General features: G+C 38.1%; 1 protein-coding gene and 1 long non-coding RNA gene across 2 annotated transcripts; one reads left to right on the forward strand and one right to left on the reverse strand.

Annotated features, from left to right (window-relative positions):
* Positions 1–11209: 11209 nt before the first annotated feature.
* On the reverse strand, positions 11210–41814 carry LOC149798659 (uncharacterized). Its single transcript, XM_089956959.1, has 6 exons — positions 41530–41814; positions 38356–39187; positions 37394–37504; positions 36842–36955; positions 35505–35607; positions 11210–13328 (listed from the first exon to the last, which is right to left on the reverse strand). The coding sequence occupies exons 2-6, from the start codon at positions 38399–38401 to the stop codon at positions 12680–12682; spliced, it is 1023 nt and encodes a 340-aa protein (XP_089813085.1). The 5' UTR covers positions 38402–39187; positions 41530–41814; the 3' UTR covers positions 11210–12679.
* LOC149798660 (uncharacterized) lies at positions 35972–52331 on the forward strand. The gene is made up of 3 exons (XR_016420835.1): positions 35972–36189; positions 38857–38985; positions 49558–52331. It is a non-coding gene; the product is annotated as an uncharacterized LOC149798660 (long non-coding RNA).
* Positions 52332–72089: the final 19758 nt, after the last annotated feature.

A 72089-nucleotide genomic window follows, 5' to 3' on the forward strand; every position in this document is an offset into this window, starting at 1 on the left:
CATCATTCTTTAGAGGTCTTATCAGAAGCATTGCAGATGGTGGGTACCACTGATACTAAGGACTTTCAAATTTATCATGCATTGTACAACTTCATTGTAGTACTGGTTCCTGCCATGGTTTTAATCTGATGGCTGTGGGTTTTTTCTTTTCAAGGTTAAGCTTAATAGGTAGATTTTTTCCGTGATCCTCTGTTGCTTGTACCATTAACAATATCTAACTAAACAGAAGTATAATATTGCTCAGAATGTGTACGCAAATCACTCATTTGGTCCAGATATTATGAATGTTTATACCAACTGTCTGCAAATGCTACCGTATTCATCCCCAGTCTAAAAACCAGACTCACTATCCCAGCATGTATTTGGATGACGCTAGGCGTAATTACAAAAATGTTTTCATATCCGTTACTAGTCTAAATGAGGTTAAATGCCTTTTGCCCATCGGCTACAGTTCTTATCAGATTCTTCCTCAGCAGACTCTGTGAATCTGATCTTATTGTAGCAACCAAAGTGGGGTTTTTTTTTGACCGAGCGATGTCAAACCATGGCACGAATCCCGCCAGAAATCATAAGTTTCCGCTGAATTCCAAAGACCTCTATTGTTGTAAAATGGAAAGTCCAACGTGTCCAATACATAAATAGTTTTACTCTAATTAATACATAACCACAAATCTCACAACTTTCCAATTTTATGTCAACCGCACAGATGCATGTTCATTTTCATTTCGCCAGTATTTCGCGCCGCGAAACAACAAAACTCATCCACCTAAAACAAGGTATTATTTTTACAACGCTACCTTAGGCCAGTCAAATCGTGATTTGAAGCCACATTTCGCCCGTAACTCTACACCACTTTTGCCACCGTAGCAAAAAAAAAATAAAAGTAAAAAAAAATGAGCGGCTGCCGACGACGGAACAGTCCTTTTTCGTTTATTCTATGGTATAATTAACTAGTCTCTAATCGTAAATACCGTACTTGGTGTCACACGATCAATTTACACAACTAGAATGTAATAGGGACTACTGAGCTTCTGGGACACTCATGCGGCTCTGACCTGACTTCACAAAAAGTTAGCCATGGCACCATGGAAACTCACTAGCACTTTACTCCGTGACGTTTGCCCCTAGTAATTGGCAAATTATTTCGGTGTGAGGACTGTATCACCAGGACTGACTTCCCGTAATCAAACAAGTCATCACACAAAAATCTAAGAAATCCTTTAAAAAATTGGACCATAAACAAATGCGCATCCTCCAAATTTATTTGAACTTTCCTATTTCAACGTAGATTGACATCACAACGTTTCATGGTTTTGGAAGTGTGTATTCCATCATATTCGTGTGTACAACAAAAATAAACGTGTAACAACTTCACTATGCGAAGACGGTTGGCTATTGACACCTTCGTAGTCATTCTAAATTGGTTTTAAAAAGATGTGTTCTGCCTACACTGAGATAAGAAAATCAGTGTGTAACTTTGGGCAAATCCGGCTTCGTTTCTCATATGATTCTTGGTAAATATGCCATAACCCAGGCCTTGACGTGAGGCGAAAATCCATACAATTTTAGCTGTCATTGTCATTGTTGAATTTACTGTGCAGCAAGATTAAACAAATGCAGTTTTTGTGATAACAATTTTGTGTGTGGCTCGCTTGGAATTTCTAGGACAAACTACACCTGAAATGCCGTTCTCTTGGTTTAGAAAAACATATATTTCTTTACCTATATAAGCACACAATTCTTTCAGTTTATTTGTTCAGTTTGGTATCGTTGAAAACAGTCAACGAATTCAGGATTTGCATTCTGGTAGATGGATCGACGCCAAAATAGCTGATTCAAAATGGGGAATCTGTTTATTTTACCAGGTTTGGAACGTAGAAAAGAAAAACAGATAAGAACAGGCCAATCAAACTCAGTGTTAGTAAATGGGTTAGAAGTGCAAAGTCGCACAGAGCTTATATCAAGTCCCTCGGACGTTATTTTGCTATGGTTTTGCATTTGACATTTTAATAGGAGCATTTGAAATGTGCAGACTATCGTATTATTCCTTTTTATTTATTTCGACTTCTCAATAATTATAACACCGATCGATAGACATTATGACGTTGTTTAAGAACTGAGTGCAGCCAGCCGGACACATACATTTATATGCGTGTAGCCTAACAGGTAAAGGGCAGTAACCTAAAATGTCAAGTCGAACAGTTCTGATATCAAGGCTGACTTCGATAAAGATCACTCGTGTAATTCTCTATCCTACATTGTTCAAGAGGTTTAATCAATTTAAGTATGGTGGCGAAGAAGTAGCAGGACTGTTGAACTACTGAGTCGTACGTGCCACCCATCGCCATAACCAGCCCCCACTCCAACTATCAAAACCCAACAGGATGTCACTTTTCGTACGGAGAACATTAACCTTGTTGAAATCTTCTTTTTAGAGATACGCGAACGATTAGTTACACTTAGTAACATAATGCGAGGCAAATATACTTGAGATTGGGTCATTTGGGAAGTACGGAGAAGTGTAGCAATAGATTGGTATGCAGACACAGGGGGTAGTGGAACGCTTGCTTACACGGGATTTCGTATTTGTGTTAAGACATGATACGCACGTTGCAGAATCTGTGATATGGAGATTTTACAAGCACGCCTACGAAAAAAATCAAACGTTCGACTGCTTGAATTATTTCTGAGGCTAGCTGCTACTAATGCTTAAAAATGTCAAAAGTTTATCAACGATGGTGTATCCATTCAAAAGGGCATATTCACAACACGCATGTTTTTGTGAGACAAATTTGAATCATTGACGGAGATACAACCAATTACATCAGGAGCAATATATCACTGCACCAGATCCGGGAGCAACTTGAACGGCAGCAGTAGTAAATCTGGACTAGTGCGCATAGCATGCTCTGCAGCTGAAATTTTGTTATTTAGGCTCTGTTGCAATTGAGGAATATGAATCCCTTTTTGACTCTGAACGAGTAGCGTGGTGATATGCTTGCAACCAATAAATTTAGGCCATGATTAATATTATCGTCTTCGTGACGCAAGAAACAGTTTTTAGTGGACACATTTGTTTTAGCACGTTCGGGACTTGGCGATCCTGACATTATGCTGGGGCACCAGATCCGATGTGACCACCTGCTCTTGAATATACAAATAATTGTCGCACGCGACGCAATTGCTTTTGCAAGGATTCAAACAAGAATAAAAGTTTTGATTAGCATCAAGTTTATTGTTTTGAATAATGATGATGAGAGAACGGTAATAGGCAAAGCTGACCCGGTGAAAAGCTCAAGTGCAAAAAGATGGTTGAGATTAAACATGACACAAAAACCGAACTTCTTACTGATATTGACTATGATAAATCTTACACAGTGGTTGCAGTAATATGCGGCGTATAACTATCTGTGAGTCGGACCCCGATATTTCAAAGCCCTTTTGAAGTACGTCGATCTGATCTGCATTGCACAGCGTGAGGTAGAATACTTTGCAAACGCCGACAGAGGTCAAGGTCATTACAGAATGAGACAGACGCGTCTACGAGACAGGTGCGACCATCGACAACGACCGATTTTTGAAAGAATGTTCTCGCGTTCAAAACTATTGAACGATGTAGCTGGCAATGACGATTTTACTGGCGTCAAGTATTGTTCTAGTGGGCCTGCAGTAGAGCCCATCATCGAGAACAACATGCCTTACCAAAACCTCTCCACTTTCCATCCTCATGCCCAATCCCGAGTACTGGAGAATATTAACAACAACTGACAGGTTCAGCATCTTCCATGACATATTTTATGCTAGCAAGCACCGTCCTTTTAAACTAAATAGCGACGAAGATTTGGCAAGACGATACGCTCAATCGCAGTCTTTCGTAACGGCAGCCCGCTAGTCCTTACCCTCACCCACAGACTTGCAAAGGAGATACTGTGTTGGTACGACGGTGACATCCGTGTACACCTACTAGTTTCTTTAGCTGTAAGGGCTAAACAGAATGGACGCCATAATGTATACGTCTTTAATATATGCCGCAGATTATTGTTTGGGATGAAATTTTCACGGTTGCCAGCAACATTCTGGAGGCCATTCTCAGGTTATTGGTGTTGCCGATGTTCATGTTGTAAGTTGAGGAAGACTAATCAGGCCAGGAAGGAATACATAAAACCATAAACTAGATAATGCTTTATACCTGACAGTTCCAAATGCTTTGTGCTGATGGAATTTCTATCTCGATCAGTGGAAGCCCAGTGATATCACTGAGGTAACTAATACAACGGTATGAAATAGGCCTCAACTACTCGTATCTGAGCGAAACAAAATGCACAATCTAGACAATCTGGTCCCCCTAATACATCACCCGTAGCACACCCGCCACCCACTCCTTTACCCTCATATATGGAATACATGCTTGCTACTTTTTTGTTGCTCATGGCTGCGGTGGCCTCAAGTGTCAGATATCGTCCATTGTATGTTTTGGCCATATCCTAAATAGTAAGGTGGGGTAGCAACTTGCGCAGCACGATGATTTGTGAAGGCGGAGAGTATATGTCTCGTTGTTTATTTACTTGAACTTTCTAAGTCGGTACATTATCATCTAGTACCGCATTAACATCCCTGTCACTTATTATAGTATGTTAATGCTTTTAATTAGGTTCAAATGACTGACCGAGCGCAAAACAGTAAGTGGCCTATAAATGAAATAGATTACAGGTATAAGTAAAAATGATAGTTAATGTTGTACAAAATGGGTAGCCCTCATAGAGTAGAAAAGATGACAAGATACCGATGCTTCACAACAACAGATTTGATCTTCCTCACTACCAGCATATACAACACAAATTACTGTTCCGATCTGTATTGCAAAATGGATACGACTGAAAACATAACGCATGCTACCGTTCCTGAAATGAATGCGGACTAAAACGCGGTGAGCGGGCGGGTCACAGTTACGCTTCTTCAGAATGCTCGCTAACATCATTTGATATACAATGCCAATAGTGTTCCGAGAAGTCATATCAAAGGTACTAAAATTCACAGGGTAATCATTTGTCCCACAACTTTATATCCATCTCGATCAAATAACGGAATTGGGCATATCGTAGATGGGAAAAGCTAGTTAGAAGATATTTCAGGTGGCGATTAGTCTTAAGGAGAAACAATCGCACTCTAACAGACTATGTCAAGGCATCATACGAGATCTCTCGATTAAAATGACAAAAAATGGTCGCTGGATATACTGGTGCGCACTACAACCGTTGCAAATAAAGATCCGTACCTGTCCCCTTGGGGAACATGAATGATTTTAGTGTATTTTTATATATATTTAATTTAATTGTTAGTTTTGTTTATAACATTAGATGCTATTGTAATGTAACATTGTATGCAGGACTTGACCTTGTCCAAAATTGAGTTCATTTCTGCTTGACCTGATTGACTTTTTTAAAACTTCATTTTATGTAAACAACTGATACATAGCTAAATTATTCTCCATGACTATGGGATTAATGTCAGGATCTTTATTAATAGAAGAAGTAAATATGTTTATTTGGGTCATGATTTTGGACTGTCCTAAGTGAATTTTTCAGGTTATGGTTTTGATTTTGTAAACATCAGGAGCCTTCTAGTAGATTATTTTCCATTAGGTAATTTTTCTTTTTAGAAAATGATAATTGTGCCCTGAGGTCAATTAGAGAACTGTTCAATTTTCTAATTGTGAGGATTTGCTAGCACTTGTAAGTTGAATATTAAATATTGTGACCAGTAGCTTTGGGCTGGAATCTTTTTTGTTCAAATTATTGAATCTGAGTGATTATTTTCTCTGGAAATACAAAAGTGCTCTGATAATATTCTTGGATAGAGATATTCGCTAAAATTAATACTGAATTCAAACCTGGAACTATATTACTGTCATTCAACTAAAGACTGTTGACACATCAACACTTTAATAGCTACCACACACACGTCATCGATTTCAGTTGTTGGATTTCGTCGTGACTTTTACTGAATTTTATTCAGGACTCTAAATTATTAGGACTTCTGTCTGAAATTCTTGGATTATTTTAGAATTTAATTTTCAATACCGTAAAATCTTTTGTCTCATTTTCACTTTATATTTTAGGGAAATAAATTATATTTGTTAAATTTTACAAAGCTTGTTGTTTTTCAATCTTTTATGTTACTTGTTTTAAGAGAATAGACTCGTAACAGTATGCAGTCCTAGCTTCTTTACTATCCGTCCTGCAATCACCCTTGTGTTATCTCCCACATGTAATGTTGCTCCAGATCCTAAAACTCTTGGCCATGTAGTGTAAGTTATGCTGCTTTACAGGTCGAGGATATAATGACCGTCAGCATCACGTCGCTTAGAAGAATTACTTTTGTAAGTGTGTCTGGTTGCTATCGCTGTAATCAGACATTAACGTTCAGAACTATTGTGATCGTATCTTCAAAGCATCAATACGTCGAAACTATCACGGTCCTGGGGTCCGGCGTTTATTTCATTAATCTCCAAGATGACATCGTGGTGATAGAACATGGTAATACATTTTGTAGGTAAAAACGGAGCCGTATGGAACAATAATGACTGAAGTAAGCAGTCTGCATGTCCTGTGGTTCCCTTAACGTTTCACAAAAGTTTTACAACTACCTTTGCATCTCTGCTTTCTGTTGGAGACACTATCCTGTGTGTGGGCCTCAACGATAGCGCACAAGCGTTGATATTTTCAGCCACTCTAACTTTTGCAATTTGAACCTGCGGTATTGATTAATAGCAAAATAAAAAGGCACATGAGAAGGAACAGATATAGACGAGGAAAACAAATCTTTTATCCAGCGCACCAATCGGATTTTTTGTGCAGCTTGCACAAAAAGTGCATGACATCGAGACATTGACATGAAACAAATCACCGATGTGAGAAGGAATACGTTCAGGTTAAGATTGAGGTGGAATCAGAATACAAAGTAAACCTACATCGAACACTAAAGCTACCTAGAACATTCGTAGCAAAGGAGCGAGCAGCTTGAGTTAGTTATCATTTTCATCGGAACAGGGACGTTTTTGCTACTACAATAAAGAAATGGTCTGTATTGATGCGTTCTTGGTGATTACCTTTCCATCGTGACCATGTAAGACCTTCCATCAATCGTCTAGCCGGCAGAAATAAAAGTTATGTCGAAAAAGATCCGCTATGACTTATTTCAGCAATTGGCCAAAAAGCAAATCGTCGGAGAACCGGCAAGACAGAGGACATGGTTATGAGCTGGTACCTGAGGCATATTGAGAAAGGTGTAGGAATTGTAGAAACGACCGAGGAAAAACATACGTCGAATTTGGATGGAAGAAATAACTATCTGATAGGCGGTGTTCAACTAGGAAGGTTGATAATGATTAAGATAGCATCATATAATTCAAATTAAGTGAACAGTTCAAGAATTCCATCCATAGTTTAATGTCAAGACCTATCTTGATGCGAAATAAGGCGGAACCTTTGGAAGATAAGGCTCGTACAACTGATTTGTCCTTGACTTACAAAATTTAATTGTTCATTACGTCTTTCTCTCAACGGTATTTTTAAAACCGTCTCATTCCCATACGACTACCTCCGAATCTTAATCTCGCACAACATCTAGGAATCAAGCTTCTGATAAGACTGGTTATAAATGTATCAATCCTTTTCTCTTCATACATGCACTTATTATAAGAAGAATGGGCAGTCTATTTCTCATTTCTCCGGGTTGAACAACAAGCAACATAATAAAGACAGATTTATACCAAATGATCTTATAACACAGAGGGCATGGGTCACTGTCTTGCTTTGAAAACAATATATTGGTTAGGTAAAACAAACCCAAGTGCGATTTTATTATGGAGAATTATGAACCGTTCATATCGTAAGGATCTATATCGCGTATTGGTGATTCTACCAAGACTATCCATATTAAAATATCAAGGGACGTAGGAGCTTCTCATACCATAAATTATCCGTACATTGCTTTTATTCGAGAAGTCTTCTAATAGTGGCCGTGTTCTCATTGAAAGAATATAGTCTGGTTTCGTTAATGTTTCTCTATATTGTGCCAATGTGGCATTAGACTTGGCCTCAGGACCCGTGACTGTCGAAACAGTGATTTCTTTACTCGTTAGGGTATTTATTTATTACTAGGGAATGACCTAGTGGTTAATCCACTTATAACTGAGAAGCCTTATCTGGATCAGAACCTTAATCATTTTGAGATTAAAAACACTAATGTGTAGCCTGCTTGTGTAGTTACGAGAGCTATAGTAACAATAGCCTCTGAAAATGGTGTTGATCAATATATTATTCCTTTGGCTAACACAATTATTGTTTAGTTATTCCATGAGGTTATTTTGATCAAAGAGGAGATATTGAACATGGTAATTCTACTATTAGCAAGCATTTTCTTTATTCTAATCGAGGTGACAAAAGGCAATCACTCATTATAGAACAGGACCAATATATTGTGATCTCATGTTTGTTTCATAAGGCTATTAGCCTAACTGAAGCTACATAAGTACCATTTGCTTCCTTTGTAAAAAAAATAGTCCTTATGAGAAAATGAAGACCACCTGGAGTACCCTTCGTAATGAGTGGCCAGTGAACTATCATTTTGACAAGAAATTCTAAGTCTAGCCAATAAAACTAATTTGGCTCGTCATTTTGGTGTCCAGAAGACATATATTAAGATCTTAAATCATTCTATTGGCCAAATTTTGAAGTGATGTTTATAAATGCTCTAGATCTTTTCACACTTGTCAAATGGTAGAAAACCCCAATCAGAAGATGCCCAGGTCTCATGCATAACATATTCCTACACTGGACGAACAATTAAGTAGAATAATGGTAGACTGAGTCGAACTCTTACCTAAATCCAACCAATCCAGCCAATAACTTGTTCACCACGTTTTAAAGATTCAGTTCCTTTGAGTAATATTAAAACTAAATCCATATTAAAATCTTTGATAAAGTTTTCTTTTTGCACTGTTTGGCCTTCCCAAATTTGATCAAGGCATTCAATAGGTTGCATCTTCTGCCTACCACCCTGAAATTAAAGAATCGTTGGAAAGATTGATTAAAACTTTGAAGAATATGTTTCGGTCACATTACTTTAATACAGGAAAAGATTAAGATGCGGGTGTTCATTAGTTGTTGCTTGCTGTTGGGGACTCAGTTCAAGAATCATTAGGCTTAGTCCTTTTGGTCTAGTTTCTCGACCACTAATGTTATTAAAAGGGAAATTAATTAAATCGAAGATTCTGAGATTAATCTTCTGGACTGTATCTGATTTCGAAAATGAATTGTCCAAGGTTTGTGATGCAGTAAAACCTAATCTTCACGCTACTCAGTCAAAATTTAAATTAAGGCATGACAAAATACAAAAAGGGGTGTTGAGAACTGTGAATGAAATCTGGCCCACACATCAAAAGTCAACTTTGAACTAAGTATTATGGTACTTATTTATTCGAATAGAAAATAGCTGACTTAAATTAAATCACTAACACTCCAGAGAGGCGGAAACAGAAACAACTTTGAGACATAAATATGTTATTGATATTTTGGGTGCGATTGCCAAGTTAATCATTCAATCAATTTAGCTGTACATTTCTCTCATACAGTAAGGGGGGCCCCGTGTGGCTGAGCGGTCTAAAGCGCTCTCCGTTACGGATCACTGCCATCATATCTCTGTCTGCGCTAGTTCGAGTCTCTGATTCAGCCAATGTGGGTATGTGAGAAAGCTTGCCAGTAGCTTTTCGTGGATCGGTGGTTCTTTCTGGGGTCTTCCCGGGTTCTTCCTCCACCATTAATACTCGCCGCCATGTATAGCCTATCGTGTGCTGAAAAATGGCTTTAAACTCCACAACAACAACATCATACAGTAAGGATGTAAACGATGAAATGCAACTGACAGTAGAGACTTTGGGTTAACCAATCTGCTGAATTCCGAAAAAATAATCTGGAACAGAAATGTTCACATCTACAACTACAGGAAAAGAGTGTTTTGAAACAACTATTATGTGAACATGATCACTTGTTTCCCGTTGTTTTTACAGAAACAACTAAATTCTATCATGATGGTGAGATTGCAGATTATATACCTGTGAAAAAGCATCGTGACAGAATGAATGCTCTCACGGACGAATATTTACAAAGACATTTCATAAAACGAAAGTAAAGAAACTGTTGTTCACCATGTATTCTTGTACTTAAACCAAATAATACTTTCCGCAGACTATAGAAAATTGAACAGTGTCGCCAAAGCTTAATCATTTCAAATGGCAAGAAACGATGACTACATTGTCAAAATTAAATATGCAAAATATGTCACTAATTAGCAACTTTTGAATCGATTTTAGCAAAGTTCACTCGCGGAAGCAGCAAAGAAAATTCCTTCACATGCAACTCTAGATAGACTTTATCAATATGCCATTTGATGTGAAAATGTCTCCGCCAACATTGCATCAATAACGAACATGATAACATCTAGCGTTGATAATTGTGAAGCGTACGTCGATGACATTCATAATCTACAACAATACATTGAGAGATCGAGTCAGCGACGCAAAGTTTACAATTAAGTGAAGTTAGTCGTACTTGTATTGCATTAAAAAAAGACATTTTGTAGGATAAGTTCAACTTAAACCTGTAATTCCTGAACGTACAACGATCCATTTATAATAATGATAACAATTGAATGTATTGGTACTCTTTTGTTGTAAAGTTCCATCTGTGAATAGATGGAACAATATATTGCTCTGATTTAAAGCACTATAACCCCATGTTATATCTTTCTGAAGAGATTGAACTAATTCAATCGAGATAAAAAAAAAAAATAAGATAGCTAAAAATAAAGTCATATCCCCCCAAACGCAATTAAATTGTCAGTACCGTATAGTAGATCAATTTTCTAGGTATATTGTTGTTTATGTTGCAATCTGAAAACTGTAAGTAAAATGACTTACACTACTCTGTGCTGCAATTAGAGTGTACTGAAGTGTGCATTTTAAAAGTTAAACTATTATTATCATAGGCAGAGAAATTTTAAATGGGATACCAACACACTGGTAAGATATTTATCAGATATTTTCCAAATGTTGGATTTGGCTAGAATATCTTTCATGAAATTCCATTTGTACACTACGTCGGCAGACGTGACACGTTTCATCCATTTGGTTAAGAGATCAAAAATATAATTATATTTGTAATATTCAATTTACTTCTTAACAAATTCAAATGTAAGGTTAAACAAATATCATAAGTTAATGTTTTTTCTCGAATGGAAAATGAATACATGCGTTAATATTATTAAATTCATAACAATATTACTCGGGATTTTCTGTACATTCCGTACCTACAAAAACTACTAAAGTTCCGGTACAGTGAGAATTTACTATAGCAACATCACTCGGCCTTTTGCATCGGGGATTGAAGAAACATCTAAGAAGTTGTCGGAATATACATCAATTGATGTGTTTGGTGATTCGTCCTTATTTGGTGCATGCACCACATATGCTACAACAGCAAAGGACGAGATCGTTCCGATTTTGACTTTGTCTCCTATATTGTTACATGAAAACGAAGGTAGTGCTGAATAATGTTCTCAATGGCGATTAATTACATCCGAGGTTTACTTCACGACCTGACGGAAATGGCCGAGCGCTATTTCGGAAACAAATACCACGGTAAACCAGGATGCTGGTAATACCTCGCACCTCTAATATTAAGCTCTCTGTATCTCTGTCTCTCTGAAGATAAACTAATTTCCGAGTTAGAAGGTGATTTCAGCAAACTATGCTCAGTGCAAATACTATTCTTTGATTTTCACTCACACAAACACCATCATTAATGTCACCAGACGACATTTCATTTGGAGACCTTCGTTCGTTGTTGTTTTCGCATTATTTCCAATGTAAACAATTCCTAAATTGTCACATCAGTTAGGTTCCACTTGATGTCATTGAATGAATATCATATTTTATGGCCCATTCATATGAAATATTAAATTAAATAGCCTTCAAATAAGCATATTATTCCTCTGTGAAATGGCTACATGAGATTACTTCTGCAGACCTCGTATCTACTGGTTGTCTATTGCTCGAAAGCCATTCAAGAGGAATAAATGCTCTTATAAGAGCCAAAATGTCAGTCTTTTCATATAAAGTAAGAAGACAATAAAATATAAAAAATTTGACAATATTTACATTTAAAACTTTAAAAATTTTAAGTGGTATTTACATGCAAATATTAGCTTACAATCTGAAAGCAAATGACTGAGATGAAAATTGTTTCTAGGGAAAGAGGTTAAACTTTTTTATATTGTCTGTTCTTTATCTCAATATTTTACTACCGATTGATGAACATAAAGTGTAACTATAAACACTCAAAACTGCACTTCATTCAAATACGGTTGGTCTGTTTTTTCCTCTCATAAAAACGCGAATCTTTTAGGAATCTCTAAATCTATATGTTTTCTTAAATAAAGTGATGTATGATGTAAGATTGTAAAACAGTCTTCTGGATCGGTAAATATAGTCCATGTATAGTTTTATTCAGCACGAAATGTTTCCTTCGCATACCAATTCTCAAAGTTCTTACAATCCATACACCATCGCAATTCTGTCCTCAGGATGCATTTTCCTTACTATTCAGAAGGCTTGTCCCATTCAATCTATTTTTACTACAATGGTCGGTTGAAGATATCCATCTGTGTCTGTCTCTATTCCATCATTGATATTTTCCATTTCTCCATCTGCATGTAAACATGGATTATTATAAGTTGGGTCGATATAGTTAGCTTCAACCTTCATCTCATTGCAAGTCTGTCCTAAAGATGAGTTTGTGATGACAGCCTGAAGATATCCATCTGTATAATGCTGTTTCCCATTCTTGACGGTTTCTATGCCTTGCTCTACAGAACGACATGTATTACAATCAAATGAGTTGGTATTTCTTGCCACCACATGGAATGCATTGTAGTCCTGTTCTGAAGATGAATTTTGGCTATTTCTAAGAACTTTCTTGCCTTCAAATTCGCTGTTTACTACTATAGAGAAGGTCGGGTGTATATATCCATCTGTACCTGCCTCTGTATCATCCATGACGGTTTCCTTGTCTCCTACTGCATGAAAAGATGTATTACAATCAGCTGGGTTGTCATCTTTTGCCTCCACGGGTACGTTTAAATTAACACCCCTTCGACTGTCATATAATTGTTCATCGTCTATAGTCAAGTAATGAACCTGGTCGATGTTATGGTCTACTACCTCCTCGCCGATTATCGGTGGATTCACAATCACTTTTGGCTTATATTTTCTGTGAAAATAATGATAATAATAATAATAATAATAATAATAATAATAATAATAATAATAATAGAAATGTGTGCGTGTGTGTGATTTGGATTTTTAACAAATATTTAACAATTTTTCAGTCATTTCGCTACAATGTCTGCAGTGAGACAGTTTATAGCGATGTCTAGCACTGGGGCACCATGCAGCAGACATGTAACATCGTGTTCAACCAAGTCACATTATCATGACACCAGGCCAACCAGTCCTAACACTAACCTCTTAATGCTGAGCGTCAAGCGATGTAGCTACTAGTACCATAAAAGCCTCTGGTATGACTAGCTAGAGGTTCGAACCCGCGACCCTCCCGCATCCGAGGCGGTCGTTCTAACCATTATGATCACCGGAGAGGTGTAGTAGACGCGCGTGCGTGTGTGTGTGTGTGTGTGTGTGTGTGTGTTTAATTTTTAACTTAGCTTGCTTTAACACTTGTTCAGCTATATCGCTACGATGTCTGCATTGTGACAGTTTATAATAATGTCTTGCACTGGGGCATAATGCAGCAGACGTGTAGCATCATGTCCCACCCAGTCACAGTATCACGACACCAGGCGGACTTGTCATAAGACTAACCTCTTAATGCTGAGTGCCAAGCAAGGCATCTGTTAGTACCATTTATATTAGTCTTTGATATGTTTCGGCCAAAGTTCCATCTGCGACCTTCCACATCCGAGCAGTATGCTCTAATCACTAGGTCACCTAAGCGGTCGTGCAGTTGAAGAAATAATAGCAAAACTAATAAAATTAATAGTATTATAGCATAATTACAACGACTATAATAGACGACTTGTATGAAATATATAATAAATACAATAGTTTGTTTGATATGTTTATATCTATTAATAAGCATAATCATTCTACATATATTCAAATCATGATTTTAACGCTTAAAAAACCTATATGATAATGATGATAATATACGCGTTTCCGTAACAAAATTTGTACCACCACTACTAACGGGTTCACTCTACAAACCTTGAGTTTCCAAATATCTCTTCCTAACAGTCGTTTGATTAAGGGCAAAACAATTATTTCCAGGACGTTTGGAAGTAGGAAGATTTTTGAATGATTACTCCCCCATTGTATACCTCTGTATCATTAGATGTAAGTAGTGAAAGGGGGCACGTTAGCCTCAATGGGAATTTGCATTAAAAACACCCCTGGGTCACTTTAGTCTCAATGGGAAATTTAACATTACAAAAACACCTGGGTCACTTTAGCCTCAAGGGGAATTTAACATGGGAAAAAATTTTGGGTCTGTTGAGCCTCAAAGTGAATTTAACATGGGAAAAAAGTTTGGGTCTGTTGAGCCTCAAGGGGAATTGAACATGGAAAATAATCTTGGGTCTGTTGAGCCTCAAGGGGAATTGAACATAGGGAATAAATCGTGGGACTGTCTAGGGACAAAGGGAATTGAACAGGGGATTTTTTTAAAAATAAAAAAATGGGGTAGGCAATTGAAAGTCTATCTCTTTTCGAGAGATGTGGGTGGCCCTGAAAAGGGCCTTTGGGTTTATATATGCCCTTAACAGAAAGGGCATCTGTGACTTCTTCTTGTCCTTAGGCTTCGTCTTACTGTAGGACCATAAATCAGGACTCTTTTGAGATATCCTTGCCTCTCCACGTAAATCCAACGTATCCATAGGTTGCTGGCGGTCCTATGGACAACTGTCCATTCGGATCGGACATACATCGGTATGTCCGTCCTGAACATCATTGTTGACACAAGAGTGGAAGATTCAACGTCAGTCCACATGCTGAGGCGACGAGAACAGGTAAATCAATGCAGTGAACTGCGCTTATTTATAGGTAGAGGAAGGATTGAAACGGATTGAGTTCATTGACCAATCCAAACACGCGTTACAAAATTCAGTCAGCTCGCATCCAATCCGAAGAGAACAGTCTGTGACGTCATGTGGTCTATATAGATTCGCTAGCGCCTGTGTGCAGTCAATCTATGAGACAGTTATTCAACATGACGGAAACTCAGAAAACGATCAATTGGGGTGCACCAGCAGTGGAGACCACCCAAGGGAACCCGGACTTACTTTCAGAAGAGGTAAATTGGGATTTTGTGGATTTTCTTACCTCGCAAGAATTTGTTCCGGAACCTTCGTCACGTTCTTCATTACCGCACGTGGAGAATTTTAGACAGAGACAGAAAGAAGAATTGGAGAAATTTATACAACGACAAAAGGAAGTGGAACAAGCTTTTCTTTAACAGCAACAACAACAAGAAGAGGTAAGAAAAAAACAAGAAGAAGAAGCAGCAAAGAAACAAGAGGGTGAAAATCAAACGGTCACGGTACTGTTGGACATTTTAGCGGAGTTAAGAAGTCTGAAACAAATGTATCAGACTTCTTTATCACGACCGAAGAGAATACGACCTTCCCGAGCCAAACACGCCAACCCTGTGACTAAGCCTACCGTACCACCCTTAGTGATTTCAACCAAATCACCATCATCAGAAGTAGGCCTCGGCCGTGGCAAAGGCTTAAGGCAGTTAAAGCTGATTGCTTAAACTCACCCCTACAACAAAAACCAAAGGCCCTTTTCAGGGCCACCCACTTCTCTCGAAAAGAGATAGACATTCATTTGCCAATAACTCAAAAAAAACCCCCAACAAAAAACCCATTTTACCACTATAGTACGTGTATATGAGTGCGTGAGTGTAGCTTCTTATTTAAAATCAAAACTCAAAGACACTTACCTTTATATACCTAATTTATTCTTTTATAAATAGTTACAATCCAATTCACAATTCACAACAGAGCACTTTAAAAAGTACATTCACTTCTTCTGTCTCACTGTTTAGTCTCTCTGTTTTTTAAATTTCTTCACCGTCACAGTCTTTTCCTCCTCTTGCTCCTCACTTTCTTCCCTTCTTCTTTTCTTCTCCTGTTTCTTTTTCTTCACCTGTCTGCTATCTTCCTCCTCTTCTTCTTCCTCTGAAGAATCCCTCTCTTCTTCTGACTCCTCTTGTTTCTTTTTTGGGCAATCTGGAGACCAATGTCTTTTTTCTTGACAATAATAACAGGTATCTTGTCTTTTGTCTCTTTTAACCTCTGTTTTTCTTTTTGACGGTCAGGACACTCTGAAGACCAATGCCCTTTCTTCTGACAGATATAGCAATTATCTTCACTTTTATCTCGAAAAGAAGGAGAGTAGTCCGAAGGATGGTCTGAAGAAAATTTTCTAATGACCCCTTGCAAAGCTCTGATGAAACGTTCGATTTGGCTAGTCTCTTCCATCGTTGTGCTCGGTTAGAGAGTGAAATGAATAGTGAAAGGACAAGACACACACCCTTTTATATACGCTGGTCTGCCATGACTATAAATTAGTCCATGCTGTTTAAATTTTAGTCATTTGACGTTTTTCACTCAAGATGAAACGATCCAATTCATTTGAGAAGAAAGAAGAAAGTAAGAGGCAGAAACGTGATCTATCGCCTCGTACCAGAGCTGAAGTCTTGGCACAAATTTATGCCAGTGATTTTGAAGAGGACATTAGTGAACCAGAATCCGAACCCTCTAAACAAAGTTCACCACCCTTAGTTAACCCTGAAAAGTACTATTCCATTCGAGAGACAGAAAAGCGCTCCTCTAGAAAATTTAGAACCACGGCTTACAAATACACGGTGAAGTTTAAAGATTTCAAGGTCGAAGTACCGTTAGAGAAAGCAGAAGGGTTGATCACCGGGGTGTGGGATTCTTTACTCACCACACTCAAGCGACAATGTCAACCCAAAGAAGACGATCGCTTGAGACTTTCCATGCAACACGAAATCCCCTGTTTGGATCGAGTTTAGCAGCCCTGCAGAATTGACCGCTTCCAAAGTCATGGACAAGATTCAACACGTGCAACAATCCAATGACCAGTTTGACATCACCGATGGAAAAGCCACATTGGACATGACCCACGTCTCTCCTCCTCAAGGGACTGGCCGCAGAAAGATCTTATTGGTGAACGACCTTCGCAGCACCAAAAAGAGTCTCGTCCGAATTAACGACCCTCAAGACCAGATGTGTTTAGCCAGGGCTAATGCGGTGGGACCAACCTATGCTAACAAGAATGACACGGCAGAATGGAAAAGAGCCTGGAAAACTATTTGACAATCGCACCGAGCCAAACAACGAAGTGAAGCAGAACTCCTGTTGCAACAAACCGGCCTGCCCATAGAAACACCCTGTGGCATTCCTGAAATGCAAACATTGCAAGATGTCCTAGCTCCACGCTACACCTTGAAAGTGCACCCTCAAGAAATGCGTGGGCCTCTGTTGTTTCGAGGGAAAGACTTTAAGGATGGAAAATACATTCATGTCTATTATCACGATGACCATTTCGATACCATTACCAGTATCACCGGATTCCTGGGATATGCTTATTACTGTGAGAAATGTGACCATGGCTATAACAATCGAGAACAACACAAACGTTGTGGATCGAAATGCTCAGGATGTTTGACCTCTCCACCCTGTCTGAACGAAGGGCAAGAACCAGTGCATTGTTCTGCTTGTCTGAGCACGTTTGTTAGCCCTGCCTGTTACCAACAACATCTGAAGACGCAAGGTTCACAGCAGAAATGCACTTGTCAACTCCTGAGATTGTGCCCTACGTGTTGTCAAGGCATACGTACCAACAGTGACAAAGCACACGTATGTTCAGGAAAGAAAAAATGTCACATTTGTCACCACATCGTGGACTTGGAACACGAATGCTACGTGCAAAAATACCAACCCCAACCAGAGAAAGAGGATGGTCACAAGAAGAAAGGCAATTTCATCTTTTTCGATTTCGAATGCATGCAAGAGACTGGCATTCACATTCCTAATTTCTGCGTGGCTCATCGAGCGCGCGAGAAGTGCATTCAAGAACCTATCTTCAGTCATTGCCCTCACTGCAGCAAGATTCCTGGAGGACGTGAAAAAATCTTTCGGGGACCGAACACGCTAACCGATTTTGCCCAATGGGTCTTAGACCCCATCGACAAGACGTGGAGCCAAGAGGACATCGAACGTTACGGAGATTGTCATCGTCATGCCACGGTGATGGCTCACAATTTCTCCGTATACGATGGACAGTTTCTTTTGAGATACTACACGGAACAAGGCACCGAGCGTCCTAAAGTCACTTTCATGCAAGTGGGACAAGTACAGTTTAAAGATTCGATGAGTTACTTGGCCATGCCTTTGAGCCGAATGCCTAAAACATTTGGAATGACAGAAATGGCTAAAGGGTACTTTCCACACTTTTTCAATACGGAAGCCATTCAACACGCCGTTCTACCCCATTTGCCTGAGGCTCACTATTACGACCCCGACAACATGCGTACCGAACAACGAGAAGCTTTCTACGCTTGGTACCAGGCTCACGCCTCCGACCCTTTCGACTTTCAGGAAGAAATGTTAAAGTATTGTCGTTCCGACGTGGACATTTTACGGCGTTGCTGTGGAAAATTTCGAGAACTGTTCATGGAACACGGAGGGGTCGATCCTTTGAAAGAAGCTTGCACCATTGCCAAAGCGTGTTCCTTAGTGTACCGGCAACGATTCATGCCTGAAAACACCGTGGCTGTCATCAGTCCTCAAACGACCAACTATGTCAAACGTCAATACTCGGTCAAAGCCCTACGCTGGTTACATTACTTGTGCGACAAGGAAGACAAATGGATTCAGCATGCCCGCAACGGGGGGGGTGGGGTGGCGAAAAGACCATCGGAACGCATTCGGTCGATGGCTGGGACTTAGAAAACCCCAAGATCGTGTACGAGTTTAACGGTTGCTTATTTCACGGATGTCCCGTCTGTTACCCTGACCGTGCCACTAAAAATCAGTTTTTACAACTAACCATGGAAGACTTGTACCAGGCCACTTGTCAGCGACGCCAAAAGTTAGAACAGCAAGGATACCAAGTGGTGGAAATGTGGGAACACGAATACAATCACCGTTTGCAAACTGATCCCGAATTTATACGAATCGTGGAAAGTTACCAGTTCATGGACCCTCTGAACCCAAGGGATAGTTTATACGGAGGAAGCACCAATGCCACCTGTTTGCTGTACCAAGCCGACGAAGAGAAAGGAGAAGAAATCAAATACTTGGACGTGTGTTCGCTGTATCCCTACGTATGCAAATATTATCGCTTTCCTGCAGGGCACCCACAATTGTTCACGGACACACATCGACCTGAAAAACATTCGACAATACGAAGGCTTGATCAAGTGCAAAGTTTTGCCTCCCACGGACTTGTACCATCCCGTCTTACCTCACCATTTTTAAGGCAAACTGATGTTTCCTTAGTGCCGTACTTGTGCCGAAACGTGCAACCAAGATCAGCCTTGTCAGCACACTTAGGAATAACGGGCTTTGCCGGGAATCTGGGTCAGCGTAGAATTGTTCAAAGCTCTGGACATGGGATATCAACAGTTAGAAGTGTACGAAATTTGTCACTTTCCCAAGACACAGCAATACCACAAGGGTGACCCCACGCAGAAAGGCATTTTCGCCGACTACGTGGATGCCTTTTTGAAACTGAAACAAGAAGCCAGTGGCTATCCTTCCTGGTGTCACACTCCCGAAGACCAAAAGACAAAGAGAAATACTGGGCACAAGAAGGCATTACTTAGATCACATCGAGAAAAACGAAGGCAGGCGATCGTTTGCCAAAGTGATGTTAAATTGCTTGTGGGGTAAAATGGCACAACGTCCGTGTTTACCCAAGACGGAGTATTTGACAGAACCTTCTCGCTACTTTCAGATGGTTCACGACAAAACCAAATTCATGAAACACGTGGACGTCGTTCGCGAGGATTTGATCTTGGTCAATTACGAAGAAGATCTGGACTTTGTAAAAGACGACCCTTTTGGAAATGTCATCATTGCGGCTTACGTGACAGCTCATGCTAGCTTAAAATTGTACGAAGCTTTAGAACTGTTAGGGGAACGCGTCCCATACTTTGACACGGACAGTTGCATTTACATCCATCACCCGAGTCAACAGCACCCTGACAGCGAAGGAGACCGTTTAGGAGCCTGGACAGACGAGCATCCCGACGACAAGATTCTAAGTTTCGTCAGTGGCGGTCCAAAAAATTACGGCTACGAATACCGGGACCCACAAGGGGAAGTGCACACGAAGTGTAAAGTGAAAGGATTGACTCTGAATTATCGTACCAGTCGTGTGGTCAACTTTGGGGTATTGAAAGAAGCCTTGTAATCTGGAGAGGATGAACACTTTAAAGTGACCATCTATCAACCCAACAAGATTGTACGTTTACCCACTCACCACATCGTCAGTCGACCCTTGGAAAAAGTCTATCAAATCGTGTACCAGAAGCGAGTGCGACTTCCCAATCATTTCACCTTGCCGTATGGACACGCCGGTATTGGTCTGTATATAAAAGGAACCCTAGGCAAGATCGATAGTTCATTGTGACTACCAAGACAAAGTGAACAAGATGAATACTTTCAGAGAAACACAAAACAAGTTTAGAAAGGCACAATTCAAGTTTGGGGCTTCTGAAGTGGAATGCGATTGTGAGCCTAGTGATGCCGTAAAGCATCATGGGAACTTTGTTCTGACTACCCCTATCATGGAAAGTGATGCTGTGCGTGTCAAACCTGAGGGATGCGAAAGGGATGCCGCTCGTCCTCTTGGACACTTTACTGGGTTTCGTTTTAAAGGTGGATGTTCACATTCACGTTTACCCCCTTACGGATGTCATCCAGCCCTGAGCAAACTCCTGTCCATGTCACCCAACCCTCATCGAAACGAACCTGTGAAAGACGAATATTCGTTCCCTGTACGTTTGTCGGAACACTGCCACTTTGAAAATCGTCTTCAATCGTTCAAAGGAAAATGGCCTAAGTATCTGGGAGGAACGACCCCCGAAGAATTAGCCAGAGCCGGATTGTTCTACTTGGGCGAAGGAGATAAAGTTAAGAGCTTCAGTTGCGGTGTGTCACTTCACCACTGGGAACCACAAGATTCGGCCTACTAGAACATGCTCGATGGTCACCGAATTGTCATTACTTACCCTTAGTGGGACCGAGACATTGAAGTAACTTACCATAATCTGTTTATGGATACTTTACAAGAGAACATTCGCGCTTTGCTGTGGAGTTGAGAGAAAGGATTTACCGACAGCTGGTCAAAATACAAGTGAAACGTAAAGAACAGTCGCACCCGTTACGTCACCGGTGTTTGAACCACTGGTACCTGAATGCTATACAAGGACTGATTGAGTTGAAAGTGTTCCATTGGACAGACATTGATCAACGACCCCCTGGTTTTAAAAAGAATTGGTTTGGTATTGATAATTCTATCTACTACATCGTAAACTTACTGGATCCAATTCCAGAGGAAGAGTTAACGAATTACCAACATCTTTTACGCAATGTCAACTTAGTGAAAGAGGAGACTTCTGAACGAATTTCAATGTGTAGATTAGTGATTAAACGATTTAGATCCGACAATGAATTAAAACCATGTCTGTGCAAACGGTACATTTCTTGTGTTAGAAAAAGGATTTAGTATGACCTATTCATGGATACTTTGCTAGAGAACATTCGTGCTTTGCCTGTGGAGTTGAGAGAACGCATTTACCGAGAGCTGGTCAAAATACAAGTTAAACGTAAAGAACAGTTGCATCCGTTACGTCACCAGATCTTTAACCACTGGTACCTGAATGGTATAAGAGAACTGATTCGTCAGAAATTGTTTCAGTTGTCAGACCTTGTTCAGTACTTCCAGGGCCCCGATGATCCACGTGTTCATCATTTTGGTTACTTCGAGATTCACCTAGTGCAATGCATTGAGAAAGACAAGTTAAAGGATTACCAACATATTTTACGTGGAATCTACTTAGCGGAAGAGGAAACTTCTAAACAAACTTTGACGCTTCGGTTACAGTATGCAAGATTTAGATTCCCTACTGGAGAATGAAGATCTCTGGCTAGAAAGTACGTGTATTGTTTCCGAAACAAAGAGACTATAAAAACAGGCTGCCATGCCACGACTTATGTCACATGTAATTGAACAGATTCCGTGGAAGGAACTCAGTGACCGTATTCAAACCATGGATCATTACCATCAATTATTACAAGAACTGTATCCATTCAATTTGGGTCGACAAGTGGTGTGTGTCTTAGTGACTTGTTTTCCGGGATTTCGTTTACCAGCCGATTCCTTGTGGACTCTTTTCGAACAGTATTTACCACCCCAATGGCCTTAAATGGTCACGAAAGACTCCTTTTGCTCAAAGCTTTACGTTTTCATCTGGATACTTCTCGACCTCAACAGAAAAAAAAGATTTGTCAACTTTTAGCTACCGAAGACGTGTATGACGAAGTGTGTGTAGCTTGTGACTTACACCCCCATTGGACAGATGTCCGTGACTGGAAAAAAAGGGGGTTTTGAGGCTTGGACCCAAGAAGTGGCCCAGTATGCTCGAGAGTTGTGATCCTTCCTTTCAGTCACTTTTCAACATGTGTTAGTGACAGTACCTGAAGTAGAATCTGTCACCCAGGACAGGACTGTCATGGACATTCCTGAAAGACCCTTTCGGGAGGACACTTGTGTGACCTTACCCCCTATAGAACTGGTCAGAACATTACCCAAAACATGTTGTACAGACACTTGTTTTTATTCCACGTTGATGGTTATCATGTGCCTTTTATCGTTGTACTTAAGCCTTTGGCTTTTATGTATTTTTGTCTTTCGTATTCATGTTTAAAACATTCAATAAACGTGTCCTGAAAAAAGTATATAAACTCTTGTCTTGTTTGTTTTCGTGTCACAAGTGACATTCCTCACACTATGGCTACCTCTGCTGTCTCTGCTCCCTCTTCCTCCACTGTCAAAGTCATCGACGAACACTTAGATCGTGCCAGTTGGGAGGCTTTGTATCTTCGCCATCCCTTTAACATGCTCATTGCTGGACCTAGCGGTTCAGGCAAAACCCAATTCGTCAAACTCTTGATCGAACATAAACATCATTTGATCGATCGGCCCCCTCAACGGATCGTGTGGTGTTACAAAGAGTGGCAATCGGCGTACAGCCTCTTGCGAGAAAGTCAAGGCGATTCCATCGTGTTTGTGGAAGGCATTCCTAAAGAAGACGACGGCATCGTCTCTGATTCCCGTCAAACCCATTTGGTCATTTTTGACGACATGTTAGGAGAAGACGAAGAAGAAATTAAACTGTGGTTCACGCGCAAGGGGCACCATCGTAATGCCAGTGTCGTTTACATTACTCAAAATTTGTTTCAACAAAGTAAAGCCCATCGCACCATCAGTCTCAATGCGCATTACGTGGTCTTGTTTAAAAGCCCTCGAGATAAATCGCAAGTGCAAGTCTTAGCCAAACAGTTAGGGACACCTTGGCTGACTCAGGCATACGACGATGCCACTCAAACTCCACACGCCTATTTACTCGTCGATTTGAAACCTACGACCCCCGATAATTTGCGATTTTGTACCCACTTGTTTCACCACTGGTGCCAAGACGGAGGGCCTGTCCTGTACACGTCTCCTTCCTCGACTTAACTTCATTCCACAGAAAAAAATCTATAAAAACCTCAGACACTTTTCGTCTGTCTCACACACATTTTGAACATGACGTCCCTTCAGTCGCATCTTCCCGTCAAATTGATTCGTGCCTTGTATGGCATCAGTCGAGAAAAAAATCCACAAACACGAGCTCGTGTCTTAGAAGCTAGTCTCAAAGAAGTCTTACCATGGTTCACGGTGACGGTACGTCAATTACTACAAGGGATCATTCAGATTCCTCATCAAACCAAACGCTTTTTTGATCGAAACAAAGTCGCTTTGACCCAACTGGCCGATCCTCGCATCGACACTCAAACCAAAAAACAAATCATTTTGAAACCTGGAGGGAGCGGTACTCTAGGAGGGGTCATCATTCGCTCTCTCTTAAGATGAGATCCTAATGCCCCCAAAGTTCTCCCCAAGAAAAAAGTCAAACGAAGCTCCAAGAAGAAGAAAAAGACCGTGTCCCCAAGGAGACCCGTGTCTCCAAGAACTTCTCCAGTGGCGTGACCCGCCTCTTACCAGACACCACCCCGGAAAAATAAAAGAAGCCTCCAGAAAAAGAAACAGAGAAAAAGCCCCCAGAAAAAGAAAAGTCCACAGAAGAAAACTACTCGCAAGAGAGGCACTTCGGCCAGGACGCAACCTTACACTCGCAAAGCACGACCTGCCACGGCGGTGACCGCGTCTCCGGTAGCCTCAGGTTCATTCACTTCTCCGTTGATGTCACCAAGAACTGAAGAGTACTTCGAGAAATTGATCACACCAAGAACTTCTCCAGTGGCAGGACCCTCCAATTTAGTGGCAGAGGCCGCTGCTCACAAAGTACCTTCTCCCAAAATCAAAGTCCAAGAAAGATCGGGCATGTTACAAAGTTTACTTGATTTGTCCAAGCAAGAACTGGCTCGATTTAGTCCGTTACGTACCCCTGCACGACGTGTCATGACTGTCCTGAAGTTAATACCACGTAAAGACAATCAGTGGCGACGCGTTCCAGTATAAAAAATGTGTGTGACCGAGTAAGGGTATCAGTGTTTTGGTGCTCCTGAAGATGTCACCCTCCAGAAAACATCCCTCTTCTAAACAACCCCAAGGAAATAAAAGGAAAGGACTGCCTCCTCGTTTAGTCAAACATGGGGACATGTTATCTGTCCTGTCCAAAGCCTCTCCACCTCTACGAAAAAAACTCATTCAATCAGCCTCCAAAGAGGTCATCGATACCGTGTGCGAATGTTGTTTGAACGTGTTGAAAGGCACGATCCCTTTGTCCAAACACCAGAAACAATGCTTAGGCAAACATCGTCACGTTCTTCGCCAAATGGTTCAAAAAAAAATTCCCCTTGGCCAATAGAAGAAGATGTTGGTCCAACGTGGAGGCATTTTACCCCTCTTGCTAGGTCCCTTACTGAAAGAAGACTTGGGAACCATTTTGGGAGGACTGGTGAGAGCAAGATAAAAAGGCCCTCTGAAGTCCCAAGATCTCAGAATCGACCCTTGACAACTCCATGGAAGGACGAAAACTAGCTTTAGTGCCTTACAAACGATGGATGGAATACCATCGTTGGCAAGAACAACGCACCCCGCATTTACCTCCTAATCCCCATTCCAGCGAGATGTCCCAGTTACAACACGAATTGCAGTCCTTGATGGATCGCGAAGATTTGTCCGAAACAGAAAAATCGCAAAAGTACGGTCAACTCTTGCAACAACTGCAACTCTTTCACCAGAAAGCTTTAGACGAAACAGCTCTACCCACTCTGAAAGATTTTAAGACCTTGATGAAAAGTCCAGCACCATCACCAGTACCACCGCCACTACCAGTGACCAAGACAGAAAAAGGAGAAGAAGAGGAAGGGTTTCAAACTCCACCAGAAAAAGTACGCAAGTTAACAACACCACCTACCTCCAGAATTGGATGGATTAAAAAGATGATGACCACCCCTTCTTCATCACAAGAGAAAAAGAAAGTGAAGACAGAAGTGAAGACAGAAGTGAAACAAGAACCGATATCCCCTGTTCCGACATCCTCCTCTTCGACACCTATTGCCGGTCGCACACACAAAGGATTGCAATCCAAGAAAGTACCCCAAGAGAAAAAAAGTAGCATCTTCCAAGAGTGGGTGCCTTAATAACACACAAACCAACAAATGGAAAAAGTGTTAGCCAGCATTTACTACGATCCCTCCTATCCTGCAGGTTACGCAGGAGTTCAAAAATTGTATCGTGCTGCCAAAACGCGACTGAAAAGTCTCCGTTTATCTCAAATGCAACGATGGTTACAAGAACAAGCTACCTACACTTTACACAAACCCATTCGACGCAAGTTTTCCAGAAGTCGCACCCGAGTGGAAGGCATCGATCATCAATGGCAAGCCGATTTAGCCGATGTCTCTCATTTGGCCAGCTACAATCGCGGCTACAAATATTTGTTTTGTGTCATAGACGTCTTTTCCAAATTTGCCTGGGTCGTGCCCTTGACTTCCAAATCGAGCAGCGAGTTAGTGCGAGCCCTGCAACGGGTGTTGAAACAAAGCGGTCGTCACCCTCTTCGATGGCAAATGGACAAAGGTACCGAATTTCTGAACCAAGCTTTCCAAAAAGAATTAAAGAAACGTGACATTCATTTTTTTACCACCGAGAATCCCGAAACCAAAGCCAGCATCGTGGAACGTTTTCAACGCACTTTGAAAGAACGCATGTGGAAATATTTTACGCATCACCACACTGAAGTACATCGACATCTTACCGCACCTGGTGCAAGCGTACAACCAATCTTACCATCGAAGCATCGGACGTGCCCCGCAAGAAGTGACTCCCGACAACGAAGTGTTGGTGTTTAAGCGCCTGTTTGGTACGTCCCCGACGAGGGCTGTCCCCAAGAAAAGTGGAGTGTTGGACGTAGGAGATTGGGTGCGCATTAGCAAAACCAAACGCATTTTCGACAAAGGTTAGTTACCTAACTGGACGACCGAATTGTTTCGTGTCACTGGACGAGTGCATGGCCGTCATCCTGCCGTCTATAAATTGGAAGACATGAACGGAGAAGTACTCAAAGGAATGTTTTATTTGCCCTAGTTACAACGTGTGACCAAAAAAGAAGACGACGTGTACGACATCGAAAGCATTCTCGAACGCAGAACCCGTAAAGTGGGCAAACGACGTGTCAAAGAAGTCAAAGTACGTTGGAAAGGATATCCAGCCAGTTTTGATTCTTGGATCGACGCTTCGCAAGTCATCGACTATAAAAAGAAGTGACCATCATGCCCTTTTACACAGACGCAGCTACGTCGACCACTCATTCACCTAGTTCTTCTCTGCAAAATTTACAAAAACAACCCTTGTGGGTGTGGTGTGGAGAACGTGTGCCTAAAACGCAAATCGTCTTTTTCTGCCAAATCTTCGTGGTGTATTGTGTCATCGGGGTAGCCATTGCCAATTTGAGTTTGCAACAAGGAGACAAACAATTGTGGACCATTTATTGAGCAGCTGCATCGGTTACCTGCTTCCCAATCCCTCTCTGAAATTCTCCTCGAACGGGAACCACGAGAACCTTGTGTCCAGTGCCAGTGTCAGTCACCACTCCAATAACAACAACAACAACCCTTTTTTGAGCGGAGACACGCCTCTGACGTCCAGTAACCCCTCGGACAGCCACAGAACTCTGGAATTATGAGTCACCAAAACCAATTTTACTTAACCTTACCCAGTGACAGTTCCATGGAGGTGTTTCGCAAGAACACGTTGTGCTGTTACACGGCCAAATTACCTCAGACGATTCCATTAGATCACGAAGCCCATTGGGAAGTGGCTTTAGTAGAAATCATTCACCCGACCCAAGTCCTCAATGTCCTTCCCAATCAAAATTCTTTTGATGTGGAAGTTTATGACGAGCAAATGCAACTGTACTTGGATACCCATGGCAAATATAACATCAAAACCCCTGGCACACAAAATCAAAAGTACACCACCTATCACTTGTTCGTTCCACCAGGTTATTATTTTAGTGGTCAACATTTGGTCAGCACCATAACCTCCAGGTTTAACGTCGTGTTGCTGAAAGCTTTGGAAAGTGTCAAAAAACGTGTCACTATGGAGTACCACAAAGCAGCTCGTCGCTTCTTGATGAAATTTGACCGGAGTAAAATCGTGTCCATTTTATTTTGTCCTGAATTGTTTGACATGTTGGGCGGAGACATGGACATGAAAATGGCCATGATCAAGAAAAACGAATTACCAATCATTTACGACAACGAGTCTTTTAGCAAGTTATTTCGTGCCCCAGTAGAACTGAACCAAGGACTGAATTTGATGTTTCTGTACTCCAATGTGTTGAAGTACGACGTGGTGGGACACACCTCTGTGTCGTTACTGCGTGTCATTAATTTCAAACTGAATTCTGCCACGAACGCTGACGAGGAAGGTGGAAACACTTACCACGTCCACCGCGAATTTGTACATCCTCACCATTTGCCTGTCAGTAAGTCTTATTTGGACACGGTCAACTTGCTATAAAAGGAGATCTGGGACAAAATATTCCATTCACCAAAGGAAAAGTCACGGTGAAACTCCATTTTCGAAAACGGTTCTCTCACGACTCGTAAGTCATGTATCCAGTGTACCGAGGGGTTGCTCGACAGCGAGGACACGGTTTAGGAGATATGTTAAAATCGGCCTTTCGTTCGGTGGCTCCGGTGTTGAAACCGATGGTGACACGCGGATTCTACGCCTTGAAAGATGCGGCATTGACACAAGGCAAAGAATTTCTCCAAAATGTCATCATCGACAAACAAAACCCAAAAGAATCCTTCATGAGGACAGGCAAAAATGTCTTGCTGCAAACGGGTAAAGACCTTTTGGGCCGACGAGACACACCTATAAATGCCCTGCACGCTACCGAGTCAGGCATTCAGCAAGGACAAGGCAGAAGGAGACGACGAAGAAAACACCCTTTCACCACACTTCACACGTCTAAAGCTAAAAAGGCAAAGAAAAGAAGAACCGTTCGAGACTTAGACGTTTTCGATTATTGAGAAAGAGAAAAAAATGATGCACCGAGAGTCTTGCGCTTGTTCCAAGTCGGAACTGGATCTGTTTGCCATGCCCCCCACCATGATGACGATGCAAGAATCCCAGTGGGTGGAATTTCATCCCGTCTCCTCTTTGACGGATTCCGCTCCCATCGAGTTTGAAATCAAAGGACAGCCCGAAGATTACATCGATCTGAATAGCAGTTACCTGTATTTGAAAGTGAAAGTGATCAAAACGGACAACACCAATCCAGGAGGCGATGCTAGAATAGCTCCTGTCAACAATTTCATGCATTCCTTATTCAGCGAAGTGGACTTGTACTTGAATAACAAACTGGTCAGCAGCAGCATGGATACTTACCCATATCGTGCCTACCTGGACAATCTCTTGACGTACGGAAAAGAAGCCAAGAATCGTTTGCATTTGGACATGTGGTTACAAGAAAAGTATTTGCTGAACGGGGTGGATATCCATCTGAGACTGAATCGCAGCAGTGCCGCTTTCCATTTGATGGCCCATGCCAATGAATACAAAACTATCATTCAAGAAGCCCGATTTTACGTGCGTCGTGTGGAAGTGTTACCTAAAGTGGGAAACGACGTCAGTCAGACGTTGAGCAGAACTACCGCCAAGTATCCGATACGACGCGTAGAAGTGAAAACGTTCACCATTCCCGCTGACCAGCGATCTATGATCGAAGATCATCTGTTCCAAGGACGGTTACCCAAGCGTTTGATTGTTGGTATCGTCAGGAATTCAGCCTTCAACGGAACCCACGATCAAAATCCTTTTGAGTTTCAACATTACAATGTGTCCAAGATCGAAGTCAGTCGCGACGGCAAGACCTTGTGTACCCGACTCTTTGAGCCTAACTTTGGTGTCGCGAAGAATTATTTGAGATCGTACTTGTCCCTGTACGAAGCCACGGGACAGTTAGGAACCAACACCAGTCACGGTATTTCGTACGACGATTATGCAGGAGGCTATGCTTTGTGGGGTTTTGATTTCACTCCAGACCAAGGCAGCGACGAGGGACATTTCCACCCTATAAAATCGGGTCAGATTCGTGTGGAACTTCAGTTTGCAAATCCACCTCCAGATCACACAGTGAACGTCCTCCTGTATGCAGAATTTGACAAAGCCATAGAAATCAACAGTTTGAGAGAAGTCATTCTAGATTATTAGAAGCCATGGAAGACTGTTGTCCCTCTTTACCTAGTGGAGAAACTTTGAAGATGGAATGTGAGGAAACCGTGGAAGAAGAAGAAGAAGAAGAAGAAGAATCCCAAGAAGAAGAAGTTATCATGATGAAGTCAAGATGGCCAGAACAAGCCCTTTTAGTTTCCTGTTTTGCTACATTCCTGGCAGATATAATGAAAGAATTGATCAAGGAAGAGTGCTATGGATGTCAAAACGATCATCCCAGTCAAATTCAACACGACAAATGTCTGATGTTAAGTCAAGAAGAAAAATTGAACGAATATCTGGACAAAGCTTGCGATCACATCGAGATAGAATTCGTGTTGAACGAGTGGTATAAAGGCTTGGATAAACATTCTTCTCCTCCATTAACGTCTCTGGAGTGCCGTCGCATCGAATCTCTCTTTGACCAGAGTAAGAAGTCGGATCTAAACGCCTATTACTTGTCAGACATTTTCAAGCAAAAAGTCTGGATCGAATTGATCACTTATCGTTACCTGTGAAGAAAAAAAAACCCACACAAATCAATGGATACCTGGGAACTTTATTACCTTTTGAACCACAGCTCGTACACGGCTTCTTGGAATCCTGTCGTCTGTGCTAAAGATGAACTCCCTCATCGTAAACCTCAAGACCATCTAGCTTATGTGATCAACACGGACGACAGTCATCTCCCAGGAACCCACTGGGTAGCCGTATACTTTCCTCAAGAAGGATGTGTGGAATATTTCGATTCGTATGGATTGCCTCCTTTTGAAGACGATATCATTGACTTTATGAGAAGAAATGCTCAGACCACCCGATTCAATAATGTGAAATTACAAGGCACAGATTCCTTGGTGTGTGGACAATATTGTGTGTATTTTCTGCATCATCGCAGCCTGGGTTATTCCTTAGAACATTTAGTGACTCATTTTGATCCTCGTTCTTCTTCTAGAAATGATGTGAAAGTAGATCAATGGTTTTGTGACCATTATGCTTATCTTTTGTCTCAAGCTAGGAAACGAAGTGTCCATCAATGGCCTAATGACTTCCAACAGTGGAAATCACAATTTCATTCACAACGTTGTCAGCCTTGTCCAAAATAATGTGGAAGTTGGAAAAAATGTTTGTGATTAGAAAAAATGTTTGATGTTATATTGTTAAAAATGTTATAGTTGTTTGTTAGTGTTAAGTGATTTTGAATAAAAAATGTTGTGTTTTGAAGAAAAAATGCCTTTGTGGTTTGTTTGACTATAGAAATCTTGATTCATGCTCTTTGACTTCTTACTATCCCTCTCATGACATTCATTGAACGTTGCGGCTCGAAAACCGTGAAGGGATGTTTTCCTTCACGTCCGCGCTTTGACTTTAAAGCCGGGATAGCCTCCAGTCTAACCATCCATTGTCGACTCATCCTCCTACGAAGATGTGCTCCAAACTAGCTAAGCTAAACGAAGCATACGTGAATTTGCATAGGGTCAGACACAGTCTGATACCGAAGCCAGAAGAGATAGAGAATGTGAGAATCTTAAAAGTCACTGAAGACCTGATAGAAGAGCTCTTCAGAGAAGAAGTGAACAGGGAGAAAGAAGAATGGACAGAGAAGTACAGACTTCAGAAACAGCAGAGAGAGCAGCAACAGCAGCAACAACAGCAGCAGCAGCAACCTGAACCTGACAGAGGCTTTGTCGATTGTCGTATCGACACCAAAGAGTTCTTCTTCTCTTTCCGAAGAAGCAGACCTGTCGTTAGAAAGTCTATCGTCAGAGGACATCGCATTCTTAGAAACTAAAAGATTGCCATAGCAAACAAAAAAAAAACCAGTCCTTTTTAGGGCTAACCAATACTCTAGAAAAGAATTAACAATTGATTTGCCAATGTGTGTATGTAGAGTAGTGTGAATATAAACACTGACTCTTTTTTATAGTGTGAGTGTATGTGTTTGTGTATATGATTGTGTGTTTGTAAGTGCTCACGTAAGTTTGTGTGGATAGTAGATCATGATCATGTTTTTTATGCTGTTTGACGTGTGGGGAGAGTTGATTTGGGGTCTGATTGCTTTGCGTATGTAGATAGTATATTGAAGTGATTAATGAAAATTTTTAAATTAGTAATGGGTAGTATAAAAAAGTGAGTGAGTGTTTCTTTTAGGTCCGCGCGTTGTTTGGTCATGAGCTAGGTAATATCAATTTTGTTTTAGGGGATGTTTTCCTTCACGTCCGCGCTTTTAGTATAAATTGAAAATCGCTGGGCAGTCTAGCTACCCTGTTCATTCGTTAACAAGACAATGAATACCAGAATTGTAAAGCTTCTAGAACTCCAGATGCACCTGGAATATGCCAGGCGCATACTAAATGAACTGGCCTCGGAGGCCATTGTCGAAGAGGGAAGGATGAAAAAGGAGGAGGAAAGAAGAAAAAAGAAGAGGAGGAAAAGGAGAGAGGAAATTTCAGAATCCCAGAGACAGAAAATTGGGATTCTGAAGCCACTTATCCCGCCTCTGCTCTCCCCCAAAAAAGAGTGAAAAGAGACTGGGGAAGAAGATGTGTGTGGTGCCAGGCCTGGAAGGTGCCATCATTAACCAGGTGCCATGGAGTTCAAAAACAAACAGCCCTTTTCAGGGCTACCCAAACCTTTAGAAAAGAAATAGTAATCGATTTGCCAATGTGTGTGTATGTAGAGTAGTATGAATATAAACACTGACTCTTTTTTATTTGTGTGTGTGTGTGTGTTTGTTTGTAAGCGATCACGTACGTTTGTGAGGATAGTAGATTATTGGGTTATGTAAGAGCTTAAGTTGGTTTGTGTGATAGTAGATTAGGATTTCATTTTAATGCTTTGCGTGTGTGGATAGTAGATTTGGGGTTAGTTTATTGCTGTTTCACGTATGTGAATTGTATATAATATGAGATGAGAAAAGTAGGGGATGTTTTCCTTCACAAAGAAGATGGAGGTGACAAAATTATTTAACGATTTGAGACATAGCTATTTTTGGATAATGGATGGGACTTACGTAGTAGAAAGATTGAATAAGGAAGGAAGATTTCAAGGTAGCCTGAACAATGTGAAGAGTCTTGGAGTAGCAAAAGATCTAATAGGGGGAATGATTGAGGAAGAAGTAGAAAGAATCAGAGGATTCATTGACCCACCTTACGTGAGAGTAGGTACTTTAAAGGAAGCCTTGGATCATGTCATAGAAGTCAGGAACTTCCTAGAAAATAGCTTTTATTGGACTGACTGGTGGTACGTAAAGTGGGGTTTTAACCAGTTGATAAAAGCAGAAGAACTAATTAGAGAGGTAATGAAAGTAGAAGAGATGAAGATAAAAGAAAAATGGAGCAAAGAGAGAAAGGAAGAAGAGAATAAGAAGAAGAAATTAGAGTTTGAAAGATTGAATAACAACTGGATGAAGGTCCAACAGAAATTCAGAGATATGGATCATCCTGACTGGATAACAGAAACTGAAAAGAGGAAGAAGAAAGGAATAATGGAAAAAGTGAGGACTTGGTGGAAGAAGTGGAGGAGTTAGAAGAAGAAGAAGAAACCCAAAGGCCCTTTTCAGGGTCACCCACATCTCTCGAAAAGAGATAGACTTTCAATTGCCTACCCCATTTTTTTTTTATTTTTAAAAAAATCCCCTGTTCAATTCCCCTTGTCCCTAGACAGTCCCATGATTTATTCCCTATGTTCAATTCCCCTTGAGGCTCAACAGACCCAAGATTATTTTCCATGTTCAATTCCCCTTGAGGTTCAACAGACCCCAAATTTTTCCCATGTTAAATTCCCCTTTAGGCTCAACAGACCCAAAAAATTTTCCCATGTTAAATTCCCCTTGAGGCTAAAGTGACCCAGGTGTTTTCGTAATGTTAAATTTCCCATTGAGGCTGAAGTGACCCAGGGGTGTTTTTAATGCTAATTCCCATTGAGGCTAAAGTGCCTCCATTCACTACTGATGTATAAGTAACATACTAAATATAGAATAATATAATTTCTTCTACATTGCGAGATGTAATAAAGACGTTTTTCTTATCTATCGTGAACGATTCAGTTCATGAATTCCATCAATGATTTGTTTTTAAATGTCCTTTCCAGAAGTCGTATAGATTTACATATTAGCAGAATGTATCTTAGAAATTATTACTCTGTTAGATAGAATTATCGTAATAACTTCGAAGATTGGGGTACATTTATCAAAATATTAATTGTTTGTATAAAACGTACACTCTGCTTCCACTAAACATGCAGCTGGGAGAAAAATACGTGCGACATATTCAGTCCCTACTTTTGCCCTTGTGAAAGTAAAATACTTGACAGTGTATATGTTCTGTGTGTGCGTGTGCAATGTTAGGGATGATGAGCATAAAACTGGTGCCGAATGTTTAAATAAACATTTTGTACAATATTAAAGCATAAAATATATCCTAAATTTGCTATAGTTTGATACCGCCATGAAGACCAGGAACTAATGTTGGAAATGACTGTTTCACAAAATGTATTGTTCAGTTATAATCTTTAATCATATTTTGGAAGTAAAATTATGAGATTAATCATACTGGTTTGACATAGCATCCTTTAGGGAGGTACAACTGCAAATAGCGGTCATATCTGTTGAATTGTTTTCGATGTCGACACCATTGACGCTATTATAACTTTGACCCTCGTTTATATTGAATACTATTTGTGAAAATGCATTTCACTAAATGTCCCAGATAATCGGAAGCCTTGGGTACACATAATTTAATCTCTCCTCAGTATAATAAAATATTCACATTATTATTACTCGCGATCAATTGTTTGTATTTATTGCATTTCGCACGAATCTATGTTGGTAGATCGATGAATCACTTTTTGATGAATGCATCCAATCTGTGGCAGTGTTCAATTGTTTTCAATTCTTTCTTACGTTTATTATATCGTACAATTTTCTATGCGCAAACTTTAATGTATACATTTAGTGCTTGGTTGTCGTTTCCTAGCGACTAAACCTCAAGCACCAATGTTAGATCCTCATTTGCTGAACTGTTTTATACAACGCGATAGTAGCAGGATATCAAAACGCCACGAAGTATGAGGAGATATAATTCTGTTGCGGAAGAGACGAACTGGCTTATGTTTCTGAAAGAAATCAGTTACACAAAATGGTTTTAGTAATATATTTTGCTGCAACCATGATTCAGTTGCATACTGCTATGTTACCTGATCCACATCTACCTGATCATATCTAATTTTAATTATTAAAACCATCTTTTTCTCCATGTATTCTCCATTGTTTAAGCTATTGTATTTTTAAAACTGACGTCGAAAGAACTGGCAAGTTGCAGCAGAACTATATTAAATCTCATTGAAAAGAATGTATTGCTTATAAATGCACTTTAAAAATTACCTGTAACATAAGCAGAGGATGGTTATAAACAAGGCAATGGTCATGCATCCACCTCCAACCGAAGCGGAAATCAGTCCAGTAGTTGAAGTCAGATTCCCATGAGCTGTATGTTTAAGAGCGACAAATATTACATGAATTGTCATAACCATGGAGATAAATACGTCCCTTTATCTAAGGCCTCGCACCCATGAACATACGTATAACATGCATTGAAATGTTCTTGTTGATTTGAACCATAGTTTAATGATGTATGTTAGACATGTTCTACAGTTAGACGATGTTTTTAAATATAAACTTTCCAAAAAGAAGATGTACACTCTCAAAAATAGATACATATGCAGTTTAAAAGTTTTGGACACTTGTTCTATTGTAAATCATTTCAAGACATTGTCAATAATCTGCCCATTTATATATTTTGTGAAATAAATATACTTGAAATGCAGTAATTATTTTCTACATGTCGGATATTCAGATATAATTTTTTATGTTTTCATTTTAGGAAAGAAGTGCAATAAATATTGCTTAACGAAACTGTTTTAACAGCTGTGTTGCAGTTTCTGCCTAATGCAGCCTTCCTGACAAACACAATAAAGGTTGATACTACTGTTCAGCTTGACATGGTACCTTCCATTTATATAGTTCTCTGAGGAACACTCGAGGATAGGTTTTAGAAATTTCACCAAGGGTATATATAACATGTATGTATGTATGTATGTATGTATGTATGTATGTATGTATGTATGTATGCATGTATGTATGTACTTGCATATTTATGGAAGACAAATCTAACTCCAACTCCAATAACAGTTGTCAACGTCAAATTAAGACATACGACTTTTATTGAGAGAACTAAAGTTCAGCAAATCCGATCAGTTGATCTAAGATTAAGACATTTCCATGCTTATTTTATGATGGTGGAATCAATGCTTACTTTCGTAACTTAAATGGCTTTTATATTCCACTGCATATGATCACAAATACTTTTTATTTGTTCTTTAAACATATGCATTAAATAAGCTAATCAAATATTGAATACAAGTGGTTAAAATATATTTCTTTCAGCATGTAAAGTATTATTATTATTATTGTGAACAGTTTGTACCTCTTCCAATTAACAATAACTGTTCTTGAATCGGATATATTTCAGTGTTGTATTCATAGTGTATATGTGCAACTTGTATTTGCTATGATCTCGTCGCACGAGACATAATGGTGATTCACGTCTTGAAATGACTGTTTCACAAAATGTATTGTTCAGTTATAGCCTTTAATCATATTTTAGAAGTAAAATTATTAGATTAATCATAAGATATGCAACTCAAGTACAGGAAAAGTACCCTTTTCACAATTTTCCCCTGTCCATCCAGGTGTACATTGGCATGTGTGGCCATTGTCAAGCTCGTTACAGATTCCGCCATTGATGCATGGGCCGCTGGCGCAATCATTAATGTCTATGAGATGAAATAAAAACCAGAGAAAACAATGCTCAATCAACGAGACAATTGCTTTAAAACTGAATAAAAGGAAAATAATAGTAGTTGTAATTTTAAAGGGAAACCACAAGTCCAACTGTTCTCTAAAGACTTGAAAAAAGAAACAAGACATTCATGCTTAAGGGCGATATTACAGGCTATAAGAAACGGTGTTAAACTAAAAGAGCATACTAATTTTATTGAAAATATATCACATAAATTATATTTCAAGGATAAGTAAGTTACAATTTATAGCATAAACTGGCGTTTAGTATGTTTAATGCAATAGTCCACTATCACTGACATGAAAACATTTCGAAAGAATAATTATGTTATGTTTATATGCAGATCATTTTGATAACTTTACAGAAAATCTAATTATTTAAATTGTGTGATTATAATTCTATAAAAACATACCTATTTCACATTGTTTTCCGGTCCAACCATAGGTACATATACAGAGATATTCTGAGTATTTGTCGTAACATGTCCCACTGTAACAAGGGTTGGATGAACATTCATCTATTTCTACAAAAGAAGATATCAAAAGAGTTAAAAAGTCTTCGTTCCGGATGAAAAACGATTTAATTGCAGGATAGATTGATGAATGAGTTCAAATAATATATCAGAATTGCTTACAAAAACTGGTCCTAATTTGGTAATTACACTTGTTATAGCATCTGAACGTGATAAATTATTAAATAGTCTGCGAAAATGTTAATGGAATTCTTGGGAACTTTTAAAAAATCCTTCCTTGTTAGCAATGAAATTATTCTCGCAAAATGATAACAGTTTGCAAAATAAACTTTTGGTTGTAGGTTACTTTCATTGATGATTCACAACTTAAGAATATTTAATCACATCATTAATTTAGTACCATATCATAACTGGACACCATTTTAAAGAAGCAAATACTATTTTAGACAGCAAGAAAACCAGAAAGATAATGTATGAGTCAACAAAATCTGATCAAATATAGGTGTGTTTGCAAATAGCAAGCCTGGTAGCAGTCATGCAATTCATAATGGAAATAACTGCACAGAATTCTGTGTATCATTATCTTGCACCAGAAACTTTAAGTTAATCTCAAAATTCGTGTATTTAAATATATCTCGGCTAGTACTTAAACAGCCTTCGTTTCCCATTTAACTTCTAGATCAGTTTATTACCGAGAGAACTCTCGTTAATGTATATCCCCTAAACGAGGTGCATGCAGTAATGTTCAGTAAATTGTACTAAAGGACGAGATATCAGTTGATATTATTATCCTTCCTACTAACATAGCGATGATTGCTTTATTAATGCATGGTTACAAATTTTCTCTGCGGCTAAAGTCAGTGGCAATGCATACATCATTGGCTAAGATTGATTGCCCTTACCTATAGAACAGTTTAATCCTTCCCATCCCTTTTTACAGACACACATAAATTCGTCCCCATAAAGCTCACAAGATCCAAATATACAGGTCGTCTCGCAGCTTCCCAAATCTACAATAACATGTTTCAGAATTATACTTTATATAGGAGAATCTGTATACAACAATCAATGTTTTTCTCCAAGGATGTAACTACGTCCGAAGATATTTTATAAGCAACATTTTGGACTACATATTTCTGAAAGAAACGTAAAAAGTCTTGCACTGTACATCCTGATTAAATTCAACATCAGCGTACACATAAATTAGAATTTATCAATCATTTCCTCAGTCCTGTTTCAACTTATTTCTTTCTTAGTGGTATTTAAAACCAACAACTGGATCTTTTCAGGAGGGAACATTCTCCACTTCTTCTCTTTATCGTAAAAGTTCATTGTACTTTTTAGATCTGATATGATAAGTTCGTGTTAATAATGATGATTGCATTTATTTCTTTATATACCAGAATATAGAATACTACCTACGTATAGAATACTGCAAGATTTCCAAAGCAGTGCTCTCTGGAGAAATGGCGTCGTAATCATTCCATACTAAACAAGTGAACTTATCGCCCAGGTCGGAACGATATAGATAGGTAATTTTCAATTTCGATTCTTCGACTATGTATTTTGCGCTGCTGTTAATAGCGTGACCGTTTCTTCTCCACGTATAAGATACCGGAATGAGATGCCCAGGTGGTGTTCCAGTTGTATTTACTTGACAAAACATCATCAGACTAGAATCATCATACACCCCGGCGTTTTTCTGTTTTGATATATCTGGCCTCGGAAATGGAGCTAACAAATAATTATCATGAGATATTTGTGTATATTAGTGTCATTAATTGTTATGCATTAATATATAAACCCTTGAACATATATTGCTTGATTAAAATTAGACCTTGATCTCATATCTTACTTGTTGCAATATAAGACATGATAACCCATAAATTGTCATTATGCCATACATTAGTGTATATTTTGTTTGTAACGTATTATTGCTTGATGAAACAAAGTCCCCAAAGCAGGTTGAAAAAGACACACACACACACACACAAATATATATATATATATATATATATATATATATATATATATATATATATATATATATATATACTACTGCTTTAACCGCAATAAAAATATCTAACTGTTAAAATTCTTTTAGAATATGTTTTCTTTATTGCTTGAATCCTAAATATCATACACATGGAATGAAATTAACTTACACTTTTGTTGAAGTAAACAATGTCATCAGGTATTGCAAGCATACGTCGGACACAATAATTGCCTTTAACATTATGAATACAAAAAGGCTGTGACTGCAATTAAACGTTGTGTACGAAGACAGCCTGGTCGATATTTAGGAGGGAAAATAACCATTATATTTAGAGAAAAGTATCTTCCGTATTTTCAAAACCTTTAAGGCAGACTATCGAGGAAAATTACTGTTTGCTTTACTAATAATTTCATATTTTCAAATACGCTATAAAAATCAGTACATCTGAATTTTCTACCTTTGTATATATTTTTGTGAAGGAATTATCCACAAATCTACAGTTGATTGAATCGAAAACCTCGTCCGCGCATACGGTACCTTCAAAATCTCAATGGATGATATAATCACAGAAATGCATGACCTTATCGTCCATGCCACTTTATTGTGTCAGATTATATTGTCGAATAAAATCTAGACAGTTAAGGTTAACATGCTTCCCTTCAAAATCTGTATAGTCTTCAAATATAAGATAGACGTACTTGAAGAAACTTATTGACAATCAGATTTAAAAGATCTAAATCACCTCCAAGAAAGACCAGGTAACTCCACCAAATTTCAGCCGCTCTTGGCTGAATGCCACTGAAAAATCGTAAATCATTAACGAATCTACATAATTTATAGGAATATTTCATTATTTACAATCGAGGTAAAGAAACAACAATTGTATGCTTTTTGTCGATATTTTAGCCACCATTTTCTTCAAAAAGAGAAATTAATTTAAATATTTCGTTAGTAGAGTCTTTCAGCATGATCAGTTGTCATACAGGATTTATATCAAATGTTTGGCATACAGGATTTATATCAAATGTTTTGTGTTACTATTATTCCATGCCTCACGGATCAATAAATTCAAATTATCGTGTGCCCTGATTTGACACATTGGACCCTACACGTGGTGAACTAAAGGAAACGTGTGCCCTGATTTGACACATTGGACCCTACACGTGGTGAACTAAAGGAAACGTGTGCATATTTTCACGAACTTATATGCAGTTAGTTAAATTTCCCTGATCATTTCGACTAAATCTTGATGTCAAGACACGCGTTGCATAAAATCCGTCTAAACTGAGAAACGAAAAATATAACCTCTGTTTCTACAGAAAAGACTGGAGAAAACCACATACATCATAATATTATTCTTTGATTTGTATAGGCATTTTTACGCAAGGTGGGAAATCATACACTTCCAGCCCGAGAAAGAATTATTTTTCTCTACAATACTCATCGGTTAATCAGATGCTGAATTCGATGTAAATTAAAACATATATTAACCACAGCCTCTGTAGACAGCACTACGCGAAGGCCCTGGATAGTGTGGCAGCAATAGTATATCTGATAACTTATGTAATATGATGATTTTTCATGCATTAGTCAGCAAATCTATTTCAAAATAATGGCCAGTTTGGCGAACATTAATATATATTACATTTATATATATATATATATATATATATATATATATATATATATATATATATATATATATATATATATATATATATATATATATAATTTTCATTTGTTGAAATACAACTGTTTGTTGTTTTGTTTTAAATTTACGCCCACTACTTTATAAATAATTGATATAGTATAATTGGTACATGCTTATTAGCACATTTGGTCATATTAATGCGCGTAATGTATTGTTGTTACACATAAATAACCTGATATATTATTGTTCGTTTTATAAATGTTTTGTGTTTAAATGTAGTTCAGTCATACAGATCAGTCATGTGCAAAATAGTCATTGCAGTTTCGTTTGCGACCAACGGATCTACTGGAAGGCATGCATTGAGATATAATCTTGGGTAGAAAATATGTCAGCGATAATATATAATGTATTTTAAAACAAACATCTTACCAAAAACTACCAACAGTTGACTTCCAACAACTTCATGCATCAAATAACTGACCGATTTATACTGTCCAGCGTCTCCATCGGTGACATTGAACACCAAGAATGATATGATTCCATTGCTGCAGTTGCCATCAAATTGATACTTTCCGTCAAAATGTCCTGTATTAATTACCGGATCTGTTCTGACGCACTGAAAAATCCTTTTACTCATAGGGTTGATGACATTGACATAATAGGCAGATACTTCTTGTCTGTTTATCACCCATCTAATAATGGCGACGCCATTTCTCAAAGCATATGTCGTTGACTCTGACAGAAAGTATACAATAACTATTAATACATGCTTTGTAGAGAATGTAATAGATAGATAAATATATACCTTGTTTCATTCGCTTTATACATACACGGAATCAAAAATTCGAACTATTCCTAGAGTACTCATTCTCTGTTCTAATTTGTTTTAATAGCGCTTGGTTTTTCAATATTGCCATCAGTAAAATTGCATACCTCCTTTCTAAGTCTCTCTCTCTCTCTCTCTCTCTCTCTCACACACACACACACACACGCACTCACACACACGCACATACACACACACAGATATATATATATATATATATATATATATATATATATATATATATATATATATATATATATATATATATATATATATATATATATATATATATATATATATATATATATTGACATATTTCCTCCACTTACATTCAACTTTGCCATCTTACCTTTCTCTGCAAATGCAAGTGTAAGAAACGCGAGTCCAGCCATACAAGAAAGAAATAGCAATATTGCATTTAAAGTCATTATCCGTCATTGTTTGCTTAACACGAAATTGCAAAATGAATGATACTAGCGTTGTCCTATTGTTCTTTGTTGCTGAATAAATGTTTCCTCATTCTAACCTGCTGAAACTGGAAATCTTTTGAATAGCTATCGTATATCTGCTGTGAACGTATCAATGAAATCTATAACACATCTATAACTCGTTGGGTGATCGTGCCGCTTCATTCAAATTATAACTGTAACTTCGTACATGTTATGAATATGTAGTATTTATTTTACATATGTGGCATATATATATATATATATATATATATATATATATATATATATATATATATATATATATATATATATATATATGTATGTATGTTACGGTATGCTACATCTTCGACATGCTTCCAACTTTTAAGTCATCTCTGTTGATCCAAATAATAGGTTTTCTTCTGTAATATTCACTGTAATCACTTTTAATCCGCAGAAGACTGATTGCTTAAAAATGTTCTAGATATAAATTAATTATGGGGATAAACGCACGATAATTCAGAATACTCCACCTTGTCAGATCCGCCAGAGCATTTCAATAGTCAATGCAAATATTTATTCAGCAATGTGTCTATGCGTGATATAATACAATTTACCAAAAATGATTCGGACACAGTTTCTATCCACGAAGGTTTAAATTACAGTGTTAATAAAACGGAAATGACAAAGAACACAGCGACTTGATCTTTGTACCATTTTTTTTTCTTATTTCATTTTATACTGCATTGTACATTTTAAGTGTCAGTCATAGAAGATGTAAAACATCGTTTGCCAATAATTTACACTTGCCTAAGGAGTTTTAGGGTGAATAAATTCTCTAAAAAAGTAGTTCGTTTACACTGATTCCAAATCGGACATTTTTGGATCTAAAATATATATCGCAGACAGGTTTAGATAGTTTCTGATTTTGATAGAAATATCTGATATATTGGACAGGTTTCAGGTTTCAAAAATAGTTTTAAATGTGTATAATATCAATATATATTTTTTTATAAACATTAGAAAGAGCTGCAAAATATTATAAGCAATTAAATAAGATTTACTTTGATATTATCCAACTATATAAAATTTTCCAACCAGTATTGAATTTGGTAGGAACAGGTGCTAGAGAGGAGAAGGTAAGGATAAACAACGACAGAGCAGTAAGAGAAGTAGCACTGGTAGAACTTAAGGCAGAGAAAGCAGTAAAATAATGAAGAGGTCTATGCTAGTCACATTCAATGAAAATTTGACTCATACGTACTCATATATACTTATAACATGAAACCAATGACAATTGTTTCGTTTTCCTGGTAATAAACAACAATAGTGTGGTTTATTAGATTGTGTTTACTGATATGTAAATGTTTTCTTTTGCGTGTATTGTGTCTTTGATGTTGATACTTTATGTCTGGGGGCCCCGAGTGATCGAGTGGTCTAAAGCGCTCTCTGTCACGGATCACTGCCATCTCACCTCTGTCTGCGTGGGTTCGAGTCTCGGGCTCGGCGAATGTGGATATGTGAGAAATCTTGCCGGTAGCTTCTCGTGGGTCGGTGGTTCTTTCAGGGGTTTTTCCGGGTTCTTCCTCCACCATTAATACTGACCGCTATGTATAGCCTATCTTGTGCTGAAAAATGGCGTTAAACCCTATAACAACAGCAACTTTATGTCTGTCAGTGAGGTGTGTATATGTGTTTGTGCAGATCAGTCGTCACAGAAAACTATATACGAGCCTCTTCGCCCGAGATAAAGACATTACGTAACAAAACGTGTAAAGCCAAGCTTCTGTACGAAAGGCTGTTATAAATAATAAAAATAAAAAATAAAAAATAAATAAAAGAAAGATATGTTTGCTTAGGACAAATATTAACACAAGTTATAAGGGAATGATTTGTGCATTATGTATCATCAATTAAAGCTAAAACTAAGATGTTTTATATGAATCCGTTGTTCATATATCAACCTCGAAATAACGAGATATCAGATATATAAATTGCACTGAACAAAAAAGACCATTTTTAATTTAAATACTGTTTACAGTTACCGATAATTGAAAGGTCCTGAGACATACTTCTCACATATTACCATTATTTGAAAGATGCTACAAAACCCTAAATAGCTATATTGAGTCTGCCGTTATTGAAAAGATAAAAGTCTTGATGATGTGTCTGGAAAGGAAAACAAACTATGGAAAATATATGTTTGAATTCATTCAATATGTCACATCAAGACGGAGATAAAATAAGAGACCTATTCTGCAGGAAGTGGGTATTATCATAAAATTACATTTTCTGTCTGTCGGTTTATGTACAGCCTCATACCAGTAACATATATCAAATTTATCAGAAACCGTAGCAGGAATCATACACGCTTTTTAACTTCTAAATTATGTTCGGAATAATAGGGACCGTGAAGAAAATAATCTCTACAATCCAGCAGCCATTTTCTGATTATATAAGAAACACACGCCCTAAACCGATCAACCGCTTTTGATTACAATCTATAAACGCACCCCAACACTCTAACAAAAAATATAATACTGTTTATATACACAAACTGTACTTACATACATGCATAGTATCACACAAGAATGGATATAATGTAATAGAATGCGGGTAAAATAAAAACACTATCATACACACGCAGGCAAGGGTGGGAGTCTTTATAGACACACACTATACCTTCACACACAAACATACCAATCTATAAAAACGTGGGAAGGGTTTTAAGTTATTGGTGTAGACATTCACAAACATGAAGCGCAACAATTGCAAATATATAGTATCTCCCTGAGAAGGCCGTTAGATGTTCTGCCAACTCTCCATTTACTTGTCTCTAAATCTACCTGGTAGGCAACACAGACCGCATAACTTTTGAGAAAAGTTGCTTTGATGAAGAGCACGAACCTAAGGCTAGGAAGTTTGTCTTACTTTCTCCTTCTTCACCTCTAGGATCTAGCCTTTATGTCTCAGCTTTCTGACATTTTCCTGGATAGTTGGTATTGAGGCGCTGAAATATGCTTTTCTTTTTCTCCTGTACCTTGACCCATTTCTCTTCTGCCAAAGCCGACATGATTTTTACTACTACCTCATTTGCTATTTCTTTGATGATTTTAAGAAGCTCGTCTCCCTCTTTTAGTGTCCGAAGTTTAAGTAAATCTGTGGTTCTTACACTCGGTCCAAGAGGTGTCCAAGAGACTCATCGCTGTGGGTAGGCTACCGACTTTGCAGCGCTGGCTAGCCGTTGCTTTTTCACGCACGATCGACAACGAATAGCACAATCGACTGAATGACTGATCTTCCGTTAACGGCGTTATGCCATTCAATCATTTCTGTCGACTAGTAAACAGAGAGTTAGGCCACCTCTCGAATTTCAAAATTTGGCGTGCAAGCACACATTCCGGTAATTGAATTACTGTGTGCACAGCACACTATTGTTCGTCCATTTTTCTGGCATGTTTCTTACATAGCCGTCACATATGAGACAAGAACAACCACGTGGCGACATCGGGTCGGGCATGCAAGCACGGGTCTGGGTCATTTCTGGATGTGCACCGCACACTAACTAGAATCATGTCTGAGCAAGGCGAAGGTTGTTTTTGCTGTAGGGTTTAACGCTATTTTCCAGAACACGAAAGGCTATACATGGCGGCCAGTATTAACGGTGGAGGAAGAACCCGGAAAAAACCCGGAAAGAACCACCGACCCACGAGAAGCTATTGGCAAGCTTTCTCACATACCCACATTAGCCGAATTCGAGACTCGAACCCACGCAGACAGAGGTAAGATGGCAGTGATCCGGAACGGAGAGAGCTTTAGATCACTCGCCACTCGGGGCCCCGCAAGGCGAGGGAGGAAAAGGTCCAACCGGGGACCCGAAACGTGAACGGAACATTTCTGAACGCAATATATATGTTATCATGCCAAATTATCTAAGTCGGGCTGTTCCCTACGATCATTTGTGTGTAAGCCACATATTGTAATTAAGATCATGCTAACCAGTTAAAATTTTCCTACTCGGTATTAAACTGGAATTTAGCGCACGTAGTGTACAATTTTGCCACGTCTAAGTGACCCATCAAAATGTTTGTTGTTTTGGTTGGATAAGAATGATTTACTGTTCTCGAACGTTGGACTAAGGGATTATATTTACATCTTAAACAGTTGTTTTCAAATTGTGTTTTTCCAAATCAGATTGAAGACTATGTTTAAAAGATGCACTGTTTGGTTAGTATCCCTAAAAATGGTTGAGGTCCAACTTCTAGTAGCAGGAGCTGGAACGGCCTCTTAAACTTTATTCTGATCTGCCCATGTCTTCTTCGGTGTGATGAGGTCCATTATCACCAAGGCTTACCGCTGTTGCCGATGCATGATGCGTTCGGCCTGGATGTTATGTACTTTGAACAGATAATTTGTAATCGGTACCACGAGGGGATCTGGACATATGCAGTATGTTTATCCTAATGAACTTGTGTTCTCCGCTAAATGAAGAAAACTCGAGCAGTTGACGAAGACGTCCCCGAATAATTAAGGGTTCGCTTAGAAATGGGTTTCCATTTTTCATCATATTAGGAAACACTGTTCTTAAATCAGGTTTGGCAGGCATCATCATGTAAGAAGAAGAAGACCACGAAGAAGAAGAAGAAACATAAAAAGAAGTGGCAGGAGAAAGCTTCACCGTAGCAAGCTGGATTAACTTCCTCTCGTAATGGCAGCGTTTGTTTGACTGAGACTGTTCTTTATGGGCCGTTCGTTTTCTTGCCAATGTGTGAACGTACTGCAGCACCACAACTACTCTTCTTTTTGGTCAGCCGCCTTCTTGGAGATTTTACTTTATAGTTTTGGTATTATGGTTTTATTTTAAAAGTGAACGAATAATTACAGCTGCTAAAGAGTCACTACCAGCAGATTTAGAAATGCTTTGTTTCTTTTTGTTTCGTTTATTGGATCTGCCAGTTGTTAAAACGCTACTCAAGGTTTATTGTTTGTAGTTAAGATGACGTTATAATTGATGGGGTATGTCAATGAAGCCTAGTAGTAATTGATATGCTGTTAAAATGTTGTCGTGATGCTTCCTTGAGACTTGCTTGGAACAAATGTGCAGGCGATAGTACATTTGTTTCGCGACTCATGGCATAAAATGCGTCAATGAAATCAGATCGAGAATGAAATTGAAAGATTTCTTGTTGAAGTCACTTAGAAAGAAATCAGGCGACTGGTATTTTTATATTTTTTATTTTTATTTTGTGTGGGATTGTACACATTTTGCACAATTTTCTTCATTGTTATTTTCTTCAGGGTATGTAGACACCAGCCTGAGATTTAATTTATTTTTCCTTTTCCCCCGATGGTTCATTATACTTTCTTCCTCTTTCTTTTCCCTCTTTTTCTTTTGCATTCTGTCTAATTGGCTCTGTCCGAGTGTTCAGGATCTCTCATGCCAATATTGCATGACAATCGCAATATTACATTGTAATGTCCCTTCCATTGGTACTCGCCATCAGTAAACACTTGATTACTTTCCTTATAAAATTCATTGTACTTCTTGTTCTCTACTTCTCGTTTGGAAACAAAATACTTCTCCTTAAGTGGCCATATCTGGCTCCAAAGATATTCCAAAAATTGGATTGTTTCTTTTATGTGTTTTTTTAAAGGAATGTAACAATTGTATTTTCTATAGATCGCTGCGGAGTTTCTTCAGTTTTGTGAGGAAGGTACTGAAGTAAATTATATACACCAACTCCTTGTGGCAGCTGAAATTGTACTATGCTGCTTACGATCTGCTCTCTTTTTTCCTACATTTCTAGAAACTGAATATCATTGTCAATAGACATTTCGTCACTGGTGTCAGTTTCTACTTCTAAATTGGAAACTCCAGCCTGCAATATATCAGAAATGTCATGGAAGTGCACACAACATGATAAGTCAGTTTGTTCATTTAGTTTTGTCTTGGCATAGAAATCTGTCACAACAATTTGTGGATTCTTTAGAAGAGCTGTTGAAAGGTTCAGAAACTGCAATCCTTTTTCCTTTTAACTCCGCTTAATACAACAAAAACGTGGCCATACTGAGACATATTTTGGCAGTCAACTGAAACCCTTTCCAATGGATGTCCTTGCTACTGCTGGAAGTTAGCGCAAAAGCCAGCCTTAATGGTAACTGCCAACGTGTGCCATATCTCTCTGTAAGTGCACACTGTGCTTAGTAAAAACACATTGCTTCAAAATACCTGTCGTTTAATTAAACGGAAATTAAAAGAAACATGTGCTGTATTTGATTCCATCACTACGCTTGTAAACCCATTTACACATTTGTCAGATATATTAACAAGCAACAGGACAGGATACCCGACTATCAGGTGTAGTTTTGTTAGTCCATCGCAACATTCGGCATGTGCTGCGTCTCCACTGTAATACAAATGATCCTCACCTGAAAAGAAGATGATGTACAATTTAAAGCAATACAACATATACAGAAACCGATCTTTGTCACCCGTATCCCTTATTATAGGATTATGCCAATTTGGTATGGGGGTGCTGACTTGTGTCTCGTCAAATAATCTCTGTCTTTAAACTCGTCCGCTAGCCTTCAATATGATTAAAAACTAGCCATACCTCATCGATAGAGGGCAGGTAATATTTCCTGAACCTTTGTGTATGTACCATATCACACGGTTTCAAATTTGTATCTTGAATATTTTTTTGGCCAAGAGGGCATGACTCACTAATGTAAACGTTCCTTCATCAATGACCACAAAAGCATCTTATCTGCTGTTTGCCTTCGAAGTGTATACATATATAGTACAATCATAATATTTCAAACTGAAGTTTGGCAGAAATAGATTGAAAGGAAAAGGAATATTATAAATTTGTACTTTAGGAAGAAACTGGGGAGGAAATATGATGTGTTGCCTGCCATTCGATCTTGATGTCCACCCATTAGTAACGAAATAGTTTTGATCTTACATAACTGAGATAATGACTTAAAACTATCAAGTGTAATTTGTTATACTCCCTACGGTTACAATATACATATCTTGAAATGCTCATACGCATGTGTATTAATTTACTCAAAGACTTTCACTTATCGTTTGAGTTTTCGGATTGGACAGTTGGGTGCACCGGTATTATAGACAAAGTTAATGGAGTTCTGAGACTATAATTTATTTTATTTTACAAACACAGTCTGCTTATATTCACTTTCCAGGTTGTGTGCAAATGTTGTGCAAGACCACAACGGGACAGTCCATGTAAATGACCTATATGTATGCTACGAAAAAGAATGAAAATCCAGTGAGGTTCCATGCACGGCAAAACATGTATTTTGTAGACTGCTAATGCAACTGTTCCCTATGAATAAACATACAAGAATCAGCATCATCAATGTAAGAACAAGTGTGTATACCTGGATTTCATATCAAGCAACACAGTTCAGATCGGAAATAGGCAGTGTAGATTTGTCGAGTATTCAACATTACCTGGACCATTCATCAATTTTTATTTCAAAGACTGAATGTTGTGCTGTGATTCATTTGATGCCTAATATATAAACCAATGGTAATGGTGTCATGAAAGAAATCACCTTCAATTTTTGTATTAACGTTTGGGAAATTAAGGTATGTGGACATCCAATCAACAGAAACACGCTGGGCATTTCAAACTACTTTGACAAGACGTGTCAAACTCAAGGAATTATTCTTAAGAAATGTTTGATGCTTTGTTCCCGAATCCCAGTCACTTTAAGACTTAAAAGACAGTAGCAGTTTCATTTTGCTATCTGTAAGGCAATTAAAAGTTAGTCGCACAAAATGAAGTCGTCAATCAAGATTTGTTCAGGTTGATCTATAATACAGCCATAAAGTTAAATCGCCTCCCAGGTCGTTTAATTCATGACGAAGCTTCCATTCATGAAGATTTGGTACTGAATATGAACTGTAATGAAATAAACTGAATAGATAGATATATACTAGAAAGCAAGCGAAAGCATTAAGAACTCTGAACGAGAAAGAGGTAAAACAAACACTTGCATCGAAAGTTTTTAGGTGTCGTTTTTGGGAGACAACGGTTTCAGATTTACCATTGCTCATTATCCTCACGTAGGTGTAAAGGCTTCCGAACTTTACATATTATTCTGGCACATTATTTCAATAGTCTTGGAGTTTCACAGTTAACTGCATTCTCCACCATGGATGTGACCAAAATCGGGACTTTAAAATCTATCTCAACAACGATTTTGATGCTTAAATAAAAATTGACATGAATGCAAATATAATACATCCATTCCGAGAAAAGCACATGCACAGGATTTCTATCATAATGCGAAAAAAAAACTGAGTCATGCAGCACTTAGTAGTGGCATACATTCCATGAACACAGGGAAGATAGTAAAGTCATATCAGTGCATTGGCTGGGACCATTGGCTTAATGCTCGCGCGAACTAGCGCAAAATTAATTGCAAATTATCTTACTCAAATCTACATTCAGAGTCTTCCGAGAAAATGAGAAATCACATTGCTGAGGACTTTTTGAACTGTGACATGTTTAACTTGATACAACAATAAAAATGTTCATTAATAAATGGCTGTGTTCCGAATACTGAATACCTGGACGATAACAAGCAAGCTAATTACAATTTTCAAATATCCAAGGCCTATTATATCCATGTCTTACACCCAAATTTAGTCCTTAATTGCCATTTTACATTATTTTCTATCATGGAGAGATGAAATAGTAGAAACGCCCTTGTCAAAAATGGAAAAAGAAAAATAACTCTAAGTAAAATACATGTCATAGATTTTCCTGGTCAAGGTCTTTGTACAGCCAGTTAGAACTTACAGAAAAACATATTTTACCAAGTGAGGGGCCTGCACAATGGTAATTTAAAAAATGCGAATTACAGCACTTACTCATCCACCATTAAGAGTTTACTTTTTGGATATTCTAGTAAACCAAGAGGTCGAAAATCCAATGCTGCCATTTCAGCAGCTGACCCATACAAATTTGAGTTGGATCCAACTGTAGAGAGGAAAAGGAAGACATTGACTGACTTCAGTAATAATCCAGCTTCATAACAGCGATGCTGTTAAAGTGCTTACAACGCAGTGATACATGCATTGTATACAACATACAACGAACATGACCCGCAAGGAATGATTAGGTTTCCTGCAGTGCAGACCTTCCAATTAACAGAGAGATCTGGCATTCCTAAGATCAACCTCAAAATTCCTTGTGAAAACCGTCACTGGATTCTCTCCAGGCTATACAATCCGTTGCATGCGACCAGGTTACATTATCTTTGCAGAACAAAAGTCAGGTTCAAATCAACGAAGTACTTATTGTTACAGTAAATTAACTGATATACACTATATCTGTTATTTCCAACTTAATTATTGTACCTTTCATTTGGCATCAAGAGCAATTGTTTTCCTTTATCCTTTAGAATATTTGCAAAGAATATGTAGATTTTGATTCAACTGATAGAATTAAAACTGTATCGAAAGACAACTTCTTTCTCCTGGATAGCATGTCCTCTCAAGACAGGTTGACTTTCGTTACAGTTTATAATGACATATAATCAATAAATCTGTGTATTGACAATATTGTCTCTCAAGACAGGTAAACTTTGATAGTAGTGGTCTTTCAAGGTAGGTTTTTCTGTATTTCTCTTTCACTTAAAACATTACAAATTGTTCAACTCTTGTCAATCCCATATTTTTCACAGCTAAGTTTAACTGTTTCGAATTTGTTCGGTAATTTGACCATTCCCAAGCATTATAACAAATTGGTCATTGTCAAGACTACAGCAAGTTCGTTGATTATTTGATCAATAGTTTCATTTTCGACTGCCGTGGAAAATTACAATTTATGTCAAATAAACGTCAATTGGTTTTAGAAATATAATATATATGTACATTGTTCCCTCTTCAGGCCAGCTCATCTAAGACAATTTAGTGACCTTATCAACCTTGAAGGACAAATATGATAAATACTATTATTATTCTACTTAATGAGGGGCAAGTTGGAAGGGATGGCCTATAGAGAAGTTGATATGGCACAAAAATGCTGGTGTACACTATATAATATATATCCATCTATTCTTCTTGATGTATAGTATCCATATATCTATGTTTCTAAGATTTGTCGATTGGTAATCCAAAAGAGAAATTAACTAATCTAAACATTTAATAGGCCTTCGAAAATGTACATGATGTCGTTAGTATTATACACAAGTAATCAAGGCCCGCCTACACGTTTAATACATGTATGGTTTATGTTGGCATTAGAACCAAGTGCAAGAAACATATGAATGTGATTGAGGTCTAGAAAGTGAATGTGAGGGTAATCATACCAAAGTTCTTTGTCATTTATTGTATAGATCTGATTGTCAACTGTTAAAACCCCCTAACCTTCAACTTATATCTTTGAAATATTTGTTGCAAATATAACTGTTCTCCATGGTAACATTTATAGCAATAGCATGATTAGCTCAGAACGGATAAACACTAATAAGATGAAATATTTGGGTTATCTCACATAACATTATGACAACCATGGACGCAGTATAAAGTTGTATTCATGACGATGTGGTAGGAGTCATATGAAGATTTTAAGACGGAAAATATGTAAATGAGAGTTATGGAAGGGCTAGGTTTTATTTACCAAACATAGAAATATAGTCAGTGTAAGCAAAAACTGCACGTTGCTTTACACGTGTTCCTTCATTTCACTTGGGAATTAGAACCTTTGTTACTTTATAAAGTATAATGTTTTGTTAAGAAAATCGAATAAATGCACACACCAATCAGAAGTAATTTGTGTTAAAAATCTGCTTCAGTACCTGGAGATCTCACGAAGTGCTGCAATGAGGTATGGCTCCTCTTCTCTATGTGTAGTCTGTAGTCTGTAGTCTGATATGATGGAAATAATCCTTTAGATTGGATGATATTAGAAAAGCTCATCATTTCCCTATGACACGTCTGAGCAAAAATTATATATGACTGAAAACTTTCACACTTAGCATAGATACTTCTTCTACGATTACAATGTCCACATTCAAACTACTGCATTTATGTTTTTGAAAATCGTCATTATATAGTAAGAGGTTTAATATTTCATCATTACGAAATCGTCCATCTTTAATGCCAGTGAATCTATTGTTATGTATATTTAAGTTGAATTGCTTGTTATTTGTATATTTTGTTATTTCATTATGTGTTTTTATAATGTAACAGTGTATGTTGCACTTAACCTGGTCCAAAATCAAGTTCATTTTCTACCTGACCTGAATTACTGGCTTTGGTTCAGAAGTAAACATGCATATCTCAAACTCAGTTTTGAACTTTGGAATTCCTGTTGAATTGCTGGGTCTACCTATTATTTACTAAACATTTTATAATATAATTTTGATCACAGACTTCAAAGTATAGCTAAGATTTTATTTTGTAAATATTAAGAAATCTCTGGTAGGTTATCCATTAGGTAATGTTTTTTTTTTTAGAAAATGTTAATTTTGAACTTAAGTCAAGTAGAAGACTATATCATCTTGTTGCTGGAAACACTATTTCTTCGTGCTATAAGATCTTGAATCCGTTGTATTATTGTGGTGTTCAGCAAATCATTTGGGCTGGAATTTATTTCTTTCAATTATTTAATTCAAGTGTGTCTTCTTTGCAGACACACAGTGCTGCACAAAATCAACATTCTTGAAAATAGAGAATTGAATTTAAACTGAAGTTTCAAATAAGTATTTAACTGTTGGATTGTATTTTTGTGATTCAACAGATCACTGTTGGCATATCAGCATTATATAGGCCACCACAGGCACATCCATACCTTCAACTTTGGATTTAATGTGGATTACAATTTAAGTGTATTCAGAACTTTATAAGTACTTGTGCCTATAATTATAGGATTATGTGGGATTTAATTCGCAATACCGGAAGTTCCTTTTTATACATTTTCAGTCTGCATTCTAGGGAAATAAATTAACTTTTGAGTTTTGCTAATTTATTTGCTTCTCAGTCTTTTCTACTACTTTTGTTAAGTTGCAATACTATGAACTGTGGCGACATTTAGGTCTGTAGTTAATACACTTACAGATTTTTCAGTTTATACCGTTATTACTCATCCCACTCATTGTCAATATATCAATAATCCTCTTCAGTTTGAAGTTGTTTTATTTTTTCCAGGACAGGTTGTTAAAAGTAAAGTGTGACCATTCTCGGCGATCTTCATAACTATCAACTGCTACTTGTTCGTTTCTTTGAAGTTTATATAATGGCAATACTAATAACAAAAAATTGATATATGTTTAAGTGCTCACAATAAGTATTGATATATCTTCTGATCAAATAAGTATATTTCAAGTGTTAGCAATGTACGTTGCAACAATGTCACCAGCAATCAGCACAAAATTGATTAAGATCCTAATTATTTAACCGCCAAAATTAGAATGCATTACAATATACATGTACAATACTTACTGCGGAATCGATGTTGTTCTGGTCTTACTATTTGGGTAATAGTCAAATCCGAGACTATCCGAATGGAATCGGTACTTCCTTCCACATACTTGTCCAAGAGTCAAAATTGGCAAACAGTTATTGAATTTTTTCCAATATCTAGCGAACTGAATGATGTGTGTTGAAGTCTTTTGTAACTTGGAAAATTCTTGATTACGGTTATTATAAATTGGTCATTAGCAGACAAAATTAGGACAAACTAACAGGTTTGAAACTTACGAGGAGCGTGTACTCGTGTATTCCCTTGTGTTAAAATATTACAGGTTGGACCCCCCCCCCCCCCCAGCCTCAGTTCACTGACGGATACTCCTAATCCTCTATGTAACGAGCTAATGTGTCTGATCACACAGATCTCAACGAACGTTTCGGGCGGTGAAGGGTAAAGTGGAGGTCGGAGTGGGAGTCTTCATCAAAGCCTCAACGAGTGTCCTGACCGGTGGAAGGATGGCTCAAACACGATGAGCAGGAAAGCAAATATATAGTGTCGAATTCTTGAACAGCGAATAGTCTTCAATTGTGCCCATGTTTAGGTCTTATTTTGTGACGAATACGTAACACACACACACACACACACAGATATATATATTAGTGTTATGTATTAATAAATGCAATATCATTTGTGTATTTTCCGATGTTTGTCTTTCAGTAATTACTGCATGTCCCAAATTTTCACGCTCCCCATCTTAAGTATTTAACCACGTGTTTGTGACACAGTATTATTAATTAAATCACCAATAGTCCTAAAAATTCAGTCTGGCAAAACTTCTATTGGTGTGATTAGTAAGTTTATTACTGGCTCTGGTATGAAATTAAAATATTTGAAATTAAAAATCCAGATGGAATTAGAGTTAAGTAATTTTTAGCTTTATATAATGATATAAATCTAACATCAGAAAGAGGAAAAAGAAATACAACTGCGGAAAGAGGAAAAGGAACGAGAGAGTAAAATAGAAAAATGCAAATAAGGATGCAAATGCAATTGAACAAATGATGAGATGGAAATACTGAAATACTGATGCAGAGGAAAGAGAAATACAAGAATGCCATGTGCAGTCATAATAAAAATATTCAGAACGGGATGAAGCACTTCCCTACCATTATACATAAGCTCAGGTTTTGATACTACAATAAATATTAGACTGTAACCCCTTTTAAACAAAAGTAACTTGATTAACTTTTTCCCTCAATTTAAAAAAATTGCTGAAAATTTGAAATGGCCAAGAGAGTCTTAAAAATGCGCCTATTTACAAAGATATTGATGTCTACACTTTACTGTCGCTACAACAAAAGGTTAATTATTACCTGATTTAGGAATGTATCGTCAATGATTATGACTTGGTACCTAAGGCATATGGACAAAAGTTTCGGAACTGTAAAAAGAAAATGAACAACCTATGCCAAATTCGCACGAACAGACGAAAAATTATTTAATAGGTGTTCAGTCAGAAAGGTTAATAAAAAGTGATGTCAGAAAGCTGATTTTAGTTGGAGAATTTAATAATTGCGTCCATGGTGACAATAATGATAAGCAAAACGTCGAAACTTTAGAAAATTATATTCCTACAGATGTCGAATAATCCTTAACTCATAAACTTTCATATATAAATAGGTTTTCTTCTCACCAGTTTTTGGTAAAATAAAATCATCTTAGTCTCGCACAAGAGTTTCTAAATCTCAGTCTGGTACAACTTATAGCAATCAAACTTCTTTATGTCTTCACGTATTTCTGATTGCTACAGATTAAACAATAAGCAACAGAGTCAGAACAGAGCTATTCCAAATGCTTTTATTTCTAAGAGGGCAGGATCACTGTCATATATTGAAAGCAACACATTTGTTGGGTCAGACAAACCGCTGTCTGATTTTACACTGGAGAATTATGAATTATTCATGTGCAATGGTTCTATGTCACTTATTGCTTGTTCTGCAAAGCCTATAAATATTAACCTTTTAAGGGAGATAAAAGCATCACATAGTGTTTTATTATCAGGTACTTAGCCTTTATCTGAGACGTCTTATTATAATGACAATGCTCTTATGGACAGCGTAGAGAGGAGCTCTGTTAATGTTCCTCTCCATTCTGTAAATATGCCAGTCAGACTAGTGACTTCTTTATCCATGACGTGCATTCCTTTATTATTAGGCAGTAAAATAAGCTGGAGATAAGGTTGTGGTTAGTCCACTTGTAACTGAGAAGCTGTGTTTTTAACAAAAAGATAGTTCCTGTTGAAAATGAAATCCCTGATTTATATCCTGCTTGTGCCGTTACCTGAGCAGTGGTAAAAAGAGCTCTTGTGAATGATGTTGATCAGAAAATTATTCATTTATTGGTCAGCCTTTGTCTGCGTTTGACGAACGTTTTAGCAGAATAATGATAGACTGTGTCGGTCCCTTACCTAGGAATAAATCTTCCACGCAATAATTGTTGACCATAATGTGCACATGCACAAGATTTTCAGACGCAGTTATGTTGAGGAATATTAAACCTAATACCATATAAAAAGGTTTCATAAAACCCATCGACCTTCGCAACTCTGTCAAGTCTGATCATGGATCATACTGTATGCCTTTTTTACAGCAAGTTATGCATGAAATAGGTATTCTACGGTTAAAGGCATATACCTAACATCCTGGGATTCGCTGGGCATTAGAAAGGTTTTATCAATCTTTGAAGAATATGATCCATTTATTTTGCTTTGATACAGGAAATGATTGAGAAAAGCGTGTTCATTTGCTAATACTCGCTGCTAATGAATTAGTTCAAGAATAGTTGTGCTTTATTCACTTTGAATTAGCTTTGGTATATACCGAACGTCGACCATTGAAGATGTATAAAGATAAATTTCTTTAAACTGAATAGTCAGAGATTAAACTTCTTGACCATATTTCTGATTTCAGATACATGTTATCAAAGGCTTGTGAAGTAACAATGATTAATAATCGCTCTACACAATCAAAAATGAAATTAATGTACACAGGAATACAAAAGAAAATACGTTTCAACCTGGTCATCGATTTCTGGCTCTTTTTCCTATACATCAAAATCCTCTTCCGTGAAAAATTATGGTATGTTTAAAGTTAAAAATGTAAATGACTTAAATTTTATCAATAACGCTCCTTTCAGGCAAAAATACAAACGACTTTGCCATATGAATACGTTGATGGATATAGCCCCTTTAATCGTTTTGTCAGCTCTCTTGTATCTGTCTCACAAGGTGAGGACCTAAATGATGGCATATAATCAGATTGTAATTATTTTGGTCTAACTAATCATCAATAATCAGAAATATTAAATACTCTGGATTGTACAGCTGTGAAACAGCTTCCTTAGAGAATGAATTCCATCAAACAGGTATGATTGGGAAAACTATTCAGTATTTGCTAGTGAATGATTTCATAGAGCTAAGTAAAAGTACCCGGCATTCACGATATATTCTAGACTGGAAACCAGATAACACGTTCCTCATGGTCACTGACTATAGAAAAGTAACAGTGTCACTAAACCGGATTCACTTCTGATTGCAATGACAAAACTGGAAATGCAAAATATGTCTCTAAATTGTACCTTTTGAAACGATTCTGTCAAACTCCACTCAAAAAAGGCAATAGAAATTTCGCCATTCCTAGCTCTAGATAGGCTTGATCAATATAAAGTGTCGCCGTTTGGGATGAAAGGTTCGAATTGTACGTTTCAGCGTTTAATGAATATGGTTATATCTGATTTAGATATTTGTGCCTCGTACATCAATGGCGACATCATCTACAATGACACCTGGAACGATCATACGGAAATTTTTGATAGGCACAGTGCTGCAAATATGACGATTAAATTAAGTAAAAATGAGTTTTGACGTGATTGTGTTACATATTTAGGACATCCTGTCGGACAAGGTCATGTTAAACCTATAGACTTTAAGGTCATGGCTATTTCTGAATTCCTTGTACCTATCAGTGAAAAGCGAAAGATGTGATTTTGTGGTATAGATGGATCTTGTTGGAAATGTTGTTATATTGACCAATCAATCTCGGCTGCTTGGCTGCTAATTAAAGACTTTGAAAAAACTGTGTTATTTCGACAGGTAATAGAAACTATGCCAAATTTTCAGTTTACTGGAAACCAAGTCTATGGTGATAGTATGCAGCAAAGTTTTCTTTTTAAGGTTTCTTCATTTAGTCTGGCAAATACAACAAACTATATATTAATGACTCACGAATGGGAAGGAACTTATTACATTTCGGTCATTTGAATTCGTCCGTGAAAAATTGAGATTTCAATCAGGTCTTTTCTAGCTGAAAATACAGTTCAACTGACCTCGTGCCCGGTCCAGTGAAGAAAACGTTCCTTATAAACTCACATTAGGAAAGCAGAAAGCAAAAATTAAAACAAAGAAATATACCTTCTTTCATGCAATAAATGTTTGACAGCAAAAACTCTTTCTTCTTACACGCAAGGGGTCTCACTAACGATCGATTCAAATAATCTTTATGTGAGTGTGGCTTTGAAATCCATGTTATCCATATCTACTAGGGCTTCAGCTCAAGAGTTCTTAAACACGCAAATATTACAAATAATTTTCTCAAATCATCCAATGACCAAAATTCAGGAATTTCAGATTTCACGCTCCCGTGGTTTTGTGTTTCTTCACATTTGTATTGAAGCAGATACTCCCCTGGATACGCTACCCCGAGTCTCGCAATCTCTGATTCTTAAGGATAAGTCTTTTTAAATGGAGAGATCCCCCACTGAATCTGTCTGAGCACTGGAGCTCCAGAGTGCGACGGATTTTATTTCTACCCCAGCGGGACACCGTCTTACTTCTGGGTCGCCGACTGGGTCTCTGACGGTGTCACAGACTTTGTCGCAGTCGCCGACAGTGTCGTCGACTGAGTCGCTGGGTCGTCAGTTAGGTCGCTGATGTTGTGGTATACCGTGTAGCAGAGTTGCTGACTGCGTCGCAGACAAGGTCGTGGTCGCGCGTCGTTACTCGATCAAGATTGACAGAGTGAGAAACGAACAGTGCAAAGTGATGAGAAGAGATATCTTCAGTTGAAATGAGTATTGTGGACGCTTTTCGCGTCTCTTGGATGAGCCTTGTAGCGCCTGCATTCTGGTCGACGAAACACATTGCTCCATTCACTTTTGAAATCCTTTCCAGACCGGCGAACTACGACCGAATGTGCTTGCTCCTTCAGGTGGTAATACTGCTTCACTTGCAAAGGGACTTCTTCACACAATACCGCTTCACAACACACCACCATCGCCACCACAGTTGCCACGGGACTCACGTGACCCAAACAACTATGGTACTAGATGGTGCTACAAATCCCGCTAACATGAAAAATCAAACATAAACTTTAACGAAATGAAAATTAGCCTATATGAAACTTAACTTACTTTTCATCTCACAACCCACGCTTCCACTACTGTGTGCTTCAACGCACATACAAATATATTCAGAAGAACTATATTTTGAAAAATAACGTAAAGCAAAATTATATTACAGAAAAACACAATATCAAAAAATCACAAAAGAATTAACTTTCAATTTGAATGACTAATTTTTTCTCAGTGCTTCCTTCCAGCCAGTATGGCACTTGTTCACTATTCCGGAATAGAAAATTTCCTTGGTCGCTTATCATGTCGCTGCCGTTCACTGGGAGAATTTATGTCATCATGTCCATTGGGTAAGGCGCAGCAAGACTGGTTTCATCGAGGTCGTCGTTCCACTGACTTTTATCAAGACTTTCCACCTTCTCAGAATCATATTCCCTCGCTCTCTCAGCGACTTCATTCGCCCCTAGTACTGTTTCAAGCGATCCACGTGCACTACAAGAGGCTTTCCATATCTACTGCATTTAACTTTTTAAATGACTTTACTCAGCCTGTAAACGACTTCGAAGGGCCTTTACCACCATGTCTGTAATTTCGAAATTACCCTTCTTTCTGGCGAAAGCATCCAGACAAGATCGCCTGTCCGAAATTGATCCTATCTGGTCCTGTTATCATTATAGTGGTTTTGTCGCCGCATTTCTGAATTTCATGTTCTCTCTGGCGAAAAGATGAGTCATTTTTTACCTTATTTCCAATGCTTGATTTCATTCATGCGAACTGATATAATGATCATTGGGTGGTTTTCGAAACCCGAGGTTTCATACACTTCAGAGCGGTATGCCATCTCTAGGCACGGGAGGTCTTTGCCCCAGCCTCTTTGTTGTTCTTCGATGAAATCAGATAACATGCTCCGTAGCGTTCGGTTCATCCTTTCAACCACGTTCGCATGATATGGTCTGGTCCTTGTTTTCTCGATTCCAAGGAGTCGACATATTTCACGAAAGAGTTCACTCCTGAACTCTTGGCCATGATCCATGTAAATCTGTCTTAGCAAACCAAAACGCGTGACAACTTCCTTTACTGTCCGTTCTGCGATAATGTAGCTTCCTGGCCAGGCATTGGAAATATCTTTTTCCATTTCGTAAAGTCTTTGGATGTCGCCCTAAAATGTTAGCAGCTATATGTTCCATCGGAAACCCTGACGCCATATATAGCAACTTCTTGCCACGGTGGTCGTTGCTTGCTGTCAACACAACCCATTACATTTGCGATATCCTGGTCGGATTTCTGAGCCTCGGCAAATTCGTCGCTAAAACAAGATGTCTGTACCGCAGCTACTGCCATATCAGTCGCAACACACCATTATTGGTCTGTCATCGCTGCTTACTTTTCGTTTCTTTCTTCTCGGTTTGTGTCTCTACTTGAAAACAGCATAGCCTACAGGGGCCCCTGGAAACGGCGTCAGCGTTGCGATGCTTTCTTCAGGACAATGTTGAATCTCAAACTGATACTGGGACAGGACTTCGATCCATCGTGCGAGTTGTCCTTCAGGGTTCTTGAAATTCAGTAACCACTTCAGGGGCATGTGGTCTGTCCTAATCAAGAAACGTGTTCTATATAGGTAATGCTTGAAATATTTCACAAGGTATACGACCGCCAATAGCTCTTATCTTGTCACGCGGTATATTTACTCGTCTTACCCTCTCGCATCCATTGTGAACTTGCGACAAGACGGTTTCAAGTCCACTGTCGCTCACGTCTGTCAAGGATGAAGGGCTTTCCAGGGTCTGGGAACCATAATACAGGGGCCCGTCGTCAATTACTTCTTCAATTCGTCGAAAGGAAATTGACAATTCTCAGTCCAGACAAAATGTATCCCATTTTATGTCAGTCGGTGTAAGCTATCTCCAATATTGGAAGATCCCTTCATGAATCAGCGATAATGTGAGCATAGTCCTAAGAAGCTGCAAAGTTCAGTCTGCGACGTTGGATTTCTTCAGTCGATGACGGCGGACACTTTCTCTGGAACTGCACCTTAGACACAATATATTCCAAGTACTTGACCTTAGACACAATATATTCCAAGTACTTGACTTCTTTTGGAAACAAACGACATTTATTGGCCTTGACCTTCAAATCAGCTTCCAGCAACCTATCAAAGACCTGTCGCAAACGATCCAACTCCTCTTGAAACATGCGTCCAACAATTATTATATCGTCGATAGTGATTCAAGCGACTCGTCGATCCGCGGTAGAGGTTAGGAGTCTTTCTCAGTCACTTCGTCCAAGGCACAGTAGTCGCCGCAGAAATCTAGTTGTGCCGTCCATGTGCTGGAAGATGGTGAAATTATATCTTTCTTTAACGTGTCTCTCGCAGGATTCTCAACTTCTTGCCTGGAATGAAGCGGAACTCTTATTGGGGGCAGTTTTATTGGTCGTGAGCTCCCTGTTTAAATTTTGTGACGCGCCTTTGTAGTCCTTCCCCGATCGGCATCAAATACAGCAAAGATTGATTGATCGTCGCACCGGCAGTTATCCACCTTTCCTGCCTGTTCTTCAGAGAGCGCTTCTTTTGTTGCTTGAGCCAGTTCTTTCAAATTAGTAGGTACGCGAAGCTGCAACTCCTTATTTTGAAGACAACGAACGGTCGCACTACTCTTCAAGTTGACGAATTATCCGACTAAGACAAAAATATTTTCCTCAGCATAGAACGCCCGGTTATATGCAGTTACATTCAGTATTCATACTGGCAAATTGTCCTTCCTAGCTACGACCAGCGTCCTCGAGAATAAGATGTCGTGGCGCTCTCCAAACTTCTGATACTGCTCTACTGTTCCGGTTTCCGGCACTGCTGAAGACGACAGATTGTCACATTTTCCTGGAAAGATCATTTCGTGCATCACTGGTAAGTTCACTGTTTCAGCGACAATTATTCTGGTGCATCCTACTTGTCCTTTTAACGTAAAAGGTAAACTCTCCTCGCCGACGTAAAGGTGACTCTTATTAACATCGAGTCGACATGAGTTAAATTTAAGTAAATCCGATCGAAGAATTCCCTCTGCTGGGATGCCAGCAACCAGCATTTTATGTCATAGATGAACCCCATGTAGGCTTATTTTGAAATGTCCCTTCAAAACGACCGACATAGGTATACCGTCTAGAAGACTAACATTTCCTCTTACATGAATCATGCTTGGCCCTTTGTCCGGTTTGATCATCTGATAGACTTCTCTAGACAGGATAGTTACTGTAGCACCCCTATCAATCAGGAGATCGGCGTCATTCACTTCAATATTGCCTGTTACCTACAACCCAACGTCAGCATCTAAAGATTGATTTAAAAGTCGATAAGCTGCTTTGTTCCTCATGCGTATTTGCCTTTCGTTTCTGACGTATCTCAAACGGCCCGTTGACTGTGGGGTCGGTTGTGAATTATTTTTGCATGACTTCTTAGCAGGGCAATCTTTCTTGAAATGTCGCAGCCGGCCACATTTGTAAGAAACAAATTCGTTAAGGTTTCTGTTACTGCGTCGCTCTGGGACTTGTCTTGATTGTTTGGTACTCCTTGCTTCAGCCCTACGTTCAGCGACCAATCTCGTCGGCTCCCAGATTTGCTTTCTCAGTTCTCTGATTGTTGACCCTTGTTCTTCTTCCTCTGCCGACACACCGACATGCATTTTCCCTCGCTGTCGTTGTAACACAGTTATATCGAACGACTAGAACTAGACAGCATTCTACACTGCAACGTTAATCGTAGCGGATCTCGCATGTTGTACCGTTAAGTGCATGCCAGAATCATCCAAGGCATCAATGAATTGTTCTTTAGCTAGAGTGTCTACCAAAAGAAAACTCTCCCCTGGGAAGACTGAAGTCGAAAGCCGTCGTATGGCCTGCGCGAGCTCTGGTAAAGCTTCTCCATTCTTGCGAACTCTACCATTTAGCTGAACTCAGTATAGCTATATCTGGTTCAGTGGTGCGAATCTCTGTTTCAGAGCCTCAACCAATTCAGCGTATGACTTTTGCTTAGGTACTGCCAACAATGATGTGTTTGACCTCTACGTGTAACGCTTAAAAACAGTTTTTTTCTACTTCTGTCCAAGAATTCAGGGTTGAACACATTTCGAAGTCAATGATAAAATCCATCAAGGGTGTCGTCCACTCGTACGACATCGGAATAATGACAGACCACTTCAGTGTTCTCCGCAGAAGATCCTTCGCCGCACCGCTTCCTTCTGAAACGGTTTCCTCGCTTTTAGACCTCGAGCTGTCTGTAAACGCTGCCTGTACAACATCCATAGAGGTATCAGCTCTCTTATTGGTCTTCGGCGACCCCAAGGGTGTCGAGATCGCCTGTCTACTAAAGTGAATATCTTGTCTGGTGGCGATTATTTTGCTCGACGAAGACCTTGCCTTCGTGGTCGTTTCGGTAAACCTATATATAGTCCCATTCCTCGCAATTAATCTTTTCTCCAAATCTTCGCATTTCTTCGTTATGCACAGAAAGTCACCTTCGAAAGCAATTGCTGTCTTTACGTCCGTTTCGGGAGTAAGCTTCCAGTCGTCGAATTGGCCATTGGGGATCATATTATATAATATAGGCGGAAAGGTGCCCATATGTTTAACATGGGAATGATACTAAAAGAACACAAGTGTTGATAGGGATAAACGGTAGCATTGCTACAAGCGGCTGACCTATAATGTTGTTACATAGTACATGTTAGAGTAGACCTCAATACGCCCCACTGTAGATACTTATGGGAAATCTTCTGTTTAATTCATCCATGGGTTTAAGATGAACATCTTATTCTAGTGCCAATATTATTTAGAGAGTCTAACGTTTATAGGGTCAAAAGTGTTTATAGGGTCAAAAGTGTTTATAGGGTCAAAAGTGTTTATAGGGTCAAAAGTGTTTATAGGGTCAAAATTGTTTTTCGGGCCAAGGGGAAATATTGACTTCGTTATTGTTATATCCTATTTCTATTGAACAGATTATGGAGTCTTTCTGGAAAAGTAATTATAATTATTTTATTTATTATTCAACATAGTTTTCAGCATTATCCAGCACCCACCTTTTTATTACAATAAAACACACCACGCATTCGATCAAACATCAATTCGTTTCATAATTATCCTTTTACACTTCTTTACAATCCAACACCTATTTTTTTTAATAATATCTAAACACGCCACATATACAATCTGGTATATATTTTTGATCATTTTGATTTCTTATATTTCCTCAAGTGGATGTGTTCTTTTTCTGTATACACACACACACACACACACACACACACACACACACACACACACACACATATATATATATGTGTGTGTGTGTGTGTGTGTGTGTGTGTGTGTGTGTGTGTGTAAGGATGTAAGGAGCGAGTTGTGTGCCTACCTAAATGAACGTTTGGAATAATACTGAAACGAACCCATCAATCCAATTAGCAACCATAAGAAGACGATACCCATAGGTAACGGCAACGAATTTCCGTGTCGCCTCAAACACAACCAGAAGTGATATCTCACTGATCCTGTGGTCTCTGGTTCGAGCGTCCGCCTTGGATGCGGGAGGTCGCGAGTTCGAACCCGGCCAAGTAATACCAAAGACAGCTGCCTCGCTTGGCGTTAAGAAGTTAGTGTTAGGATTTGTCGGCCAATTTGACTGGGTGGGACCTGATGCTACATGTCTGAGGAATGATGCTCCAATGCTAGACATCACACACTGAAAAACTGCTGAAACCCATTTCTCTTCCTGATTTTGCTGAGTGGTTCTTAGACACTACGGATAGAGAGGATATTCGGCTTTATGGGACTGGTCATTGATATACAAAAGGCATGGCTAACAATTGCTATAGGTAATAGTTTGCAGATAAAATTGGTACAACATCCGATATTACCTAAGAGTCAATACTTGGCAGATCCGAGCCGCCACTTTCAGTTGGCGGACAACAAAGGGAATCTCATGAACCACATGGAACTTGTCCAGGAAGATTTGATCTTGTTCAATTGCGAACACGTGACACAATTTGCACCTCACGACGTGTTTGGAAATGTCATCATTATAGCGTACGTGACAGTTAATGCCCGTATAATATTGCACAAAGCCGTAGCAGATTTGGGTAATCAAGTCCTTTACATTGACACCGACAGTTATACGTACATCCATCAGCCTCATAGCAAATACCAAAAATCGAAGGGGACCATTTAGGTGCATGGACGGACCAACAGCCAGAAAATACTATGCTTCGTTCTGTATGCGGCCATCCTACAAATTACAGATACCAATACCGAGACCTACGGAGAGAAATTCATACCAAGTGCAAAGTCAAGCGACAGATGCCGAAGTATCGATCAAGTCAATTGGTGAGCTTTGATGTGTTGAAGGAAGTCCGACAGTCACAATAATAGCAAGACGTTCGCGTGAGAACATTATATCCACACAAAATTGTACTTTTAGAAAACCAAATCGTCAGTTGTCCTTTGGAATAAGTCTATCAAATTGTGTACCAGAAAAGAGTGCAATTTTCAGACCACAACACTTTACCCTACGAAAGATCGAGCTTCAGTATTTAAAGCGGGAAAGGTCCAAGACTTATACATTATTGTGCATAAGCCAGAAAACCGACGAATAATTTGACACAGTAACAAACAAGTGACGTATTCAATATGAACTCCATTGGCAAATATGAGTAATGGACAATTTCACATATAATAATGAACTCGACACAACAATCGGGTAAGAAACTTTATACAAACTACATGTTTGACCATACTCTCCAGTGTGATCATATGCTTTATCAGTAGCTCGATGCCGTACCCTGTGACATTAGTAATGCAGCAAGGCCTTGCCGCTCCTCTCCTACCATCAAAGGCAATGCCGTACGTGTACCTTATCGCTCTACTAGCGAAATCAATGCAGCACGACCTTTCTGTTTTTGTTTTTGTTTTTTTTTCTTCTTTTTATGCCTGGTAAAAGTGATGCCGTGTACTTTCAATCTGTATTTTATGCTGTGTCCAGTATTTCATTTTTTGGGCTGGAAATTGTATTTCCTGAAATTATTGAATTCAAATGATCATTTTTTGTCTTGAAATACAAAATTGCTCTGATAAAATTCTTAGACAGAGACATTCATCGGAATTTATAGTGGATTCAAACCTGGAATTATATTACTGTGATTCAGCAAACGACTGTTGAGACATCACCACTCTATAAGCTACTACAAACACATGATAGCCTTCAGTGTTTCGCTTTATTCTGAACGTTTACGGAATTTTATTCAGGTCATTAAATTATTAGGACTTGTATCTGTAATTCTTGAATTAATTTAGGATTTAATTCGCAATTCCGAAAGTTCTTTTTTGTTATTTTCACTTTGTATTCTAAGAAAATAAATTATGTGATGAATTTTACAACGCTTGTTACCGTTCACTCTTATATGTTACTTACTTTTGGAGTTTAGACCAGTAAAAGAAAATTGGGACTCTTTGGGATATAATTTTCTCCAAAATATTTCAGAAAACTTTCCTTTTGAAATTTAAATCGACTTTTTCTTAGGCTTTGCTAAATCCCTGGTATTATTTAACATTTTAGAAATCTTTAATGAAATCAACAAGCTTATACATTGTCATCTAAGGTGAGAATTTTTATTTCAAATCCTACCTAAGAACAGTTAGACTCCTTGAAAATGATGAATTCCTTAAGCTTGCCAGAAAAGATGATCTTCCTGAGGAAAAGGCTTCCTTAATGAAGCGAGAAATAACAAATAATGTGTCCAATATTTGATAGAAAGGAATGTTTTGGATAAAAGTTCTTTGGATTTGATTAGTAAGTCTGTATCATACTCCAACTTAAAATTAAAATAATTAAAATTTAAAAAAGGATGGAATTAGTGTTAAGAAATATTAAGCTTCAGAAAAAGAAAGAAGAAAACAAATGCAATTAGATAAAGAGGAACATGCGAAGAACATGCAATCAGAGAAAATAGAGATAGAGACAAATACAATTACAGAAAGAAGATAAACGGATGCAAATGCAATCGGAGAACGAGGAAAGAGAGAAACAAATGCAAATCCAAATGCAGAGAGAAAGAGAAAAGCAAGAAAGGGAAAATCGGTTTACATTAAAAGAGTTAGAGATTGGCAAGTGCAACGCAATTCTCCACTTTACATACAAATTCCAATTTTGATGCTACTAAGAATATTAGGTTACTACCCCCGTTTAGAGAAAAATAAGTAGATAAATATTATCCTCAATTGGAAAAAATTGCTGAAAATTCTGTATAGCCAAGAGAGCATTGTACGTTATGCCAAAACTCGAGACATCTATGAATACCTGTCAGTACAGCAAAGTGCTGAATATGATCTGGTCAAGGAATGCATCTTAAAGGGTCATGAGTTAGTTCCTGAGGCTTATCGAGAAAGGTTCAGAAACTATAAAAAATAAGCTGAAGAAACTCATATCGAATTTGCAAGAGAAAAGGAGCAGTTATTTGATAGGTGGTACTTATAAAAGAAAGTTGATCAAGATTACGAAAATCTCAGACAACTCATATTCCTTGAAGAGTTCAAGAACTCTGTCCATAGTGATGTTAATACTTATCTTGATGAGCATAAGGTCGAAACTTTAGAAATGCTGTTCATACTGCTGACGAGTATTCCATTGCTCAAAACGTTTCTTTTGTCAGTATGTCTTCCACTCAGTAAAGAAGTACAGGTATTTAATAGCGATAGTGAGTTTAATCATTCAATTAATTTAGTTTCACCTGTCCCACACAATGCGAATTTAAGCGAAGGAATCCAATCGGACTGTAGTGACCTTTGAGTAACAAATCTTCGGAATTCATAAATTATAAGAAATCTGGACTAGAAACGTTCACATATCAGCAACAAGAAAAGGATGAACTAAACAGTTATTAATTGAATAGGAGCACTTATTTCCAGATGTTCCTACAAGAACAAATAAAATCTACCATGACTTTGAAATTGTAAAGTCCACACCCGTGAAACAACACCCGTACAGGATGAAACCTCTCAAATATGAATGCTTGAAAAAAGAAATTCAGTATTTGCTGGAGACGGATTTCACAGAACCGAGTAAATGTGACTGGAGTTCGCTATATATACTTGTTCAGAAACCAGATAATACTTTCCGCATCGGCACCGAGTATAGAAAGGTGAACATTGTGACTCTAACATTCATTTTCATTGCCAAGAATCCATGACTGCATTGATAAAATTGGAAATGCAAATTATGTTGCAAAATTTGACCTTCTCAAAGGATTTTGGCTTATTTCACTGACAGAAAAGACAAAGGAAATTTCGGCATTCGTGACTCCAGATGGACTTTATCAATATAAAGTGATGCCGTTTGCGATGAAAAGATCGCCAAGGAATTTTCAATGTTTAATGAACATGATTACATCTGGTCTAAATAATTGCGATGCTTCTATCGATAATGTCATCGTTTACAGTCAATGACACCTTGAAAGATCATTTAGCCACATTTCGGAAATTCTTTGACAGACTCACTGATGCAAATCTGACAACAAATTTATCCAAAAGTGAGTTTTACCCAGCTTGTGTTACATTTGAAGGACATATTATGGGGCACGGACAAGTTAAAACTAAGGACGCTTAGATCAAGTATTACCTGTGAATATCAGTAAAACGTAACTGATGCGATTTTGTGGTATGGATGGATACTATCGGAAACTTTTCCTGAACTCCTGACAAATGTATTGAGCAAGAAAACCAAGTTTCATTGGTCTGAAAAATGTCAAGAGGCATTTGACAAGTTAAAGGCCATACTTAAGAGAACACCAGTTTCTTTCAGCTCGAAATTTTAGTCAAGAATTTAAAATGTCTGTTGATGCATGTGATGTCGAGTTTGCTGCAGTATTAATTCAAGAAGACAAAAATGGTGCAGATCATCCAATGTGCGATTTTTCTAAGAGATTAAATAAGCACCAAATAAATTATTCCACAATCGAGAAGGAGTGCATGGCTTTGATATTGGCATTGCAAACCTTTGGTGTGTCTATTAGTTCAGATCCTTCAATGATTATTGTGTTTAGTGATCACAACCCCCTAACTCTCATTGCCAAGATGAAAAGCAAAAGCAAGACATTACTAACTTTGAGTTTGATGTTACAGGAATACAATACTGACATCAGGTACATGAAGGAGAAAGACAACTTAAAAGCAGATGATCTTTCACATGTATCTTTCATGTATATTTTGGTATCATTCATAAGACTTTATCTTATGTAATTATTATATCACGTTTGTTTTGACCAATTGTGAAAAGAAAGCTTTATTGCGTAAATTTTTCTTTTTCTTTATCATGAGAATTGACATTTTTGTTTTATTTTGTAAACTAATACATGCCTAAAATATTCACTAAGCGTATGGGCTTAATATCAGGATCATTATTAATAAAAAGGAAATATGTTTTTTGGGTCTGATTCTTGGTTTTGGAATTTTACGTATTATACTTAACATACTCCAGGTTCAATATTATTTTAGCAATAGATTTATAATAATGACTAACATTTGTTTTAAATTTGTAAACATCTGGTTCACTTTAGAAGGTTATTTCCATCAGTAGTTTTGTTTAGAAATTGTTACTTATTATAATCTTTCTGGAGGAATTTTTCATTCATTCGTGAGTATTTAACACACTCAAGTTGTATTATATTTTTGTCTAGTTGGGCTTGAATATTTTTCTCCAAATTATTGCATTCAAGTGATCATTTTCTCTGGAAATACAAAGGTGCTCTAATATCATTCTTGCACAGAGACATTCATTGGAATTTATAGTGAATTCAAACCTGGAATTCTATTAGTGTGACTCAACAAAAAACTGTTGACACATCAGTTCAATACAGATTATCACGGACACATCATCATCTTCAGATTTGGACTTAAATTTGGACTTCTAATGAATATTATTCAGGATTTTAAATAAAGACTTCTATCTGTAATAGTATGCTTAATTGGGGTGCAATTTGTAAAGCGGTACGTTCCTTTGTATTACATTTTCGCTTTTTATTCAACGGAAATAAATTATTTGCTTGATTTTACAAAGCTTGTTGCGTTTCACTCTTTTCTGTTACTTATTTTAAGATCCTAGCCTCTAATCAATATATATATATATATATATATATATATATATATATATATATATATATATATATATATAATGAATCCTGATATGCGGGCTATTTGTTTTACAAAACTTCACACTGTGCAATGGGAGGTGGTGGAAGTCGAAACTGGCTGCTTATTTGTGTATGTCTTTATGGATATCCCTTATATGATCAAAATCTAAGGCAAATTCTAAGCAAGTTTCCTCTAGAAATTGCTAAAAGAAAATATAAAAATGTCAAATAAAAATTTCCTTAGAATTGTAAATCTCTGATTAAAATGTGTGCATTTTGTTTGAAACTGTTAAGTAGTAGTTCAATAACAAATGCAAGAAAAATCCGTAAATGTTTGTTCTCTCTGAAATATGAAAATTATAATTAATAGTACAGCTACGAAATTAAGTTAATTATATCATGGTAAACTTATGAAAATCAATTAATATTTTAAGCCTGTTATGCTTTTTAAGCCAGTTCAGCATTTTGTTAAAAAGTGTAATTTATGTAGAATTTAGAAACCACATGTTATGTATAATTGTAAAAAGCTGTGTTCCAAGTATATATATTTGTGAACATGTTAATTGAGATATAAAACCACCATTGTTGCCAAATTAACTTGTGCTGCCGTTTCTCACGAATATTAAAAGTTCAATACTCAAAAGCCAAAATGAATTAAAGGACAGAAGAAACGGTCGTCACTTAGTGATGCAAGTAAATTTTAACTCTTACCTCTACGGTACTG

This window comes from Sinohyriopsis cumingii, chromosome 5, assembly GCF_028554795.1.
Source record: "Sinohyriopsis cumingii isolate HCF-2022 chromosome 5, ASM2855479v2, whole genome shotgun sequence".
Classification (NCBI taxonomy): domain Eukaryota; kingdom Metazoa; phylum Mollusca; class Bivalvia; order Unionida; family Unionidae; genus Sinohyriopsis; species Sinohyriopsis cumingii.

What these genes read in the sequence shown, in the direction of transcription:
- LOC149798659 (XM_089956959.1), bottom strand. Translation starts at nt 38,401, where the DNA reads ATGTGTGTCTGTAAAAAGGGATGGGAAGGATTAAACTGTTCTATAG. An exon ending in AGGATTAAACTGTTCTATAG is followed by an intron (nt 37,505 to 38,355) that starts GTAAGGGCAATC and finishes CTTCTTTTGTAG; the next exon opens with AAATAGATGAATGTTCATCC. An exon ending in ATCCTCTGCTTATGTTACAG is followed by an intron (nt 13,329 to 35,504) that starts GTAATTTTTAAA and finishes TTATTTTCACAG; the next exon opens with AAAATATAAGCCAAAAGTGA.